Source organism: Moschus berezovskii, chromosome X (assembly GCF_049115385.1).
Source record: "Moschus berezovskii isolate FMDL1 chromosome X, NW_MosBer_1.0, whole genome shotgun sequence".
Taxonomy (NCBI): domain Eukaryota; kingdom Metazoa; phylum Chordata; class Mammalia; order Artiodactyla; family Moschidae; genus Moschus; species Moschus berezovskii.
In genome coordinates this window covers 111,082,832-111,141,915 of record NC_142488.1, presented here as the reverse complement: position 1 = coordinate 111,141,915, position 59,084 = coordinate 111,082,832, and the positions used below count along the sequence as shown (strand labels likewise).

The following is a 59,084-nucleotide window of genomic DNA, read 5'->3' as shown; positions in this document are numbered from 1 at the left end:
CCCTGGGTCCCGGAGCATATAAGATTTGGGTGCAGACTCTAGGAGTGGAGTCTGTTTCCTCCAGTCCTCTTCGTCTTCGGAAATTGAACCCAGCTGGCTTTCAAAGCCAAACCTTCTAGGGGTTCATCTTTCCCCATGCAGGACCCCTGGACTGGGGAGTCCAATGTTGGGCTCAGACCTCTTCCTCCTTGGGGAGAACCTTTGCAGTTATAATTATTCTCCCTTTTGTAGGTCACCACTTGGGGGGATGAGACTTGACTATATTGGACTCCACCCTTCATACCCCTCTTGTGATTTCTTATTTATATCTTTAGTTGTAGATTATCTTTTCTTGTAGGTTCTGGGCTTTTTCATTGATAGGTGTGCTGTAAATCATTGTAACTTTGATGTGCCTGTGAGAGGAGATGAGCTCGGGGTCTTTCTACTCTGCCATCTTGGCCCAATCGCACAATTTTATTTTTAAAATTTGTTTTATTATTATTTTTGGCCACACTGTGTGGCATATGGGATCTTATGTAGGATCTTAGTTCTCTGACCAGAGATCAAACCCACATCACCTGCAGTGGAAGTGCAGAGTCTTAACCACTGGACCACCAGGGAAGCCTCTCTATAATTTAAAATACTACTTCCACCACAAGTCGAAGTATTCCCAACCTAGACATCTCTCTTAAACTTAAGATCCATACATTTTTCTTCCCTTAACATGTAGCTGTTGAACATGTATAGAGTCACTTTTTTGAAAGTAAAATTGACAGATATTATAGATTGTTTGGATGGGGGTTGTAAAGATTGAGAGGAAAAAAAGGAGACACGGATGACCCCTAGTTTTTAAGTTTGAAAAGTTGTTTCAGAGATGTGGTTTTGAGGTCTTTTAGTGACCAGACTAGAGATATCAAGCAGGCCTTCTGGGATATACAGGTTTGGAGCACAGGGAAGAAATCAATGGTACTTAACAACCAAGTACTTGAATGAGATCTCCTAGAGAGAGAAGAGAATAGAAAACAGAGGACTGAGTCTTAGGGCACTCCAATTTATAAATACACAGTTACAGTATAGTCAGTTATTAAAAGCACAAAAATGATTCTGTGCTAATTCCTATTTAACCTTTAAAACCAGGTAATTATGATGTATGCCATTTCAACCATAGAAAAATATGAAAAACTCCCCCAGATCATTTTGTGTAGCCATTATCATATAATATCTGATGACAAAAATATAGTACCAAAAAGAATACTATTGACCCATCTCATTTATAAATATAGCTGCAAAGAGATTGGACCAACATTTATATGTTACTTTTGGTTCATGTCCAAGAACAATTCCTTGTTGTGAGATTCTTGCATTATATATGAAGGAGTATAATAACTCTTAAAGGTATATTAAAGATGTATATTGTAAGTTAAAGATATATATTACACACCACAGAAAAAGATGGGCAGCTCCCCAGTTCATTTTGTGAAGCTGATAAAGCTAATAGCCAATCAGAAAAATAGTGTGCAAGTTAATATTGTATAAATATACTGACCCATCTGCAAAAATCCTACATATCTGAAAATGGACAGTATCAACATTCCTATGACAGCAAACCCTTCTTTCTTCCTTGCTAACAGAACCTCTACATTGCTTAGTCAGTGGCGTATGAACCCTGGACAGGGTCTTGTGATTGACTTAGGGGTGGACATGTAACCCTGTGCTGGTCAGTGAGATATATCAGGAAATTTGCTGGAAGTTTCAGGGAAAGATTTTCCTTTGTGATTAGATAGAGGACCAATAAAGTGAAAATCTTTTACCACGAGCCCTCATCCTTAGGATGCCAGTATGGGGTTGTGTTGTTTGCAGCTGCAGCAGTTACCTTGAGACCAGGAGGGGAGACATGGCAGACATGCGTTGTGACCATCATGTAAGGTGAGCCTCCATCCCAAATTTGGTCCAGATATCCAGACTGATGACATCACATGCACAGTAAGAAGGTTTGAAAATGTTTATTCTATTAAGGAGCTTTCTGGGGAGAACAGCCAGACCTCCCGAATTGGTACAAAAATGGCTTGAGAGAGCAAAGAAAGACTGGCTGGGGATTTTAGTCATAGTGAGAGCTGGGGCTGTGGTGACAGTTCCTGTGTGTAGGTGGGGGCTTGTGATTTGAAACTTGCCATCACCAAGGGAGAAAGCACTGAGGCTTTCTTCTTAGCTTTCCCAGGTGAGGGGGTACAGGGGAGAGTGTGGGTTGAGGCCTAAAAGCTGTCCACAGTCAAACATCAGAAAGCGAAGTCAGACTCTTCTTGATAATTCACCCCAGTGTTTGAGTGATGACAAAAGTGTACCACACTTCATTTAACTGAAGTTGATTATGGCACTCTATGCAGCCTAAGGGCTTCCCAGGTGGCTCAGCAATAAAGAATCCATCTGCCAAGCAGGAGACATGGGTTTGATCCCTGAGTTTGATCCCTGAGTAGGGAGGATCCCCTGGAAAAGGAAACGGCAAACCACTCCAGTATTCTTGTCTGGGAAATCCCGTGGACAGAGGAGCCAAGGAGGCATGAGAGAAGGTTGCTAAAGCTTCTGTTTGTGAAAGGAGACTAGCCGAGGGGCACTAATGAGAGTGGCTGTTGTATTGCGATTTTGACAGAATCTAGAGCCTTTGTTGGAAGGGGCTTCATTCAAGGTGGGCTGATTTGCAAATAATTGCATAAATGGGCTAAAGGAAAAATTGTAAATAAGGAGTATGTAACTGCCAGAACCCAAAAGGCCTAAAAGATACTGGCCTTGTTTTAACACTGTGGAAGTTGAGAATTAATAACTATTTCTTGACAGTGTCAGGTATGGAGGGGTCCTCCGTTTACTAAATACTTTTCAGGAATTTACAGAGGTAGTGGGGTCTTGCACTGTGTGTGAGGCAATGGCCTAGCCCCCTTGTTGAGCTCCCTATGTGATTGTGTTCGTCCTGAATAAATGTGCCTAGTGAATAGCCTCAGAGGAGGATGTCAGGGGTATAAAGCCATATCTGTGCCCCTGGAGAAAGCTGGATGCAGTTAAGATCACTTTGCAAAGATTGTGTGCGATGGCAAGATTGTTAATGTGCTCCATAGATAACCAGGTGAAGGTGTATCATGTACCTTAGGAGGTGAAGGCAAACTACAGGTGAGAGACTTTTGAAATAGAGACTAAACAGAATGTATTAGTCAAATCTGTTACAGAAAAAAGATCTACCATTTGCTTGGACAGAGTCAGTAGTTTCAATAATTTTGAGTATGGAAGCGTTAGTGGGTAGGACCACAGCACTGAGGCTACAACAATCTACTGTGGGGCATCATTCATTCTTTTTTCACTTGAAAGTCTTTAATAATTAATACTAAAAGTTATACATTTTTCTTTATTCACTTAAGACTTATATAACATATTTTTTCCCTTGGTGGATAATTGCTTTACAACGTTGTGTTGGTCTCTGCCATACATCAATGTGAACCAGTCTTAATTATTGTTGTTGTTCAGGCACTAAGTCATGTCTGACTCTTTGCAATCCCTTGGACTGCAGCACGCCAGGCTTCCCTGTCCTTCACTATCACCCAGAGTTTGCTCAAACTCATGTCCATTGAGTCAGTGATGCCATCCAACCATCTCATCCTCTGTTGTCCCCTTCTTCTCCTGCCTTCAGTCTTTCCCAGCATCAGGGTCTTTTCCATTGAATCAGTTCTTCTCATTATGTGGCCAAAATATTGGAGTTTCAGCTTCAGCATCAGTCTTTCCAATGAATATTCAGGGTTGATTTCATTTAGGATTAACTGGTTTGATCTCCTTGCTGTCCAAGGAACTCTCAAGAGTGTTCTCCAGCACCATAGTTCAAAAGCATCAATTCTTTGGCACTCAGCCTTCTTTATGATTCAACTCTCACATCCATACACGACTACTGGAAAACCATAGCTTTTTGACTATACAGACCTTTGTCAGCAAAGTGATGTCTCTGCTTTTAAATATGCTGTCTAGGTTTGTCATAGCTTCTCTTCCATGGAACAAGCATCTTTTAATTTCGTGGCTGCAGTCAACATCTGCAGTGATTTTGGAGCCCAAGAAAATAAAGTCTGTCACTGCTATCAGTTTTTCCCCTTCTATTTGCCATGAAGTGATGGGACTGGATGCCATGATGTTAGGTTTTTGAATGTTGAGTTTTAAGCCAGCTTTTTCACTCTCCTCTTTCACTTTCATCAAGAGGCTTTTTAGTTCTCTTCACTTTCTGCCATAAGGGTGGTGTCATCTGCATATCTGAGGTTACTGATATTTCTCCTGGCAATCTTGATTCCAGCTTGTGCTTCTTCCAGCCCAGCATTTGCATGATGTACTCTGCATATAAGTTAAATAAGCAGGGTGACAATATACAGCCTTGACGTACTCCTTTCCTAATTTGGAACCAGTCTGTTGTCCCATGTCCCGTTCTAACTGTTGCTTCTTGACCTGAATACAGGTGTCTCAGGAGGCAGGTAAGGTGGTTTGGTATTCCCATCTCTTTAAGAATTTTCTACAGTTTGTTGTGATCCACATAGTCAAAGGCTCTAGCATAGTAAATGAAGCAGATGTTTTTCTGGAATTCTCTTGCTTTTTCTATGATCCAACGAATGTTGCTGATGTGATCTCTGGTTCCTTACCTTTTCTGTATCTACCTTATACATCTGGAAGTTCTTGGTTCATGTACTGTTGAAGCCTAGCTTGAAGGATTTTGAACATTACCTTGCTAGCATGTGAAATGAGAGCAATTGTACAGTGGTTTGAACATTCTTTGGCATTGCCTTTCTTTGGAATTGAAATGAAAACTGACCTTTTCCAGTCCTGTGGTCACTGTTGAGTTTTCCAAATTTGCTGATATATTGCAGCACTTTAACAGCATCCTCTTTTAGGATTTGAAATAGCTCAGCTGGAAGGAATTCCATCACCTCCACTAGCTTTGTTCATAGTAATGCTTCCTAAGGCCCACTTGAGTTCACACTTCAGGATGTCTGGCTCTAGGTGAGTGACTGCACCGTCGTGGATATCCGGGTCATTAGGATCTTTTTTGTATAGTTCTTCTTTGTATTCTTGCCACCTCTTTTTAATCTGTTCTGCTTCTGTTAGGACCTTGCCGTTTGTGTCCTTTATTGTGTCCATCTTTGCATAAAATGTTCCCTTGGTATCTCCAGTTTTCCTGAAGAGATATCTAGTCTTACCCATTCTATTGTTTTTCTCTATTTCTTTGCATTGTTCACTTTAGATGGCTTTCTTATCTCTCCTTGCTGTTCTTTGGAACTCTGCATTCACTTGTATATATCTTTCCCTTTTTCCTTTGCCTTTCGCTTCTCTTCTTTTATAATTATGATTGATGTATGATTTTATATATATATATATATATATATATATATATATATATGGCTTCTCTGGGTCAGGAGGAGCCCCTGGAGAAGGAAGTGACAACCCATTCCAGTATTCTTGCCTGGGAGATCCCATGGACAGAGGAGCCTGGTGGGGTACAGTTCATGGGGTTGCAAAGAGTCGAACATGACTTAGCGACTCAATAACAGCATTAGTCACAGCTTAGGCTGGAATCAAGACAGATGATTCATTCCAAGACACACAGATAGGTCTGGGCCAAGACACACAACCCAGGGTCATTCACTTTAAGGAGGGCTCTGATCCCATACTTCTAAATGCCAATTAATTATTGAAACTTCTGACTTAGTTAAATCTATAACAGAGCTCTGGAGGACTCAGCCAATGTAGCACAAAGCAGCACAACTCAAAGGGCAGGCTAGCCAGCAGGCATCAGAGTCAGCAAGGCAGAGCAAGAGAAGACACACCCCTGGAGGTGGTGATCATTGTCTCAGCATCCTGCTCACAGTACTGACTGTGGACACCCTACAGAGACAGCATGGACCCCCACCCCAAATTTGGTTTTGATGTCAACACTGAAATTGCTTTCTGGGGCAACCAGGGCAGGCATCTCAAACTGATCTGAAATGATGTGAGAGAGGAAGGAAAGAAAGACTGACTTGGGATTTTTTCTTTCTTTTTTCTTTTCTTAATACTGGAGTGGGTTGCCATTTCCTTCTCCAGGGGACCTTCACGACCCAAGGATCAAACCCGCATCTCCTGCGTTGGCGGGCAGATTCTTTACCACTAGTGCCACCTGGGAAGCCCTGACTGGGGATTTTTATGGTGGTCTGGGGAGTGGTGGGCTAGAGTGAAGGTTTCTGTTCATGGGTTGGCGCCCGGGGGTTTGAATCTATGGCTGGTGCCAAACAAAGAAGAACCCAGGCTTTCTTACCAGCTTACCAAGATGTGAGGCACAAAGGGAAGAGGGAGGGTGAAGCTTAAAAGCTGTCAGCAAACATTGAAAAAGGGATTCGACTTTATTAGAGCACACTTCTAATGGTAGTATGGAAAAGTGAGAGAGCTGGGTCCTTGATGAGTTTATTCAGCCTCTCAAAGGCCTTGGAAACACCTGCTCCAGACTTCCATTGTTGCTAAATATTTCAGTGTCTTTATGGTTAACAGGCTATTTTTTAGGCTTTATTAGTTGCAGTTAATTCTGAACTGATTTAGTGTTGAAAATATTGTATAATCCATTATTATCATTTTAGATGTATTCAAGGAATACAAAGGTGGTTCAGTATAAATAAATCTGTACTCGTAATTCATAACAAAATGAATTAAAGAAGAACATCATGGGTCATATTAATAATATACTTTAATTGCTTTCATAAAATCCAGTAACTATCCCTAATAAAAACACAAGGTAAAAGAGGAATAGAAAGACCTACCTAAAGGCTCCTTACTAAAAACAAACAACAAATATCATTCTGAAGAATGAAACACTAAAAACATTTCCAAGATAACCAAGAATTACACAGGAGTGCTATTATAATTATTCTTCCACATATTCTTATTCTAATCAATGCAATAAAGGAATAAAATGATTGAGTATAATAAATATTGCAAAAAATCATAACTTTTTCTGGTGTGAGTGTATACCCAGAAAATCCAAGAGACACTGATAAATACTAATACGATTGATGACATCATCAAGGTTGATGGATAAATATTTATTCAGTCATTTGTTTATTTTAAAATATCTATTTATTTATTTGGCTGTGCCAGGTCTTATTTGCAGCATGCAGGATCTTTACCTGTGACATGCAAATTCTTTAGTTGCACCATGTGACCTCTTAGCTGTGGCATGTGGGATTGATTTATTTCCCCAACCAGGGATCAAACCTGAGCCCCATGCATTGGGAACAGAGTCTTAGCCAGTGGACCACCAGATAAGTCCCCAAAGTAAATATTTAAAAGTTAAATTTTCTTTGTATTAGGAACAAATGAGGATAACTAAAAATGGAGAAAATACTTCAGTCACTGAAATGACTTAATTGGTAATGAGTTAATTCGTTTAGGTCCAACTACATTTTCCAGAATTCCTTTTCCTTTACATTTCCAGCTAGAGTGGGACACAGGAGAGACTATTGTGGGGGACTTGGAGGACTGAAGGGAAGCAGTAGCCCTTTTGTAGCTTGAACACATTGTTTTTTGCTGCTGACTGACTTCAGTGGCACAAGACAGCAACTGGGTTTGAAACTGTCCCACCTTCCCCTCAGTTCTCCTTTAACTTTTCTGAGTCCTGGGTCAGGTGTGTGACTTTAGTTTTGTACCAGTGTCTTGGCCTCTGCAGGATACACATTCCGTCAGGGTCAGAGGAAGCAAGAACTGACACAAGTTTCATTCATCCTTGGGAACTAGCTCATGCTTGTGAGGCCCAGTTTGTTTTCGTTCTCTCCCATACTTCATATCTACATCCATCTTGCCTTCCCGACTATCTGCACTGTGGACTTCAAGTTTCAGCATCATATGTGAAGATAGGAGCCTTACACAGACTTCTTAACTAGTTCTCACAATTGTGTAAGGTACAATCTCTATAACGAATCCCTTAAACACGACACAACGCACACTCACAGGCACATTCACACGTGTGCACATGTACACACACATGCAGAGTAGTCTGACTGCTTTAACTGAAGCCTGACTGAAATACTTTGAAATAAAATTTAACAAAAAAGGAGGTAGATTTTTGCTACCGACCAAGATAGTATAGTAGAGACTCGATTTACTCTCTTATTACAAAAAGATTACTACATTTTTACAAATGGACACCAGATAGGAAATAACAGTTTTCAAGTCACTGGACACTAAGTAACGAAGGACAGTGATCCCTGAGAAATGGGAAACAAATGAGGTGATCCCCGTGTTTGCTCAGCATACGATCTGGAGACAGTTTCTAGGACATAGCACAAGGAGAGGGAATCAGGTAGAAACTGAAAAACTCCATGAGTTGAGGAGAGGGAGTGAAGAATCTGGGGGACACTAAGGCAACCAGTATTTTCAAGACAGAGTAAGACTATGTACATATATACATACATATATGTATATAACTTCAGAGACCTGCAGAGGGTCCTCTCAAGTATTGATGTGCTCACATGTGAAAAAACTACTCAAAGCTAAGGAATTAATCACAAAAAAGGATTAGAACACAAATAGACATGGAAATAGCGCCTGTTCCCTTATCCAGACTGGTAATAATCTCACAATTCATGGAACATTGGGTAGAATATTGAGGTTCTGGCCTAGGTAGTGGAGGATATGTAGACTCAAACTGAACACTGCTCTCAACCCACCTAAAATATAAAAGCAAGATCCTAAAGGATTTAACTGTTTCCATGTAATAACTTAAGTGTCTCTGAGGAAAAAGCTTCAATAATTGTAGGATTACAGAAACAACTAGTACTCAAGAAGTTAAAATTCTCAATGTTGGTTATCAAATCAAAAATGGCTAGGCATGCAAAGAAGCAGGAAAACTGAAGTCATAATGAGATGAAAAAAAATCAACCCATCAAAAGCAGCCCCAAAACAACAGAGATATTGGAATTAGCAGACAAGGGCATTAAAACAGTTGTTATAGCTACTAAAACTGTTATAACTATAATTCTGTATGTTCAAAAGTCATAAAGACATGTATAATATAAAAAGACAAAATCTATGAAATTGAGAACTACGCAATTTGAAATAAAAATATACTGAATGGGACTAACAGTAAATTAGACATTGAAGAAGAAAAAAATAGTAAACTTGAAAATATAGCAATGGAAACTATCCAAAATGACACACTCAGAAGAAAAAGCATCCAAAAAATTGAACAATGCATCACTGAGCTATGGTAAAACTGTATTTGTGTAATTGAAGTTCTCAAAGGGAGTACAGAAAATGGTTAAAAAGTTTCCAAAAGTTCATGAAAGCTATGAACCCACAGATCCAAGAAGCTCAAAGAACCTCAAGCACACAAAATATTAAAGAACACTACACCAAGGCATATATGATTAAATTGCTCATGAGTGAGAGAGAAAATCTTTTTTTTCACCCCACTGTGCAGCTCGCAGGAAGGATTTTATTCCCTGACCATGGTTTCAACTGGAGTCACAACAGTGAAAGTACTGAGTTGTAACCACTGGACCACTAGGGAATTCCCCGAGAAAATCTTAAAAACAACCAGAACAAGGCATGTTACATAAAAGGATGATAGTAAATTTCATATCAGAAATTATGTAAGATGACAGAGGAGCAAAACCTTTAAAGTCTTGAAATTAAAAAATGTTTGTCAACCTAGAATTTTATCCGGTGAAAATATTGTTAGAAAACAATTTTTACTCAGTAAAAATTAAAGATCATATTGGCTTTATTCAATGATTCATGAATCAGACAGCATCCCATCTAGTAGAAAGGCATTTCCAGGAACTGTACAAAATGAAAGATTTTTATAGGCATAAGGGAGCAGGAGCAAGGAAATTATGCTAGCAGGTTCGTTGTGGCAAGGTCACTTTCCTTTACGGGATGGCAGGGGTCTATCAGGAAGATTGCCTCACTAGTACTGATCAGGTAATTCCTGACTGATTGGTTTAAGATTCCATTTTTGGGAAAGCTGAAACTGTAGTTAAGTTTTGTTTGGTGATGTGAGGCTTCGCATAAGTGACTCCATTTGTGAGTCTTATTTTTAACAATATCAAGAAAGAAGGTGAAATACTTATTCAGATATACAAAAGCTGAAAAAATGCATTATTAGCTGACCCATACTGTAAGTGTTAAAGGGATTTCTTCAGGCAGAAGGAAAATGATAGATGGAAATGTAGATTTCTACAAAGGAATAAAGAACACTAGAAATTGTTACAATAAGGAGATATACAAACATATATGATTTTTTCTTATTATTTAAATCCTTAAGATAAAATTAACTTAATATTAACAAACTAGTGTAGATAAAGCAACCCTAAAATAACAATAGAGAGCAAATGCTAATAAAACCAACAAAGGCAAAAGTGAAATAATAAACAATATGCAATTCATCAAAAATAAGGCAAAAAGAGAAAAAAGAATAAATGGGGCAAATACACCACTGAAGTTGTACCCCAATTAAGTCAGATTCTCAAGACAGTGGATTTAAAACCAAGGCCCAATTATAAGTTGCCTGCAAGAAACACACTTTAAATATAAAAACGCAAATAATTTTTTTTATTTTATTTTTTTTCTTTTTTTTTAAAATTTATTTTATTGGAGGCAAATTACCTTACATTAATATATTGGTTGGTTTTGCCATACATTGACATGAATCTGCCCCGGATGTACATGTGCTCTCCCTCCCGAACCCCCCTCCCACCTCCCTCCTCCCCATATCCTCCCTCCATGTCATCCCCGTGCACCAGCCCCAAGCATCCTGTATCATGCGTCGAACCTGGACTGGTCACTTATGATAATATACATGCTACAATGCCATTCTCCCCAATCATCCCACCTTCACCCTCTCCCACAGAGTCCCAAAGACTGTTCTATATGCCTGTGTCTCTTTTGCAGTCTCGTATACAGGGTTCAGGTTACCATCTTTCTAAATTCCATATATATGCGTTAGTATACTGTATTGATGTTTTTCTTTCTGGCTTACTTCACTCTGTATAATTGGCTCCAATTTCATCCACCTCATTAAAACTGATTCAAATGCATTCTTTTTGATGGCTGAAAAATACTCCATTGTGTATATGTACCAAAGCTTTCTTATCCATTCATCTGCAGATGGACATCTAGGTTGCTTCCATGTCCTGGCTATTATAAACAGTGCTGCAATGAACATTGGAGTACATGTGTCTCTTTCAATTAGAACAGATTTAGCAATGATTTCTTGGATTTGACACCAAAAAATGCAGGCATCAAATTTTAAAAAATATATAAATTGCACTATGTTAAAATTTAAAACATCTTTGCATTAAAGGACACATTAAAAAGATTGAAAAGGAATCCGCATGGAAAGGGAGAAATATTTATAAATGTGATAAGGGGTTAATATGCAGCATATATAATGAACTTCTACAACTGAATGATTTAGAAAACCTGATTTAAAATAAGGGCAAAGGTAACAAGATGGTGGATTAGGAAGTTGCAGGCCCTCCTTTCCCCACAGAGACACTGAGTTACACTGAGTAATACACAGACCAGAATAACTCTGTGAAAACTCTAGAGACCAAGATGAGAAGCTCCAGCAACTAGGCCCTTATAAAACCAAGAGGGATTCCAGTGAAAGAGTAGGAAAATTCATGCATTTTGGTTACTCGTTCATGTCACTCCCTCTCTGTAGCATAGTAGACAGAGTTACCAGGAGGAAAACCTCCATACCAGACCACCTCCCCCCAGAATGAATAAAAAAGGAACATATGTCCAACGTTCTGACTTGTCTGGGACTGCCAGAGGGACTAGTTTTTGTGTTGCCTGATTCAGAACACTGATGGGACCAGCACCACGATTTGGAAGCCACTGAGAGCAGGTTTGGGCTTCTCAGGTGGAGCTAGTGGTAAAGAACCAACTAGTGGTAAAGAACCTGCCTGCAAATGCAGGAGACATGAAAGACGTGGCTTCGATCTCTGGACTGGAAAGATCCCCTGGAGGAGGCATGGCAACCCACTTAAGTATTCTTGTGCGGAGAATCACATAGACAGCGGAGCCTGGAGGCCAAAGTCCATAGAGTCGCAAAGAGTAGGACACGAACGCATGAAAATAGATTTGAAAGTCACTGAGAATAAAAAACATCATGTTAGGACTGTAGTTCTGCAAGCAGACACCAGGGGGAGCAGGAGATCGGAAAAGGTTTGAGAGGTTTCAGAACTTTCAGCAGCGAGAGTAGTTTTTCAAATGCCCAAAGCCCAGCAAAAAATTACAAGAAACAGAGAAACATGGCCCAATCAATGGGACAAAATAAAACTTTAGGCATAAACCCTAATGAAACACAGATCTATGAGCTGCCTCACACTCATTAGCATGGCTACTATCACAAAACAGAAAATAACATGATGATAAGGACGTGGACGTGGGGTAGCTCATCTCGGCCGCTGCCCTGACCTCGGCCACAGGACTGGAAAAGGTCAGTTTTCATTCCAGTCGCAAAGAAAGGCAATGCCAAAGAATGCTCAAACTACGGCACAGTTGCACTCATCTCACGTGCTAGTAAGTGAAGTAATGCTCAAAATTCTCTAAGCCTGGCTTCAGCAATACCTGAACCGTGAACTTCCAGATGTTCGAGCTAGTTTTAGAAAAGGCAGAGGAACCAGAGGTCAAATTGCCAACATCCGCTGGATCATCGAAAAAGCAAGTTCCAGAAAAACATTTATTTTTGCTTTATTGACTATGCCAAAGCCTTTGACGGTGTGGATCACAATAAACTGTGGAAAATTCTGAAAGAGGTGGGAATACCAGACCACCTGACCTGCTTCTTGAGAAGCCTATACGCAGGTCAGGAAGCAACAGTTAGAGCTGGACATGGAACAACAGACTGGTTCCAAATAGGAAAAGGAGTACGTCAAGGCTGTATATTGTCACTCTGCTTATTTAACTTATATGCAGAGTACATCATGCGAATGCTGGGCTGGAGGAAGCACAAGCTGGAATCAAGATTGCTGGGAGAAATATCAATAACCTCAGATATGCAGATGACACCACCCTTATGGCAGAAAGTGAAGAGGAACTCAAAGGCCTCTTGATGAAAGTGAAAGAGCAGAGTGAAGAGGTTGGCTTAAAGCTCAACATTCAGAAAACAAAGATCATGGCATCTGGTCCCATCACTTCATGGCAAATAGATGGGAAAACAGTGGCTGAATTTATTTTGGGGGCTCCCAATTCACTGCAGATGGTGATTGCAGCCATGAAATTAAAAGACGCTTACTCCTTGGAAGGAAAGTTATGACCAACCTAGACAGCATACTAAAAAGCAGAGACATTACTTTGCCAACCAAGGTCCGTCTAGTCAAGGCTATGGTTTTTCCGGTAGTCATGTATGGATGTGAGAGTTGGACTGTGAAGAAAGCTGATTGCTGAAGAATTGATGCTTTTGAACTGTGGTGCTGGAGAAGACTCTTGAGAGTCCCTTGGACTGCAAGGAGATCCAACCAGTCCATTCTAAAGGAGATCAATCCTGGGTGTTCATTGGAAAGACTGATGCTAAAGCTGAAACTCCAATACTTTGGCCACCTCATGGGACGAGTTGACTCACTGGAGAAGACTCTGATGCTGGGAGGGATTGGGGGCAGGAGGAGAAGGGGACAACAGAGAATGAGATGGCTGGATGGCATCACCGACTCGACAGAGGTGAGTTTGGGTAAATTCCGGGAGTTGGTGATGGACAGGGAGGCCTGGCGTGCTGTGATTCATGGGGTCGCAAAGAGTCGGACACGACTGAGCGACTGAACGGAACTGAAGGCCGTGGAGAAACTGGAACCTTTGTGCACTGTTGAAGGGGCTGTAAATGGTCATCTGCTATGGAGAATTATACAGACCTGCCTTAAAAATTAAAAATAGAACTACCATATGATCCAACAGTCCCACTTCTGGCTGTGTGCCCCAAAGAATTGAAAGCAGAGTCTTGAGAATATATTTGTTCACCCATGTTCATAGGAGCATTATCCATAATGGCCAAAAGGGAGAAACAGCCAAATATTCATCAACATATGAATGGGTTAACAAAATGTGGAATATGCATACAATGGAATATTATTCAACCTTAAAAAGGGAGGAAATTCTGTCATATGTTACAGCATGGATGAACCTTGAGAACATTATGCTAAGTGAAATAAGCCAGCCACATGAAGACAAATACTGTATAATTCCACTTATATGAGGTATCTAAATTAATAGAAACATAAAGTAGAATGTTTGTTAACCAGAGGCTGGGAGGAAGGGGAAAAGAATAGTTGCTGTTTAATGGCTACAAAGTTTCAGAGTAAGATGAAAAAGTTTTGGAGATCTGTTTCACAAAAATGTGAACTCACTGAAAAGTACTGGACTCTACACTTAAAAATAGTTAAGATGGCAAATTTTATGTTGTGTATATATATATTTTTTGGCCACAAAAAATATCCTAAAGGAATAATCAGAAGTGTGCAAAGGTATTTTAGCACAAGAATGTTCATTGATATTTAATTTTTAATATCAAGGAAAAATAAGTAACAACCTTAACGCACGATTTGGAATTGATTAAATAAATTTTGATGCATCCATACTCTGGATAGTACATAATGCTATTTAGCTATTAAAAGTCATGTTAAGAACAAAAAAATGATACATGTTAAAGCAAACGTAATATTAATAACAATGAAGTGTGGTGTTTATAACATACATAGAAGAAAAATGTATGATAAATAGCACAAAGATGAAATGGAAGTTAATTGTTGTAAAGTTCCTATACTATACATGAATTGTTGTAATATGACTTGAAGGTAGACAGTGATAAAGATTTCTACAGTGAAACCCTTAAGCAATGTCTAAACACACACACAAGAAATAAAAGAAGCAATAATAGCTAATAAGTCAATAAAGTAGAATCATTTTAAAACAATTAATTCCGATGGAAGACAGAAAAACAAGAAAGGGAGAACAGTAAACAGATGGGACCAACAGAAAACAAATGACAAGAGAGTAGATTTAAATACAACCAAATTAATAATCACATAGTATATAAATGGTCTAAACAACTCAAATGGTAGAGGTTGTCAGTATAACATATATGATAACTACATAATTAAATATATAATAACTTTTTCTTATTACTGAAATCTCTTTAAAAATAGTTTACTGTTTAAATAAAAATAATAACAATGTGTTGAGCAGCTTATGATATATGAATCAGTAAAATGTATGATAACAATAGCAGAAAGACCCACAGGGGAGAAGTCAAACATAAGGTTCTATGGTAAGGTTCATATACAATATGTAAAGTGGTATGATATAACTCAAAGGTAGATAGATTATGATGTTAAAGATACATACTCTAAACCAGTGGTTCTCAATCAGGGGTGATTTTGACCCCTGGAAGACGTTTTGGAATGTCTGGAGACATTTTTGGTTTCCACAACTGAAGAGGGTACTACTGATGTCTACTGGGTAGAGGCCAGGGATGCTGCCAAACCTTCCAAAATGCACAGGATGGTCCCTGAAACAAAGAATTACCTGGACCAAAAGGTCAACAATTTTGAGACTGAGAAAACCTGCTATAAACTCTAAAGCAATCACTGAAATAGAATCTTTCTTGCAGAAATTGACAGACAGGTAAAAAAATTTACATGGAAATTAAAGGTATGCAGAAAAGCTAAAAAATTTTTTTTTAAAAAGAACAACAAAGTTGGAAGACTCACAATTCCTAAGTTCACAACTTGCTCCAAAGATTTTGGCAAATCTTGTATTTGATAAAGGTCTAGTATTCAAAACATATAAATAACCCTAACAAATGAAGAGCAGAATGACAACCAAACTAAAAATTAGCACAGGATCTAAACAGACATCTCTCCAAAGAAAATATACAAATGGCCAATGAGCAGAAGAAAAAAAAAATGCTCTCTGTCCTTAGTCATCAGGGAAATGCAAAATACAAATCAAAACCATGATAAGGGGACTTCTCTGGTGGTTCAGTGGCTAAGACTTTGAGCTCCCAATGCAGAGGGCCCGGGTTCGATTCCTGGTAAGGGAACTAGATCCCACATTCTGCAACTAAGACCCAGAACAGCCAAATAAATATACATTTTAAAAAAACATGATAATATGCCACTGCACTCCCAGTGGGATGGCTATAATAAGAAAAAAATAATAAAAGTGTTGGCAAGGATATAAAGAAGTTGGAACCCTCATACTTTGCTGGCGGGACTGGAAAATGGTGCAACTGCTTTGGAAAACAGTCTGACAGTTCCTCAAAAAGTTAAACATAAAATTACCATATGACCCAGAAATTTCTCTTCCTCTATATATAGATGGGTAGATGGATGTATAGATAGTTAAGTGATGCGCAGATAGATATCCTCATTCCTATTAAAAGGCACTCTCCATTCCCCTTCCTTCCAGCCCTTGGCAACCACAGATGTATCTTTATGGATTTGCCTGTTCTGGATACATCATATAAATGGAATCAAACATGTGACCTTTTGTGTTTGGCTCTTTTAGCATAATGTTTTGAGATTCATCCATGCTGTGGCATGGATCAGTATTTCATTCCTTTTATGCCTGAATAATATTCCACTGTATGGATATGTTATATTTTATCCATTCATGAGTTGGTGGACATGGGGGTTATTTCCATTATATATTATTCCAACAGTATTATGTAGTTTTCAGTGTGTAAGTCTTATACTTGTTTGGTAACCTTTTCCTAAATATTTTATTCTTTTTTATTCTATTATAAATGGAATTGTTTTGTTAATTTCATTTTTTAATTGTTCACCACTAGTGCAAAGAAAGACAATCAATTTTTTTGTGCTGATATTTTATCTTGCAATCTTAGTGAACTTATTCTCTAGCTGTCATAGTCCTAATAAATTCCTTGGATTTTCTATATACAAGATGATGTCATCAGTCAGAGGATTGGAGGGGAGGGAAAGGATGTTACCCTCATCCTGCGTCTTACTTGTGAACAAATTTGTTCTGATGCAAGTCAAATACTTTTATGATTCAAGTTATTCATAACTATTTTATGAAGACTGTATCATTCTATTCTGAGAAGAAAACGTTTTATGGAAGCCAGACTTTGAGTGCAGATTTAAATTATGGAATTCTCTTTGGTAGAGACAAAGTAGAATAAATCAAGATGGTTTCTTTCTCTCTTTCCACCTTGCTTTTTTTCCAAGCTAAAGCTGTTGACAAAATGCCAGAGTAGAGTGAAAGACTGTCTTTGGAGACCTTAATGTTAAAATTTTGAAAAGATTTTAGTCTAAAAGTACAGGAACAACCATAAGTAGATGCAGGATTTGACAGGACACTGACAAAAGGCAGTGGACAGCTATTCTATCTTCCACTCGTGCACCTTTCTTTAGTAAAATCACTTCAGTTTTCCTCAGGAGGATCACCTCTCCCTGACTTTCATTCCAGGCAAGCTGAGTGGTATTGATATCACCCCAAGCTCCAGGGCTGGGCATGTGACTCAAGCCTGGCCAACTAGAGAAGTTTCTCCTTGCGGCCACAGAGGTTGGTTCAGGAATGGACAGAGAATCCAATTCAAGCCAATGAGAGACTCAGAATTTTTATTTGAACTATCAGGGAAGAGAAGCTACCTTTTCAAAGGGAAAGTGAAAGTGATAAGTTGCTCAGTTGTGCCAGACTCTTTGCGACCCCATGGACTTAGCCTGCCAAGCTCCTCTGTCCATGGGATTCTCCAGGCAAGAATACTGGAGTGGGTAGCCATGCCCTTCTCCAGGGGATCTTCCCTACCCAGGGATCGAACCCGGGTCTCCCAAATTGTGGGCAGATTCTTCACCATTTGAGCCACCAGGGAAGTCTTTTGAAGGAAAATTAGCCTTTGAGGACATAGGCCTGATAGTGCTGGCAGCCATTGTACATATCTTGATTTGTGGAGCCTGAGAATGAAGCCAACGTGATGGAAAGCAGTATAGAGAGATGGAGAAAGAGTGGTTTCTAATGACATAGAGTTCCAAGACTTGGTTATGCCTGAAACCTAAGTAACCAGGATCTGGGCTTTTTAGTTATATGATTCAATAAATTTCTTTTTATCCTTAAGTCTGTTTGAGATTGTTTTTATTCATTTGTTTTGTGACTTACAAGCCAAAGAGTTTTAAATGACATACCAAAGGATACCAGATTAGGAAAGTATGAAGGAGGAAATTGGAAAAGGGAATGAAGATTAAAGAACAGAGAAAAGAGTTTCTATCATGGGAAAGCCTACTGCCTCTGACCCCAAAGCTGTGGAGCAGAGTATGCATGAAGACAAAATGCCCCAGTCCCTGGAGTCGGTTCAGTAGATGGTTCCAGCACTCTACCAGGCTCCCAGGAGTCTGTGCTGTGAATCTCAAAATCTTGGTGGCTGTGCTGGATGTTTTGTCTGATGCTCCAAAAGTAGTCCTCCCCTTCCCTTTCCACCCTGCTTTCTTCCTTGGAAGACTGACCTGTATGGACCACACCAGAGGGCTTACTTGCCCTCTGACTTTTGGTTGGGTTTGGGCAATGGGAATTACCAGCAGGAGATCAGGAGGGAGGAAGATTAAGTCAAGGTATTTATTCTCCTGTTTCTCTCCCTACTGGGTCACCTTGAGATAGCTTAGTTCTCCAGCAAGGTCACCACTTCTCTCGAGGTGGTCAGCTGTACCCTACTCAGTCCTTCTGGGTTTTGAGAACCACTTCCTAACTCCATCCCTTAGGGCCTAGGGAAGGTTAAAAGTTTAGCTTGGACTAGCCTGGGTTATTGTGCTATTCTTTGTGGTTTCTGACATTGACACATTCATAATTAATCTCTGTAAATAAATCCTCTACCAATTATTCTATTCTGTCAACATGCTGTCTATTTCTTCTTGGAATCCTAACTGATGCTATGGCTAAAAGGGGCCTGTGGAGTAGAACTTGAATACAGGGCTGTCAGACTGAGAGTCTACCACATCCTTCTTAAACCTTTTGAATCCCTCTATCAGCTTTTCTTCCTTCCTAGCCTACAACTAAAGAACTGTGTGAAGTAGGCAGGGCTGTTCTGCATTTCAACTCCATTTTCCTCGCCCTCTGCCTCCATCTATCCTAGCTCCCCTCACACCCCTCAGTACATACACAGACACCCAAAATTATTTTCTGCCTGGATAAAAATCACACTGTAAATCACATTTCTGCATGATTTGGTTAAATTTCTTTATCATGTTTGAAATTAGTAAGGAAAAAGGATTCTAACACAGAACCTAGATGGGGGAAATACATTGGGATCACAGACCTCCCCCGAGTCAAACCATATGTGCCTAGTAGACCTTAGCCCAGGGCAGCTTAAAAAGAAAGAAGGGGTTCCTACTGCAGCCTAGCCTCTGAGTCAAACAAGGGAATGGAAATGTTTCTGTCTTTAGCTGCAATTACCACTAGAGATTTGCTCTGGGAGACAGTCTGTGGTCAGATGTGCCCTGAAGTCACTTAACTTGCAGTTTCTCTTTGAATTTCTGTTCCTTTTCCCTGCTTCAAAGTTTCTCATCGCGTTCTTCTCCTATGCAAACAAACAGAATAATTTATACCAGAAACTCAACCTTGATGAAGAAAGGCAGTTTACTCTGACAAAATAGTCTTCCGAGAAACTGGAGCATGAATGTTGCAAAAGGAAAAATGCTTAGAAATGGAACAACTTTTAGTTTTGTCCTCCTGTGGCCGAATCCAAAGAGTCGGGAAAAAAAGGTGGGAGGGAGAAGAAAAAAAGTCTTAAACTAATAGGCTGTCAGTTGTCAAGTTTCCGACCCACATGTCTGCCCAATATTCCTGTGGGGAAATCAGTGGTACAGTTTAGAAAGAGGAAATCATGCACTCCTTTTTTATTTTAATTTATTGCTGTCAACATCTCCCCAAGACAATATTAATGTTTTCTACATGAAGATTCCCAGCAAACAGATGCCTAAGAAAGGTAACGTTAGAATAATAATTTCAAGGGCTAAGAAGTAAAAAATCCTAAGTCTAGCATGAACAAAAATCATGAAGGCATTTGGAAGTAGTATTTCTCATTGACAATCAAGTAAAACCAAGTGCAGTGCAACAGATGGTATACGAATCAAATCCTGGTACAGCACCATTTAGGGGACTATTTAAATTAATCCACTGGAAGTTTCTTCAATTGTTAGAATCCAGTTTTAATGAATATATTATAATGTCCAGTTCTGTATAATAAAGCTATTTTTAAATGTCCTGGCTGACATCCCCAAGTATCCTCCTTCTATTCAGTATTGCTTTGAAACTGTGGAAATGATGAATTCCATTGAATGAGAAATACTGTATGACAAAAGATTCATAATTCCTTGTCTGTTTAATAGTCAACGTATTTAACAGGATAATGTATTATGTATAATATATAGCACCAGTTGAATTCCTGTGAAATGTTAACTATTCTAACTCGAATTTGACATATGTTTTAAAATGTTTGGGATATCTATGATTCATTGATTTTTTAAAAGATGGTACTTCCTGGTAAGCAGCAGCTCAGAGTAGAAAGAGCACTGGACCTGGAGTCAGATGCAATGCGGGTTGTTTTCACTAAACGCTAAGTTCCTTTCCAGATCTACTGTTGTATTATCTGTTACTACTAAATCTCGAGACGTTGATCATTTGAGGTGATTGTTAGGAGGTTTTCAAGTTGTTATCTTCAATTGGTTTCTTTTTAAAGGTTAGTTTTGAAAGTCGAATTTGGTAAGGAAAGGAGTTGAGGGGAGACAGTTTCATTGCTTTTGTATTTTCCGCAGATCTGCTGCCGCATGTCTTTGAATCACTTGTTAATAGCAGTCAGCCCTCTTTACTGTCACTGAGAGTTGGAAAGGTGTGTGGGAAGGAGATTCCAAAGAGCAGCAGCAGTCCTTTCTGCCATAAGCCAAGAGAGAAGCACTACCTGAGAGACCAGACTGCTGTGATATGTTTACCTAAGTGGCTCAAATCCCCATCATTAAATACTGTGGACTTTCTTAAGAGAGTTCACTTAAGCAAATGTTGCTTTTGTTCTCAGATTTCCTTCTTCCCCAACCCACTTATATTTACAGCTCCACATCAGTGTCTGACAAGTAGACATCCCAAGCCTGAAATGTCCAGAATTGATCTCAACAGCTTCCTCTCCAATCCTGCTTCACTCATGTATTCGCAGTCTTAATCGACAGTATCACCATCCCAGTGGTTCTTGCCAGGCTCAGAACGTTAGTGTCATTCTTGATTCCTTCTCCCTCACTGCCCATTCCCCAGTCGTCCCTCTGCAATGCACCCTTCACAATGTGGCTGCCAAAGTGCTCTTTCTGAAAAGTAAGTATGATCACAAAGCTTCCCTACATAAAATGCTTTTGTTTGTTGTTGTTTAGTCGCCACGCCATGTCCGACTCTTTGTGACCCCATGGACTGTAGCCCGCCAGGCTCCTATGTCCATGGAATTTTTCAGGCAGGAATACTGGAGTGAGTTGCCATTTCCTTCTCCAGGGGATCTTCCCATCCAGGGATTGAACCCGTGTCTCCTACGTGTATTCTGCTTAGCAGGTGGATTCTTTACCACTGAGCCACCTGGGAAGCCCATAAAATGCTTTAATGACTCCTTTTCTCCTACTGGATAAAACTCGAAGGTCTCTTTCAGTACCTGTATGCCTTTCTAGCCCAGTCCACTGCCCCTCCCTGCCATTGCTCTGAGCCCTTTACATTCGAGTTACATGAGCTGCTCACAGTTACCCAAACACACCATGGTCTTTCATGATTGTGACTTTGCATGTGAAATGTCTTCTACTTTCTCAGCTTGAGTTATTTTTCCTCATGTTCCCATAGCATTCCCGCATACTAATATTAAAACTCTTGTCACACTATATTGTAGTTACTTCTTTACTTGTTTGTCTTCACTACCAAACTGTCAGTTCCCTGTTTTGGGAGAAGGTAAACATTGTAGAGGAGATTCCAACTCTGGATATTTCCAGGTGGCCTTTAAGCTTGCTTTGGACCCTGAGACACTATACTCTTCTCTGACACTCTCTTTTTCTCCTGGTCCCAGCCCTCCCCCTAGTAGAGACAAGCAGCGGAATGGTCATAAGGCCAAAGATAAGACAAAGCAGCCTGGCTAATCCACAACCTGGATAAACATCTGCCTCGTACCATTTTTTTAAGAAAATGAAAACCTGGCTAACGGGACTTGAATATAGGGTGGCCTGGCATGAGATTTCTGTCTTACCATGTATCAGTTGGGAGACCCTGACTTCAATCCCCAAAGGTGTAGCGGAGGGTGTGAGGGTGGTCAACACAGCCATCCTTGAGGTCTCAAAGAACATCACACTGCTGCCAAACAAACAGCCCAAGAAAAATTAGGTGGTGGAGATCATCCTTGTCTTTTCCTTTGCCTGACGCTGAGACAACCTTTCTGCGGGAACATTTGCCTTTGGATGACTACACCATTAAGCAAGGAATCTAGTAACAGTCACATCCACGTGGTAGGTGTTCTCCCCAGTTGCACTGGGCCTCACCTCCCCAGAGAAGTCATAGGGAAGGTCTATGTTCTGGTCTAACCCAGAACAACATCCAGTTATCAGTGACTTCTGTGCCAGTTGGAGATAACCTAGTTGGTGAAGCAGTATTTAGTTGCCCATGAGAGCCTATTTCATAAGCACCCTTGGATACAGAGTTCCCTGGGCATGGTGGCCCTAGGTGCATTCTGGATTGGTCTGCTTGGTGATTCTCAGGGCAGGACCTTGCCAGGCAGGTTAACAAAAAGGGTTAGTTATCAGCCTGGTTGGGAGGAATCTCACCTCTAAAAACAACACATTTTTAGAAAACATGATGAATTTATAATCGTTACAGAAATTCTCCTTCATGGCTACTGTGAATTTTATCAGATACTATGTTTACACTACAGTGAGACTTCTAGCAGCAAGTATGGGTTTTAGTTTTAAGTGGGGGAAAAGGAAACAAATATCATCTATTTGTCATCAGGAGAGACTACCTTTAAAAATCAAATAGTTCCCACAATGCCATTTTGTACATATGTCAAAGGCAAGGAAAAATGGTCTACTGTCTCAGGTGTCCATCTGGCTGTGTCCCGATTGAAGAAAAGAATTCAGGTGCTGCCAGGGTAACATGAAATAAAACAGAAACAGAACTGGTGGGAGTGGCCCCCCGAAGTTCTTAGGTTTCTATGTTTAGAGTAAAGATTACCCTACCCACAAAACGATCATTGATGACGTCATTTATGATGCCTTTGCCCTTCAGTTGGCACTGCACAGGCACCGCCTGGTTCTTCACTACATCTGTAAAGTGCATTGCCACCAGCGGGGAGGTGTAGTTAACCTGTAGGTGGAAGAACAATGAATTCTAAGTGGGAGGAGGGGAGGGGGCGTGGGGAAGGACAGTAGGATGGATGTGATTGGCTGGTCAGTGCAGGATGGAATAACCTCCACAGAGGGAACTGTGGAAATCCCATGATGCCAAGTCACAGGCAGCTGAAGCAGCTGAGATGCCCTCTCTGCCCTGGGACTTGGGGGAAATGACACGTTTCTCTCATAAGTCAGTGTCAGTTGTCTGACTGTCCTCTGGGGAGAAGCAGTTCTCACTCAGCATGATATGGTTTTCTGGGTATCAGACCATGAATCAAATCAGAACTAGTATTTATTAAGTCTCCATGCTGGCGTTGAAGCCTTCACTGCCCCAAGACTCCAAGCAGGAGAGAAAGGAACCCGATTATTTGGGCATCATTGAGTGCAATGGTAATGGTCTGCTCCTGGCTCTGCCACTAATTAGCTGTGTGACCTTGGGCAAGTCACTTCCTCTCTCTGAACCCTCATTTTTCTATCTGTAAACTGAAGGAGTGAGGCCACACCATGTTTGAGATTCCTTCAGATTTGGCAAGGAGTGGATGGGATAGGAATTGGTGGAGTGAACTCCTGGTCTGGGCCAGCAGCTGTTCACCCCGTTGCTATTACTACCTGCTGCTCCCTAATTCTCACCGATCCCAGTCAGCCCTGTCTCTGAGCCCTTTCTGACAGTGAAGGCTAAAGGGGAGTACAGACTTACATGAGTCAGTTTGCCATAGTAAGGGTAGTAGCGGAGGTCAAAAGAAGCCGACTCTGGATAGTAACTGATGGATCGGATGTCGTTTTCATCACCTCTCTGTAAGTAGAAGCAAGTATGTATCAGGTGCTGGGTCCCTGAGTTGGAGCCTGAGCTAAAGGGGCCTGAGGCCCAGGTGGAAACACTGTGTGTCCATCTCAGGAAGATCAGGAAAGCAGAGTGAGGCATAGCTCAGGCCAGACTTACTGCCAGAGGAGTGTTTCCAGGGAGAGACTGGGCTTTGGCTTTGCAGTTCAAAGAATTCTGAGTAGAAGGCCCGACCATGGGAAGCTGAAGGTTCTCAGTGTAGCTCTGTGCTGGCTCCTAGGAGATTCAGGCGGAAGGGCTCCGAGGGGCTCCAAAGGGCTTGCAGTACCTGGTGTTGCTCTGGCAAGAGGGCCTACCATGCCAGCCCCTCTACAAAGAATCATACTGGACCTGGCACCCAGCCTTGGACTCTGGAGCCGAGGCAGATGTAAACTGTAAATCCCACTCTGTAACACCGTGCATGTGGCGTGCTCAGTTCTGCTGGAGGCCAGACCAGGTGCACAGGAACACAGCCCGGACACGGCTCACCCAAACGCGCATCTCCGACCACACTCTCTGAGGGGCTTCATTACAGGGGGTGGGGTCAGGAGGATAAGCAAAGGGGGAATGATTAAATACACAAGTCCACCCTCATTTAACTCCTATGTAGAGTACATCATGTGAAATGCCGGGCTGGATGAAGCACAAGCTGGAATCAAGATTGCCGGGAGAAATATCAATAACCTCAGATATGCAGATGACACCACCCTTATGGCAGCAAGGGAAGAGGAACTAAAGAGCCTCTTGATGAAAGTGAAAGAGGAGAGTGAAAAAGTTGGCTTAAAACTCAACATTCAGAAAACTAAGATCATGATATCCAGTCTCATCACTTCATGGCAAATAGATGGGGAAACAATGGAAATAATGAGAGACTTTATTTTCTTGGGCTCCAAAATCACTGCAGATGCTGATTGCAGCCATGAAATTAAAAGACGCTTGCTCCTTGGAAGAAAAGCTATGACCAACCTAGACAGCATATTAAAAAGCAGAGACATTACTTTGCCAGCAAAGGTCCGTCTAGTCAAAGCTATGGTTTTTCTAGTAGTCAGGTACGGTTGTTGAGAGTTGGACCATAAAGAAAGCTGAGCACCGAAGAACTGATGCTTTTGAATTGTGGTGTTAGAGGAGACTCTTGAGAGTCCCTTGGACTGCAAGGAGATCAAACCAGTCCATCTTAAAGGAAATCAGCCCTGAATATTCATTGGAAGGAATGATGCTGAAGCTGAAACTCCAATACTTTGTCCACGTGATGTGAAGAACTGACTCACTGGAAATGACCGTGATGCTGGGAAAGATTGAAGGCAGGAGGAGAAGGGGACAACAGAAGATGAGATGGTTGGATGGCATCACCAACTTGATGGACATGAGTTTGAGTCCATGAGCTCTGGGAGTTGGTGATGGACAGGGAAGCCTGGCATGCCTCACATGGGGTCACAAAGAGTCAGACACGACTGAGCAACTGAACTGAACTGACCCTCATCATAGTATGTCAGGCAGAGCTTTCTGCCCACGTGTTAGGTTTGCCCTAGATAGCCGAGGTCTTGAGGTTAGCAAGAGACAAATAGTGAATCACTACTAGCAAATCACTCACTCGGGTCGTGTGATTACTTCTATCAATATACTATAATGGCTTAGTATAAACTGAACTCTCCTTAATTTATTCTAGTAATTACCTCATCCTGCTTGACTTCCATATGTGGGTGTGGATTTGACCAGTATTGATTATTATAGAATGTATAATGACTCAATTTTTTTTTTTTAAAGACAGTTCTCAGCAAGGTTCGATGTAAGTTGAAAACTGAATGACTTCCACTAGGGAACTCTCAGTTCATTTCAGTCGCTCAGTCATGTCTGACTCTTTGTGACCCCATGGACTGCAGCGCACCAGGCTTCCCTGACCATCACCAACTCCTGGAGCTTGCTCAAACTCACGGCCATCGAGTTGGTGATGCCATCCAACCATCTCCTCCTCTGTCATCCCCTTCTCCTCCCACCTTCAATCTTTCCCAGCATCAGGGTCTTTTCCAGTGAGTCAGTTCTTCCCATCAGGTGGCCAAAGTATTAGAGTTTCAGCTTCAGCATCAGTCCTTCCAATGAATATTCAGGACTGATTTCCTTTAGGATGGACTGGTTTGATCTCCTTAGGGAACTCTAAGCAGGAATCAATCCAATTACTATGCTAGTTTAAGACTGAGTTCGTCTTCATGGTTTATTTGTATATTCTAAAAAGTGATGAAATTTGTTTTTGGTGAATGGTGTGTGGAATCCATTCCACCGTTTGTAGTCACACCTCTCGTATGTGGATATTTATGCATGTTCACATATATGTGAACAGAATGAATGTCCTTCCTACCTTGGTCACTGGGCAAGCATGGCCTGACCTTTCAAAGCTCATCTTCAGTGTCATCACCTCCCATGTGGAACTAACCTTTCCTTCTTTTATGTCCCCACTGCATCTGTATTATTTGACTGCCTTGATTTCAGAGATGGATTCATATTTAACTTGGCACTCCCAACACCAAGCAGAGTACCTGGTACTTAATAAGTGATTCATAAATTCTTGTTGAATGTGAACTACTGCTGAATAAATGCCACCTTTTGCTGCTTTCTGATCTGCCACCATCAAGACTGGAGTTTTGAGCGGCATTTCTGGTACTGAGAATGGGATTCCCTGGCTTCACTTATTTGTAAGACATCTGCCCAGGACTGGGGGTACAGTGGCTGTTAGCAAACAAGGCAGCTACTACCAGTTTAAGAAGCAAACCCAAGATCTAGGGCTTTTTCCTACAAGGGAGCTAATTGGCACAGATGAGATAGGAGTTAATGGTCCCTTGAAGGACAGTTAATTAGCATATTAATGGAGTTCTGTTTATACTTCCTTTGTACTCATTTGTTATTGCAACACCCAGTGCCACTGGTCATTGCTGCAAAAAGTGAAATTCAGTTTTAAAAGTAGGGACTAATGACTCTAATGAAAGCGGCTTGTTTAGTTCAAAGAAACAAGTAATTAGAGCTAAAAGCAAAAGTGTAAACAGAATCCCAATTAATGACTTGGCACATTGTTGTTCCCTGCTGTGGCCCTTAGCTGAGGTTCAGTCCTTGGCTTTCACAGGTATAAATCAGCACACACATACACACTACACACACGAATACACATGAATGGAATGCTTTCTGGAAACAGGGAGGACTGAAGGTATAAATGGAGGCGTAGTTATGAAAAGATTAACCCTTTCCCTGACTCTTAGCCAACTGTCCATGGTAAAGCCCTTGGAAGAGATGACCCACCTTTTAGCACGAAACAGATGTGCTAACAGTACTTATTCAAAAGGGCACTTTACCTGAACTTTGCAGGAAACCTTCACAGGGTCTCCACGCTCAGGACGAAAGCCAACAATCTAGCAAAAGAAGAAAAAAAAAAAAAACAGATTTGACAGTGAAAAAGTGGAGCTTAATCCCCCTAGAGTCATCACTTCTTTAGGAACAGATTTGATCTATTTGTCCTCTTAGAAATGTTACAGAAAGCAGAAGATGCAAAATATCTTCAGAGCTACACAGCTCAGCTTACTCCTTGTTTTATTTGTGGCTGATATTCATACAGTGGTAACTGCAGCAAGATTATCCTGACGGTGTAAAGAATGTACTGCTGTCAAGAGGACAGCATGCCTGATAAGGCTCTGCCACCCCAAGGCATGGCGGGAGAGGAGGAAAATGCATTTCTTGTGATATAAGAATTGTCCCCCATACCACCTTCATGTCAGTCCCCTGTGCCAAACAGCTCAAGATCTCATTCCTGATACAGGCATCCAAGGGCAGGTTCAGGGGTGCTGGAGAAGAATCCAGATAGAAAGTGTTCAGGGAGAAAAGCAATTATTACTTGGTAGGTTTATCCAGTTGTTTGTATTACTGATGCTCTTGGTAAAAATGGCCAAGCTTAACAGTGTATAAAGACAGAACCCAAGAGACATGGAGTGGCCAGAGCCCTCCTACCCAACTCATCCACTTTTCATCGCCAGAGTATCATGGGCCAATATACCCGGTTCATCTTTAGAAGGATGCAAGGCTGTCCAGTAGAGTAGCCAAAAGTTGGGTCTTCCAGGCCAGAGCAGTTCTTCAGGAAGGAGCGCTTAAATTGGCAGGCCTTCTTGTCTTCCTCCTCATCACCGTCTTGGATGAAGTACTGGCCCGGGGGACAGTCTACATTCATTTCCTCTTGAAGACTGTCATTGTAACCTAAAGCATGTGGGGGTGGCAAAGGCTCATGTTAGGTGCTGCAGAGAGGGCCAGGCTTTCAGTAGTTCTCCTCCCTGGTTTCCTTTCCCCAGCTTACTCGTGCTCCTCTGAAAGCTCACTCAGTCTGTCTTAGACCCTGTGGCCTGGCATCAGGGGCCCCAGGCCCTTCATCAGCAACATCTCTCCAAGAAGCCTTCTGGGCTAGTCCCCCTAGCCACTTGGATTGCCTGTCCCCTTGCTTCTCATTCTCTTGGAACTTCTTCCATATCCGTCTCTGGATTGTATTATGTTTGTCGCTTTATAACTCTTCTCTAGTTTCCATTATTTCTTTTCTGACATGGTAAACTGTAAACATGGAGGGCTGCCTCTTCTATTAATACTTCTGGGAGAGGAAGAGGTGCATAGTAGGCGGATTTTGGAAGAAGGATTGAGTCATATCGAGGCATGGGACATGCATAGAGGCAAAGTGCGGGGGTTATATCTCTTTAAGTTCAGTCTAGGAAACCTCTCTTTGAGGTCGATCAGAGGCACCCAATGCGAGAAGGTGAAAACTGTGTGTTGTGGAACAGGAGGAAGCGGGAGGAAGAAGAGGAAGAAATAAACCAGCTCCTCATTCTTTATAGAGGGAAGTTAGCACTGAAAAATAGAAACAGGTTGAAAGACAGGAAACAATGACAAATGTAGGGTCTCCACTGGGAGGGTGAGGGGGTGAGGTCTTGTCTGCTGAGACCCGAGGAACTCAGAGTTAGTGTCCCTTTCTTGCATGGAATTTAGCATGTGTCCAAGGTACACATGGCTTCCCTGATAGCTCAGTTGGTAAAGAATCCGCCTGGAATTTAGCATGTGTCCAAGGTACACATGGCTTCCCTGATAGCTCAGTTGGTAAAGAATCCGCCTGCAATGCGGGAGACCTGGGTTCGATCCCTGGGTTGGGAAGATCCCGTGGAGAAGGGAAAGGCTATCCACTCCAGTATTCTGGCCTGGAGAATTCCACAGACTGGGGTCCCTGAGGTCGCAAAGAGTGTGACATGACTGAGCGACTTTCACTTTCAAGGTACAGGTATCAGGGAGAGTCCTGAAAAGGTCTGTCTGTGAGCTGCTTTGGCTACTAGATGCCATAGAACTGGGCTTTAGAAATGACTACATTATTCCCAGTTTGGTTCTCAATGATGAAATCCAGTTAGTCCTATTAGATCCAGCCTCCATGCATTTATGTTCCAAGTAGCTCAGTTTTTCAGAGGAGATTGTGCCACCAGAGGTAAAACTCCAAAAGTACTGCTGGACCCTTATCTAGACAGACTGTGACTTGGGCTTGATATTAGAAGCAACTGGGAATTTAAAATCTATTCCAGTTATGGCTAAGCTTTTATTTTTCCTTTGACAAATCTACATTCAATTCAAGGTTTTGTTTTAATCTCTCTCTCTTTTTTAATCTTTTTTTGAAGAACAAGAACTATGTTCAAATAACTTTCTAAATAAAAACTCTAATCACGTGTTCTTTGTTTCTCTTGAGGGTGTTCCTTTAAAAATAATGTGACATGGGCATGACCCTTATTGCAAAATCTCTGTCCTCACAGGAATGAAATTGATACTCTGGGATGTCTATTTCAGAGATGTGTTCCTTTTAAACAGGGCATATTATCTACACTGAGGAACTAAAAAACCCAATGCTTTTCCTAATATTCCCCACCTCTGTCATCAGGTCAGAATGGATATTTCTGCATCTTCTGTCTTCTCAGAGGAATTACCTCAGCAGAGATTCTGACAGTACATTTGCAGTAGCTCACAAGCATTTTGAAAGAAGAGAAGATATTGTGCTGGCTATGATGCCCAAAACATTTTGGGGAGCCAAAAATGGGACTCCGTGGATTCAAAAAGAACCATGCCCCTCTCATTTTACAGGTTAGGATTCTGAATCTCAGACTTAATCCAATGACACTGATACAAAGCTGAGTTTCTAATTCCTGGTCATATGGCAGCAGCAAAGAATCGTGAAAAAGCAGCACTTCTCAAGCTTTAAAGGGTGTAAAGACCACCTGCAGATCCTCATTCAGCAGGTCTGGGTGGGGCCTGAGATTCTCCCTTTCCAGCAAACTCCCAAGTGATACTGATGTTGCTGGTCCCTGGATCACACTTTGAATAGCAAGGGTGTCAAGAACAGAAACAAGGGTTTAAATTGGAACACTGGTTCGGTTACTGGAAGACTGTGATCAGGTTTCTTCCCCTTTCTGAGCCTCAATTCCCCCATTTGTAAAATGGGGACAATAGACTTTGCAATGCAGGGTTAAAGTTCAGTGACAACATATATGCATTTAAACAATGCTTCCTATCACATAAGAGAATCCTCTTAGTTCAGTGCATGTTCTGAAGGCCACCCCCATGACTCGGCTTCAGCCAGGCCAGGACAACCAAACCAGTCTAACTGGCTTTTCCCCCACAAATAATAGGTGCAGTTAACCCATGGATTTACTTTGATAGCTGGAAAAATACAGAGACTGTGGGCTCTATGTTTAACCTTACCCAAGCTGCTACCTCAGTTTTCACCCTGTGTAAGGGCTTCTCAGAAAGCCATTCATTTGCCCCTGAAAACGTTATCTGATGATACTATAGAGATAGGCATCTTGAAAACGCTGGCTATCAAAATGTTGGAGTGACTGCCACCCAGAGGTTTGTCCTCCAACTCCCTTTTGGACTGCTATTGAAATAAAGGCTCTTTAAGATGGATCATCTCCAAGAAATGAATTCTCTCACCTTGAGAAAACACAAGAGCTAAGAGTCTTCCAGTTCTGGAGAACACTCTCCTTTTCTCATCATTACCACCCCCCCCGGAATTATCTTTTATAATTGATCATTATTGAGCCATCTGGATATGTCTAGGACATAACTAGGTGCTCTAGGGTATTCCAGAAGAGAAAGCAAGTTCTCTGTCCTAATGAATTTATCACTTTACTGGCTTATATGCTTTCTTATTAACATATAACTTTCCATCTTGGCTTATATGCTTTAAGGCAACATACAATCACAAACCACAGTAGTTTTGAATGTATCTACAGGTGCTGAGGGGGATGCAAGGTAAGGAAAAACCAGAATGGGCAGTGTTAGTTAAGACTGGGATTTCAGAGCCAAGTGATTTTTAAGTTCCCACCCATCACCTTTCCAAAGATATTCTTACCATTCAGAGGCACTTACCCTGGAGAAAGCCATTTAGACTAATCACATAATGCTGCCAAGTGTCAGGTTCAGAAACGTTGAAGTTGAAGTTAAGGCTATGGGCGAAGGGTCTGATCATAACTCCTGGCAATGAAAACAAGTCTTGGATATATTAACCCGTTCTTGGGATAATTTTTTGAATCAATTCCCATGAAACCATTCCCCCCAACCCCCTCCCAGGCAATCAAAATGAAAAGAACCATAATCAGCCAAGTACCATTTTACTTTTACTCCTAATAATTGAATCCCTAAGTCATTTCCAGGAACAGCCAAAGTTAATTGAGGCCAAACATGCCGTGCAAGCAGATTTCTGTCCAGGGTGTTCGGACAGCTCAGGGTATTTGGGCACTTACCAGGAGGCTTCACCCTCTCAGTGAAGGTTGGCATGTAAGGACTGATGGTCAGAAATAGCGTGTACATGCAGAGGGTGATCACAGCAGCCAGGGAGGCATAAAAGAAGAAGTAAATGACTAAGATCAGGCCTGCAGAAAAATCAGAGATGAGGGTGGTCAGTGCTGGCTAATAAGCCCTGCGTCTGCATTTGAACTCACGAATCAGAACCAGCGCAAACACGTGACATGGCTTTTTTTTGTAATTCCCCAGATTCAGTATGTCCTTGCTTATTCAGATTTCACCGATTTGAAATTGGTGAGAATTGCGTCAGAGGTCTGATTGCAGTTTTACCTTTACGGCATCTCCGATGGAAGGGCTTGCTGAGCAAATGATGAGCATGAACGAAGTTACAGGGGAACAGAGTCTAAAGTACTGCAGAGGGCAAATTGCTTGGGCGTCCTCTGGGCTATGGTTGATGTCCTATGTACAAATCATTCTCTGCTATTCATTAAAGCAGGTGTCCTAAAGAGTTCTAGCCACTTGGTTCTGGTGATTATATATATTTGCAAGTGATGAAAACAGCATTTCTTTTCACATAGCCCATAATTCAAACTTTTGATTCATTTCCACTGGACTTGCCTCTAATGAAGGCAAAGCAAGGTTTCACTTTATGTACTTCAAATCTTATTCATGCTTGGCAAAAGTTTAAGTGACTCTGATTTCAAAAAGAACACTAACACGGGATGGGGAAGGAAAGAGGGGCAACTGTACTTGTTGATGCCTGCCACCGAGCTCTAACTGTGCACTTAGGCAAGTTATAGAACCTTTGGTCACCCCCGACCCCTCGCAGATAAAACAGTGATAAGTTTAGCACTTCCCTCATATTCTGATCTGCGTCCGTAACAATATTTGAAATTCAGCCTTTCCTTCTACCCTGTGCTGATGCTACCACTTCCTAGCCGTTGAATGTTAGACATGCTATTTACCTCTCTGCGCCTCAATTTCCTCATCTGTAAAATGAGGATAATAATAGTACTGACTTCTTAACACTGAATGATGCATATAAATAGCATAGCACAGGGCCTGGCAGACACTCAGTGCTCTATATATGACACTCTTCATCGCTGTTATTATTAATATTATTATTGCCATCGTTTCCAGAGGCACAGTTGTGTGAATTCTTCCTCTGTGGGCTGGATCAGGACCAGGTTTGCCCCGGGATTAGGCAGCACGGAATGAGTGAATAAGCATGCCCCTCTTTGGGGCTGTCTCAGAAAATAGCATCTAACTGCTCACAGCAGTGACATGATGTCAGAACTATCGATTTGAACCATATCATGAGCTGGAAAGCGGAACAAACTACCTAACTCTGCTGTACCCCAAACCAAATCCAAATGTCAATTTTTAAATTGAACCATGAACCAAATAAATTTAACGGCCCCCAAAAGGAGTCGGGAAAAGGGAAAAAAAATTCCTTAGGAATTTAACTGGAGGTGAACCTTTATGTTTTCTAAGATGCACTAAAGCAGAACTGGAATACGAACACCTCACTTCAGTTGGAGTCCCCGGAGAAGAACCAGCAGCAACTTGTGTGCCTGTGGTACTTGGCTGCTGCCCACTGGCTGGCTTGATGGGATGTGCCCTGTGCCTCCTCCTCCATTCTCCATTGCTCTACCTCTGTCCTTATCCTGGCAACCCATCCACAGCTGGAACCATCCTGGGGGACCAGAAGGCTCAGTTTCATGGATGAAAGAAAGCAATAGAAGACACGTACATTCCCCTGGAGATGTCTTCCTTCTTGCCCAGGATATGTGGCCAGGAAGCTGTAGATGGGAGAATGGCACTAACAATGTGTCCCCTCAGCTTTGCCCAGGAGTCTGTGCCCTGGAGCCTGTGATAGGCTGTCTCAGCTACCCTGCACCACCCCCACCCTCGGCAAACCAAGCACTGTACCCACCCGAACCCACTGATCCCTCCAACCTTTTCTGCTCCAAATATCCAAATTTTACTCGGACTGCTCCTCTAGGTAATCCAGGGTTCGCCCTTGAATCCCCCACCCAAGTTTGGATAGACGATTATATCTTGAATAGACAAGATACCCGCAATCCCAACTCTTCAGTCCTTCCACTAAAACACCCCATCAGGTCCTGAGGCCCTTACCCATCAGAGCCTTGCTCACTGCTAGAGTTCATGAAGACAGTGTGGTGTTCTGGCAAGAGAAGGAACTCCAGTGTTCATCCAACCTGGGTTTGAATCCCAGTCCTGCCACTTATTAACTGTGTGACTTTAGGTAAGTTACTTACCCTCTCTAAGCCTCAGTTTCTGCATCTGTAAAATGGGGACAATAATATTACTACCTCATAGACTTCTGGTTAGTACCCAATAAAATAACATATAGCTCCTATGAATAGAAGTTGCCCAGCTATAAGAGGAAAAGCCCAGAATATAATAACAGGCTGGGTGAATATGTCTGTCATGTTGATGTCCAGGCTGGGCAGGGTTAGTAAGTGCTTAATTGGCACCTAGTTCTCAAGCAAGAGGACAGCAAGGCATGTGGTGAACTGGGCATTAACCTCACTATTTGCCCTTTGCCCAGGGCTAGCCTTCTGAGACCCACTTCCCAGAGGCCTGGATATGCAGTGTCCCCACTGCCACGTCTCCCTGGACATTCGAACCTTCCTCCCCAGTCCCCATGGATTGGCTTATGGATTCTTCTCTGCAGCACAGTTTGGGTCAGCTCATCTAGTTAAGTTCCAATGGCTGTTTAAGGGTTAACTCAGGGCTTCCTTTCCCAGAACCACACTTGCAATTCACAAGGCCTGTTTTTCCAGTCCTCTTTAGGCAAGCCAGAGACAGCTGTGCCCTCTTTGGAGCCCCAGTGAGTGTCCTGCATTTGTCTGCAGCTTCCAGAATGTCAGAATGGTTCCTTGAAAGGTACATTTGTTCCAGTCGAGAGTTGAGAGTTCGAGGGATGGGCAGGGGTGGGGCTGGGAACTGAAGAGGGGTGAAGGGAGGTGGGTGTTGTTCGGAGCCCCACACCTGCTATTCCCAATTCCAGGAAGCGGGGCTGGCCGTTTCACCCTGACTAAGCTGAACTAGAAACAAAACATCAGCTGCAAAGGAGAGAGTTCTCAGTTAAAGGGGCCTTTAGAAGGCATGAACGTCGACTTCAGTAATGTAGACTGTTGGCACTGGGGACTCTTATTTCACCCATAGACTTATCTGTTTTTCCTTCCATGGGTTAACTGAGTTCAGACCAGCAGCTGCTCTTTTCCTGGGATGTGCAGAGAGTGTGGTGAGTGTGAATTTTACCACAAGCTAAATCTCCTGAGAAGGATCAGCATTAAGAGTTCAAGAGGTGAGTAGGAGGGACCCTGGGAGAGGAGTGCTGGGGAAGCTGTGAAGTAACAGTGGTGGCTGCATGTGGAACAATTCTGTCACAGATCAAGAAATACAGGAGCTTGGGCTTAAATTGCCAGAAACTATCCCTTTAACCCATTTTTCTCTAAACACCCTGGAGCCGCAGAGCACCCACAGCCTGGGGCCAGCGGCAGCCCTGGCTATCCTTCTCTGACATTACGGGGTGAGATGATGAGACTGTGCAAACCCTTGGCCAGGTTAGCAGGGACCTGAGTCTCGTATCCTAGGAATAGTCTTCTGCGTAATACTTTCGTTCCAGTTTTAGTATATGTGCTGCCGAAGCGAGCACTGCGTAATACTTTCGATTTTACCATGTTCATATCTTATCGGAGTCTCAGGCTCCTCCCGTGAGACAGAAAGGGAGATACTGCTTCCCTCGTTTAGCAGGTGAGGAAACTGACGCTCAGAGAGGATAAATGATGAGCCCAAAGTTACAGATAGAAAATGACAGGGCTGGGGCTTCCATAAAATCTGTGCTTTTCCAACTCATTCTTCCTGTCTCTCTGCGCTACAAAATGCTGTTGGGCCCAGTGGATTTCAGCTACACAATCGTCTGTTCACCCACTTGGAGTCTGTTCTGATGAGATCTGCCCATTATTTTTCCTAGGCGTTGATCTGGTTACGTGAAGAGCTAAGAGAAGTTTGCAGACAAGCCCATCCAACGTGTGGTAAAGGAGTCCTGTACGCCAAGCCGAAAGCAAAGGACACCCGACTGGGACATTGGGACCACTGGGACTTACTCCAACTCTGACCTGTTCGGGCCAGAGATGTCCTTTTCTCCGGATCCCACAGGTATTCATTCACAATCTGCAGTTTCCGCCACCAGGCACTGTCTGTTTCCTGACTGTGACTATCTTCCTCTTCCTTCTCCTCCTCTCCTTTCTCCTCCTCTTCTTCCTCCTCCTCCAAATCAGGTACCACCATCACCCTAGCCTCCTCTTCTGCTTCTTCCTCTTCATCCGCTAAGTAGTTCTGGTTCACTTCATCCTGATCATCCTGAAACAGTGACAACACACAATCCCTTTTTTTGGAAAAGAAAATTTCCCATGGCACATCCCACCAGCCAAAATAAATGATAAACAACTCAATATTTGGAGATGCTTCAAATGTCCACTTACCCAGAAACATACCTGTTGTTACAAGAGGCAGATTTCTTTCTCTCTGTTCTCTTGCAGGAAATATCCTTTCTATGACCCATTTTGACCCAATATTCTTTCCATAGAGGTGCAAGTGTTATTCTCAGCTGCAGGCATTTGGGCTGTTCCCCTAGGACTGTTCATGTCATTGCTCTGTTCTGGGGCCATGGCTTCCCATTAACTTTGGCCTGTCAGGGCAGACTGAGCTCAACACTGGAGGATGGAGGAGTTTTAGACACTTGTGTCTGTGATGGCACATTCTCAGTCCAAGGCAGCTTTGTCCTAACACTCTGGATGCTTTCAGCTGCTCACCCTCACCATCCTAAGTTGTGGCTAAAAATAGCTTGGGATAGACATCAGGAGGAAAAGCCAGCTGCTGTACCCCTCCTCAAAACTTAGACTGTCTTCCCCACAGAAACAACAGACTGGGGGTGCAGTTCTTTGCTGCTTCTCTGACTATTGCCCACGCTGGAACTTCTGCCTGCCAGAAGTAGGTTGGACAGACCACCTGAGGGCTGGGACGGCAACTGATATTTCCTTCATCTTCCCCAACCCCAAGCCCATACCCTTGGCAGAAATCTGGGCACGTAGAAAATGCTCAGCACATATTTTTTGATTGACTGATTGCAGCCATTACTTGAGATCTGAAACTGTAATCTTCTCCAAGTGGTTCTAAGAAAATTAAACAAAAAAGAGAAAAACCCAGACTTCACCAAATGGTATTTCAAATGCCTCCCAGCCACAGGCTGGCGAGTTGGATCTCTGCTCTTTGTGGGTCTGCCAAGGCTCATTGCAGCAGCAGAAAATGAGGCCACCCTCCCTTCTCTGTGCCGTCCAAATCTGAAGAGCGGCAGGGCCTGCGCACCTGTTGGGGGGATGTGTCCAATGACAGAAGCCAGGGGCTCCGCGCCGCCCTCTCCCCGCCTGATTCCTCAGAGGCCACTTAGAGGACACTCAGCTGAAAGGGCTGACGGGGGGCGGGGTGGGCCGGAGAGCTAGATTGTTCGGGATCCGTAAAAGAGATACAGAATGACAAGGCTCTACTCTCAGCGTTCAGTCTGCCCAGCACTGTCTAGCTCTTGATTACAAGCACTCTTGAATTGCTTTCTAATTTGCTCAAAGGTACAGTCTTATGTCATGCGCGTATCAGACCTGACGGGGACCTTGAAGATTCACTTGTCCACGTGAGGCCCAGAGAGGCAACAGGATGCAGCCAGACTCACGCAGCTAGTTCAACGATAGAGCAGACAGCCTCTGAGCCCATGTCTCGCAATGTCCCTGACAATGATGTTTCTCCCCTACCACTCTGAGCGCAGGAGCTGCAAGGTGGCTGAGCAGATCGACAGAGCATAGCAATGTGCTAGATTCTGTGTTCCCAAGAGGCTGAAGGTGCTCACAACTGGAGATTTCTAACTCTGACAAGGACTCATGGGGTAAGGCTTAGGAGAATAAACCCCCATCACTCAATGTTGAACGGATGAATACATGTTCCTAAGTCTCTTTCACTTGTGTGTGAACATAGGTACCCGTTTGACCTCCAGAATTACATTCTGGGGCGGGGGGGTGGGACGGGGCCATATTTTCTAACTCCTCGATGGCCCTCCACAGCGTAGAGCCCGCAACCAGGTAACCAGTGGGCACCGAGCAGATAGCAGTGATAACTGCCTGACTGCAAACTCCTGAACCATGCCCTCGCCTAGGCGCTCATCCGGACTATAGTGCGTAGTCAATCATCCTGGCCTCCAGAGAAGCTGATGTAACTGAAAATCTCGGAGAATTTGAAGTATAGCATTTCAAGGTGAAGGAGTTTCTAGTCCCTTTATATTTTTGGGAAAATCTCCTTTTCTCTCCTGCTGCTGCTGCTAAGTCGCTTCAGTTGTATCCGACTCTGTGAGACCCCATAGACAGAAGCCCACCAGGCTCCCCCATCCCTGGGATTCTCCAGGCAAGAACACTGGAGTGGGTTGCCATTTCCTTCTCCAAGTCGCCTGTTTTGCCTACCCTCCACCCCTGCTCCACAGAGGAGGCAGCTGGCTTTGGCCTCTGCCTGATCTTATTTGTAGATATGAGCTCTCACGATAATCCCATTAAAGATGGCTTATCATTAAAGCTTTACCCTCCCGGGAAGAATTAACCTTCTCAGAGCTAATTTCCCCACAGCTCTCACACTGCCTGGGCTTCAGGAACCACAAATATCTTTCCCCCTCGCCCCAGGTTCCAGGTATAGGAGAACCTCCCACTGTACAAGAGGGGTACTTTGGGGGCAGCTCGGTGTTTCATGGAACCCAGTAGGGAACCCTTTTGTAATGAGAGGGCCTGTTTTTGTCTGTTTCCTAAAGTGGCACTGACCTCTGTGACAGTGTGTATGAGTGCCCAGAGATGGAAGAGTGGGTGTGTGCTGGGGCCGTGGCACTGCCCTAAAAGGAAAGAGCCTGAAGGGCAGAACGTGGCTCCATTTTGAGCACTCTAAATATATAAACATATAAACAAATACATAAACAAACAGTATGACCCGGAAGATAAATTTGTGCCCTGCATTGAGTGACACCCTGTAAACATCCGAATGGTTGATTAATTTTAAAAGAGACATTAGCATACAATTATTCACTGCATCAAATCCTCTCTTTGTAAGCGTGATCAAGTGTTCCCGAGAAAGCAAGATCCCCTGATGCATTTAAAATCCAAAACGAGGGACAGATAATGAAACTTGTACACAACACTTTAGCAGCATTATAGAGAAAAGAATCCAAGTAAGGAATGATTTTATATGCCCTACAGACTGTGACTGCTCTGAGAACTGGAAAGAACTTTGGGGAACGTCAAAAGAGAGATTCTATAAACCGTGGCTAGAAAGTTATGAGAAGCCCTCGACAGGTTGGTATGGGGTTAGAATTCGTGTCTTCCTCTGCTGGCTGTTGAGAGTCTCCACTTAGTTCCCTGATTGGGGAGTGGCCATTCCCCAAGAAAAATGGATTAAGCTTTGTTTCTTCCTGAGGCTCAGATCACAGCCCTCTCTGGGGGAGATTTCAGAATATACTTCCCAGCAAAAAAAAAAAACAACACTGCATGTGGCATATACTCATGATTTCTAGCAAAGTAAATGCAAGGAAACTTTGGGTTCAAAGAAAATTTTAATGTACCCTGGAGATAAATGGTGACGTTGAAGGTGGGGTGTGTGTGTGTTGGGCAGGGTGGGATGGCAGCTAGGAAGGCCATGGGTGCTGGAGGGTTAGGGAGTTGCATGCTGCAAATATGAAAGAGCATTAGGATGAGAAGTGAGGAAACCTGCATTCTCACTTTGGCTTCTCCAGTAAATGGCCAGTACCTCCCGTGCCCTGAGCCACAGCAGTCTCCTTTACGTGATGAGGGATTCTAGAGAAACGATGTCTAGGACTGCTCCCAGCTTCTATCTAGTATTCCAGGATTTTAGCTATAGCTTGGAATTTCAGCTTTAGAAAAAGAATAGCTGGGTTCCTCAGAAGCTCCCACCTAAAGGGACTGAGACAACTGGGTAGGCAAACGCCCTTCATTTCCTCTTTCCCTTCCCTTCTCTCTTGGCTCCATTTCTTGCTATTGGAATGAAACCTCTACTTCCAGACTCCAAAAGGTCTGTTCAAATTCTAGACTCCCACGAAAACATTGTAGAAGGCCCTCTCATTCTCTGGCATCTCCCCTGTCCCTTATCTTTGTTGCACAGGAGAGGGGCTTCCTCCTTCAGTCTAGCCATTCAGGGTGCAGTGGGGTCCCGGGAGTCGCTGCTCACGCTTGAAACCCTGGGCTTCCTTAAACTTCACTGTTCCTGCCCATCCTAAAGAGAAGCAGCCGTAAGTCATAAGCTACACACCCCCCACCCACCCCATTCTAAAGGGACAGCAAAAATATTCTGCTCCCCGGGACTCACAAGTCTGTAGCGATAACCGTAAGGCAAGGCCGGAGCCCTTCTGGACCGGAGCTGCCTTCTCATGGCTGTGCAGTGGGCAGAGGCGCGGCAGAGGCAGGCGAGTGGGTGAGAGCTCTGGAGCTGCTGCTGGTACAGGAGACACTGGTTGCTGGGGCTACTTGGTGCCTAGTAAAAGCGAACCCTCCTGGCATGAGCCCTTCCCCAAAATAATCTAACATGCCCCTCTCTCATTGGTTGGCCCCTTCTCTGAATCAAAGGAAAGCCCTTATGGAAAAGCAAGCTCATCATTACAGGGAGGGGGAGATATTCTGGGTCACAAGGATGAGCGACTCACCCCCCCCCCCCCCGCAGCTTCACGTCTTCCTACTCCCTGCCCTTCTCTAGCGCCTGAGCTACTATGGGCCCAATGGCAGTCTTCAGTTGTGTCCTTCTCAGTTGAGAGCTGGATATCAGTGCGTGCAGGGGGTGGGGCCTGGGTGGGAGTTGGGGGTGAGGGGAGTTGGCCAAGAATAACTTTCTTTTTTCATAAGGCTGATCTCATGCAAAAGGATCTAAGGTGTCAGGAAAGATTCCCTTTGCTCTCCCCACCTCCCCTGCCCCACACTAAACCACCTATAATATTCCTTATTTGTGTCAATCCACTAGCCCCTTAAATATGGATTATGCATTCTGATTTTAGAGGCCAGGCTCCTGCTTGGCCCCTCCCCCCCAGCAAAGATGGCCTTGGATATAAAGAAACCTTTTTTCTCTCCCACATGTCAGAATGGCCCCATCAGCACTGCCCCTCACACACACACCCCTTGGAATCCTGGCCAAATTTCTGTAGTGGTTGAGATCTATATTTATCCCTTAGCATCAGGGCAGGGAACAAGCCAGAACTTTGCAGTGTCGGTTTCCCAGACATATATAACTCCTGAAGCCAATGTGGATCCACCAAAAGAAAAATTAGCAGAAACAGCCAAGAACACTGTATAGCAGTTTTAGTCTGTTTGGTTCACCCCACTGGAGCCTTGGTAGCTAAAAGGCCCAGGAGGAATATATGATCCTTCACAAGTCCCCTCCCCCTCCCATCACACCCAGGTGACTGAGAATGTTGCAGGCATTGAGATTCTGGGCAACTGATAACCAGGAAAATCAGCCCAACCACTTAGAAAGATCGATTTATTCATAATGCCAAACCTAGGCTGTTCTGATGAAGACAGCTTCAATAGTGGGTAATTTAAAATAAAGACTCCATTTACTAGAACGTTACTACTCAGGATTCTTCTTTGACAGAGTCTCCTCTGATACCCTCATTTGACAAGAAAGAGAACACTGACAAAAGAGAAACTCATTCCTCTTTTGGGATTTCAATGAAAGCAAAATATATTCCAGGGCTTACCCTGGTCTCAGTAGACATTGAGCTTTACCTCTTATGCTTTCTCCACTTGAACTTTGTGTGTGATTCCTGATGTTAAGTATACGAGAAACTTGAAGCTCTTGGAAGCCTCAAAAACCAAACAAAGGATAAATACTAAGGCAGGAAAAAAGCGTACAGTTATGTTAGCAAGATTTAAAAAATCAGGAGTAGGGAGTAGCATTATTCACGGTAGCCAAGATACGGAAAGAGCCTGAGTGTCCTGTCAACAGATGAATGGACGAGGAAGGTGTGGTGTGTATACACACATAACGATGGACTATCACTCAGCCGTGAGAAAGAAGGAAATTCTGCCCTTAATGACAACATGGATGGACCTTGAGGGCATTGTGCCAAGTGAAATAAGTCAGACTGAGAAAGACAAATACTGTATGATCTCACTTATATGTGGAATCAAAAAATGCCAAATTCATAGAAATAGACAGTAGAATGATAGTTACCCGAGGCTAAGGACACATGGGGGAATTGGGGAGATGTTGGTCAAAGGGTATAAACTTCTAGTTTTGAAATGAATAAGCTCTGGAAATCTAATGTGTGGCATGGTAATTGTGGTTAATAGTACTGTGTTACATAACTTGAAAGCTGCTAAGAGAGTAGATCTTCCGTGTTCTCATATAAATGAAATAGTAATTATGTGCTAGAGGTATTAGCTCGCCCTATGGTGGTAATCATTTTGCAATATATATATGTATCATGGATAAAATCACATTGTACACCTTAAACTTACATAATGTTGTATGTCAATTACATCTGAATAAAGCTGAGAGGAAAAAACCCACAGTACGAGACAAAAGGGGGTTTGGATTAATGTGAACTCAGGTAACAAAATGTTCCATTCTCGAGAATCTCTCATTCCCTAGCATTCTGGGTGATTTGGGGTTTGCCATATACTTAAGATATTTGCAATATACTTTGACTATAGCCCAGGCTGCCTTTTGGAATGCCAGCTGTTGGGTGGGGTACGATAACAAAATCCCATAGGATCTCAAAGACATAAATCTGTCTCTGAGCTCACACTCAGAAGACTAAAGGAGAAACCATTCCTGCCAATTTTGGGGGAAAAAGCAATCTGCTTAACAGGACAGCAGACTGGAGCCAGAAGTGACCAATGGAGCTGCAAATGAAGCAGTGGCTACAGAAGCGAGAGAGGAGGGAGGAAGGAGAGGCTTTGAATTTGATACTGAGTTCAGAGGCAAATGATTCAAGTCAGTCCCTGTGCACAGATGTTAACAGCTGCTTCTGTAAGCCCCTTTTCCTGCTTGCCTGCCTCAGTCAAACCACATGGTTGCTGACAGGGAACAGAAACAATCTTATGGACCTGGTCATCCTGTTCCCAGGAAGGAAGAGAAGGTAGCACTTTTGAGACATTGTTTCCTTCTGCCACAAGAGAGGCGAGTTTATGGCATCTGTTCCTGTGAGCTATTTACACAGTTGGGTGGGGGAGAGGGGTGGGGTGTGTCTCTGCCTGGAGTTTGGCTAAGTCCTCGGGGAGACTCTAGAAGGTCATGCGCAGTGGCATTATTAGTACTACCTAGAACCCCAGTCTCTCCCAGTGACCTTGAGGACTCTGAAGTCACGGGTGAGGGAACTCCAGGCTGGCCGAGGAGCTGAGGCTGCCTTGAATGCTGCCCAGCATAGGGTGTCATCTTCAAAATTCGTGGAGGAGGGGGAACTCATTCGAGACTGCAAAGATCAGGGAAGGCTTCCCAGAATAGGCGGGGTTTGGGCTGGACCTTGAAGGGCAGTCCTTCAAACTGGAATGGCTACTGCTCGACTTTGATGATGCCAGTATGGTCCCGGGTGCCCAAAGTTCCCCCTCCCGAACAACTAGCGTCTGAGTAGTGGCCAGCAGGCGTGGCCAGCGGGCTCACTGGCTAAGGCCAAAGGGTTTCTTTGACCTGAATGGTCCAGATAATGGCCCTGGATCCTTACTTCGCTGGGTTCCAGGAAGAACCCTTAGCGCATCACATTCCTGAGCAGCTTCCATCTGTCGAGTACAGTTATACAGTGAGAGGTGCTTTCATTTCGAGGGACTGAGGGCCCTAAGTTGGTGACTGCATCAGCCTAGACACCTGGGGGAAAAATGAAGGCTTGGGAAATAGTGAGGTCCTTGTGGAGTTTCAAGCCTATTTCCAGTGGCTAAAAGGCACTAATGAGTATAATGCAGGCAAGAGACGTTGGTTCAAACAAACAACTAATTGGAATTAAGAGAAGAAGTGTGCGGAGGCCCCTAATGAATGGATATGCTAATTGGTCTTCTTTGCTAGCCCCTTGGGCTTTGGCTGTGACACAGGCTAGCCTATTAGACGCCTGCTCTGTAATAGCTGCTGAATGCTGGGGCCCTTTATTGCCATGGCAACATTGATGTCGAGAGTCTAGCTGAGCCCCGGATCTCTTAATTTACTACTCAGGCGGCTACAATTCTTTGGGTTTTATTATTCTTCGTGCCCCGGGTGCCAGAGTGGCAGTGAATCATGCTTATTCATCCTCTGCACCGCCCACGGTGTCTTTGAATAAGTCAGGGTGTCTCTTACTGTGGGTGATGAGCAGATTATTAAGTTCGAGCCTATTTCTGCCTTAGCTGCACTAGTGCCTCTCAGAAACCCAATGTACCTCTCTAACCACTTGCTTCCTTGCTGTGTCACATGGCTTTTGGCAAGCTGAGTGATGGCACTGCAGTGGGCCCACGGCGGCCCAGCCTCCCAGGAGCTCTGTGCTTGCTTGCTGGTGGGGTGGGGTGGGGATGGGGGAAGCAGAGCAGTACAGGCGGGACAGCAGCAGCTGGGAGAGTGATCCTTGCAGACCCATGCCATCCAAAGCGGGCAGTCAGAGGGGGAGGAGGGCCACTGCAGAGATCATGTCTGGGCACTGTGGTGCTGTAGGTTTCAATCTCTCTAGGGTTGGGGGACAAGCCTGTATAGAAAAGGAGATCCCTTATTCTGAGTGACTCCAGAGGAAGGGAGCAGCCCCCTAAAGCCAGGAGTTACTAGGAGGATGGATTTTGCTTTATTTTCTAAGAGATCATTGTGAAAAAAAAAAAAATGCTGGTCACAGGCACCAGCTGCCTCTGAAACTTTTGCATAATTTTATCCGCATTGTTTTTGTCTAGTCCCTCAGTCGTGTCTGACTCTGTAGCCCTCCAGGCTCCTCTGCCCCTGGGATTCTCCAGGCAAGAATACTGGAATGGGTTGCCTTTTCCTTCTCCAGGGGATCTTCCTGACCCAGGAATTGAACCCAGGTCTCCTGCCTTGCAGGCGGGCAGATTCTTTACCTCTCAGCCACCACGGAAGTCCCAACTTGTCACTGGAGTTGCACAAACATTGGTCTCTGAGTAAGAGCTGTTCTGAGCGTGTGCGGCCAGGGGGTGAAGAGTAGGATGGAAGGTTTGCTAGATGACCTCTTAGGACTCTTCCAACTATGGAATCTTTTGTGTCCATATATGACGTTGTTTAATTTGTCAGGACATATGCTAAACTTGGATGATACTTTATATGTATGTTTGCCTGCTTTAACAGCACATATGCTAAAATTGGGATGATATTCTATATGTGTTTGTCTGTGTCTATCTCCAGCCAGAGATGAAACCTTGCAACAGGTGCAGAAATATTTTCCTGACACCCCTGTCACTAAGAAACGGGCAACCTGAAGCTAAAGATAAATCATTCAATAACCCCCCTCCCCAATTACAAATGACTCTTACTAGCAGGAGAGAGTCTTGGTTTCTGTGGTTTTGTTTGTTTTCTTTTTTTCATTTCACTGCAGCATTTGACTGGGCATCCTCATGGGAGAATTGGCAGACTAGAGAAAACTGTGGGCTATACAAATTTGGAGCACCTTTATACAAGGCTTTTTTTTTTTTATTGTTGTTGTTGTTCCTATTTATTGGGAATGGAGGGTATAGGGCGAGAGCAAGAGGTTTTCTTGACCTGACTAGAATCTAAGAGGTAGCATTTTCCCCTGTGACAGGCTGGACAGAGCACTGTAAACCTAAAGGCAGTCAATCAAGTGTGCAAAGCACAGAAAGGGGCTGTTAAGCAACACCGGTCTTTTCCACCAAAGCCTGCAAGCCTGTTGATTATCAAACAGCAGCCTTTCCCCACACAAAGGACAATGATATTAATCCAACCTGAACCCGCTCTGGATTCAGCAAGCACCAGTCAGAAATCACAGTGGCTCTCAGCTGCCTCTTAAATCAAAATCACATTCATAAGCAAGAGCTTAAGGTCCCTCCATCAACATCCCTGTTCGGTTACTCACTTGCTGCAAGACCACAGGAATGCCAATTGATCTCGCTGTTCTCCATCTTGAAAGATATTAAGTCCAATGTCCCTGTTTTCTCATGCTTAGGGATGCTGTGGGCCTAGAACTCTTCAGAGAAAAACGGAAAGAGAATTCTGAAGTCAGTGGGATTCTTGCTCATTAGGGAGTAGAACTGAGTGTTTAAAAGCATATGCTTTTTAATTGGTACTGGATTTGAATCCAGTTCCCACTTTTTTTTCTATGTTTTAATTTATTAATTGAAGGATAATTGCTTTACAAAACAGTTCCCACTTTTAATAGCTGTGTAACCTTGATGAAGTTGCCTCACTTCTCTGAGCCTCACTTTTCTCATCTGTAAAGTCACCTGATTGGCATAGGATCGAATGATGTAATTGACATACAGTGCTTGGCTTAGTTCACTCCACTATTATTATTATTGATAATGATACAAATCAAACAGACAAAAATACCTTGTCCATTTTCAAGGATTCTTCCTCACAAGGCCAGTGACCTGAGTAAGGGGAGCAAGCTCCCTTGGCTGTAGGCAGTGCCCCATCTGGTCTACTAATGTCTCTCAAGCTAGGGATTTGGAGCCAGGCAAGAGGGAGAGGGTCTTTTCAGGTGGAGTGAGAGGTGATAGGTGAAGGCTGACATGCTAAGCCTGAGGTATTTTGGAGGCAGATCAGGCCTTGGAGGACCCTCATTCACATCACACCATGGAAAACAGTGGTTCAAACTTCAGTGAACTCAAGAATCACCATAAGAGCTCGTTAAAGATGCTTATTCCCGATTACTCCACAGATTACTTATTAATTGCAAAGGAAACATGTACCTTTTAAAAGAAGAATTCTAGAAGACACCACCTTAAATAAGGGATCAAATTTAGCATCACCAATAACAGGGCAATGGCATATGAACCTCCTGATGTGACACGCTGGGAAGTAAACAACATTACTCCTGTAGTATTCTTGCCAGAGATGTTTAATATGAATCTAATCATGAGGAAACAATCAGACAAATCCAGACAGTAAACAAGACAGCCAACCTGGACTCTTTAAAAATATCAGTATCATTAAGGAAAAAAGCCAAATGTACTGTTCTAGAATCTAGATTAGTAGAAACTGAAAAGACAGTAAAACGAACTCCATGATTCTTGATTGAATTACAAATAGCTAGGATGTTTGGGAGATAATTTGAGAAATTTTGATATGAGTCAATATTGAATAATGCTATTTTGTCAATGTTACATTTCTTGGATGTGATAATGGTATTATTATTTTGCAAGGGAATGAGAGAATGCTCTTGTTCATAAGAGATACATGCTGAAGTTAGATGCAATTTTAGATGCAAAACTTTAGATGCAAAGTGGCATGATACTTGCAATTAAATTTCAAATGTTGTAGCCGAATACATACAAATACATACATGTTTTCATGTGTGTATATAGAGACAGCATATGTGCAAATCTAAAATGTTAGTGTCCTGGTTAACTTCCAGGAAGGATATGCTGTTATTCATCATAGTTTACTTTCAGATTTTTCCAAATAAAAAGTTGGGGACAAAACATAAACCCTTTCCTACAATTCCATCCTTCCCAGATATGCTTTCTCATATCCCCAATGTCCCTTGAACCCCGGTTCTTAGATGCCTAGTATCCTCTACCCTATAGCACCAGGAGATAGTTGCAGTTAAGGAGACATGAAGTCAGGGAAGGCATCATGAAGGCAGCTACATCTGAGCTTGGCCTCAAGGATTGGAGCAGGATTTTGCTAAACAAAGATAGCAGGGGAAGAACTTTCCAGAAGGAGATGATTACTTGAATGAAGCTTGAAGAATATAGAACAGAGGTCCTCAACTTTAGTGGACACAGAGTTATATGAGGAGCTTTTACCTGTTGGGACTCTCTGATCCCAACTCCCAAATTCTCATTCTGTAAGACTGAAATAGAGCCCAGATATTTGAAGTTTTAAAACACTAAGATGGGTCTCCTGCAGGGCTCTGAGGACCATGATTTGGGAAAGACTGGCATGGGCAGCTGCCTATTCCACACGCACACACAGAACTGGCCCTGTCTCTCTTGTGTTCAGTCGAATCTCTCATAGGTGGATTGTTACCAAGGCTGATATAAACCTTCAGGGGAAGTCCTCTTTACTAGACCTGTCAGTCATGGTGCCTGCCGTGGCCACTACTGTGCTCACTGCCTCCTGGTCAGGAAAGCAAATCCAGCTGGTTGTGGCCTGGGGTGACCTTGACTGTAGCAGGAATGGGCCCCCACAATTTGGTGACAGATAAGCACATGTGTGCGTGCTAAGTGGCTTCAGTCATGTCCAACTATTTGAGACTCTGTGGACCATAGCCCACTGGGCTCCTCTGTTCATGGGATTCTCCAGGCAAGAATACTGGAGTGGGTAGCCATGTCCTCCTCCAGGGGATCTTCCCGACCCAGGGATCGAACTGACATCTCTTGTGTCTCCTGCATTGGCAGGCAGGTTCTTTACTATTAGTGCCACCTGGGTAGCCAGGCACAGTTCTGTTCAATAGGACTGACAGTAACAAGCTAAGGCAGTCAGACCAGCAACCTGTGGCACTGTTCCTATAGACTACGGAGGGAGAATTTCCCAGTCCCAGTCCCTGACAAGAGGAGACTAGAACAGACTTCCAGAGGGAATCAGGGACATCGTATAATAACACGATGCTTCTGACTAAGCCACTTTGGAATCTAGTAGTTCTCTATGCTGTGTGTATCCTTCACCATAATCTTTTTTCGAGGTCTCCTAAGTAGACCTCTGTTATCTAAGATAAAAGAAGTAAATTAATGTGCCTTCTCTGAGGTTTCCAGTTCTTGGAGAATTGCCAATGCCCACACTAGCAAGAAGGAAACTGTCTCTACCTCATGTTGCTGTTCACCTGAGGAGCGTTCAGGACTAAAACAAATTGTTTCCTTGTCTCTGGCCTCTTCCAACAGACCTACAGCTCAAGAAGAGAAACCCTGAGCCCACGTGCTGGAGACTCTCCTTATCTAACAGATGCCTGCATCCCAAATGCCTCCATTTCTTGTCCCCAGTCATCCGTGCTTGGTTCAGGATGGTGGCAACTCCAAGTTGTGTAGCCTTTTTCTGAACTGTTTGCTTCCCACCAACCCTGGCCCCAACCCAAGCAAAGCCCAGCTTGGTAAATCCACTCCCAGAATCAAGGAAGTGAAACAGTCCTCCTCTGTTCAGATAAGAGCAACAATTGCTAGAGGGTGACCCCCTCTAGCAGGGGATAGCTGAAGTCTGTGGGGAGGTTTTGTCTACCACTCTGCCAGGGGGCCGTTCAGCCAGGAGGACCGGTTATCTGGCTGGACTCTTAGGCCCAAAGATACCTATATGTAGATTATTTTGCATGCAGAGAATTCATGCATAAGAAGAATTCATGGTCCAGTCAGACTTTAGGACTCCCAGTCCCCAGCTCTGTGCAGTACACCAATCCTTACATCAGCCTTCTACCCTGTCTCTGTGGTAGGAAGCATGACATGTTTGGCATGGCCCTTTCTTCTGGTAGGATGACAGAAGCTGTCAAAAGGAAGAATCCTCATCCTACCCTTCATCCTACTCTTCTATCCCCTGGAAACTAGGACACCAGCCTCTGAACTCACTGAATATGCAAGGTATGGAAAGGGATGCTAGCCCCAGATCTGCTATGAGTGCACAGCAGAATGTTGAACTGCTTAGTCACTTAAACTTTTTGGACCTATTTCCTCAAAGGGCTCTTGTGAGGATGGCATATGATCATTCTGGTGCAAAAGCTGGAGAAATCATCAGGTCTTCTGGTAGACCATTCCTCTGGGGACATGATCAGGGGGAATGACCTCTCTGCTCCCCAGCCTCTGATTTACCACCCCCCCAACCCTGTGCTGGCAGCTGTAGCTCTAACTTTAGTGAGTACAGAGAATGATGGCCTGACATGCCAACGTTGTTGAAGACCAAAAGAGTTTGTAGATAATAAGAGCAAAAGACCTATATGAACAAAAGGGATATTTGGGACTTCTGAGATTAGAAATATCTACTTAAACCACTTTTATACAATTATTTCAGGGGTTCAAAACATGGAAAATGGGATCTTGGGGTGCTACCATTGTATACCCTCTGAACTACTACCTAGATGGCCTAGCAAGGATATAGGAGCCCCAGGGCCTTGTGATGTAAAGTTTGGCAAGTATCCTCCAAAGCGCTAAACCTAGCTGGTTATTTATTTAATTTTAGTAAAATGTGAATGTTGATTTACTTTCTTTTTAAAAAGTTATTTATTTATTTATTTTTGGCTGTGCTGGGTCTTTGTTGCTGGGAGGGCTTTCTCTAGTTGCAGTGAGCGGGGACTACTCTCTAGTTGCAATGCATGAGCTTCTCATCATGGTGGCTTCTCTTGTTGCAGACCACAGGTCCTAGGGTTTGCGGGCTTTAGTAGTTACAGCACTCGGACTCAATAGTTGTGGCTTGCAGGCTCAGTTGCTCTGCGGCATGTGGGATATTTCTGGACCAGGGATCAAACCCATGTCCCCTGCACTGCAAGATTTCTTAACTACTGGGCCACGAGGGAAGCCCTAGTTGGTTATTTATGAAGTATCTAAGTTGCTCCAGTTGTTGTGTCCTCTGGGAATTTTTGTTCATTGAGATGAATATGCCTGACAAAAGCCTGACTATCATAAGAACCATAACCGTGGACAAATAGTATGATCAAGAAGATGGGATGATAGATGAAGGACTCCCATTCACCTGGGAGACAGAGGGAAAGACAATTATAATCAGATACTTTAAACCTCTTTGCTTCACCGAACACTCCAATCATCCAATTTGAAAAGTAAAGTCAGACTTAACTGACACAAAGGTATGGGGGGGGAGGGCAGGGAGAAATGACATCATATGATGTAGCAACTAGCCCTATGTATAGCTCAGGAAGCAGCAGCATCCTGGGAAAAGAGTGTGGGTTCTGGAGTCAAATAGGTATGAGTACCATTCCCATTTTTGACACTTTACCTGTGTGACCATCAGGATCTGTGATGGTTCTGAGATTTTATCTTACTTGCAAGCTACCAACTTAGCCTGCCACATCTTTTCATGAATGCTGGCAGAAGATATGAGACTCCTGGGTCAGCCATAGTAGTGGCCAGAGTATAAGCATTTTCTTGTGTTAGTTCCCTTTGCCCTCAAAGTCTCAGAGGAGCTACTCAAAAAGGGCCAGGTGACACTTGCACATGCTGTGGGTTGTGTTTCAGAAGAGCAACAATGAACTTAATGAGTCTGAATCTTTTAGCGTGAGCAGTAGGTTTGCCTTTCCACTGGCCCAGACGGAGACACTGGATCTTCCAAAGCTGTTTACTGTACAAATATCCTGAATAAAATAGTCCAGTACAGGGTCAGTCACTGTCTCTGTTCATAGGATGTGCAGAAGCAGGAGAGATCCATGAGCAATTGTTTCACAATAATGATCATCAACAAATTAATGAACCTCTTTGAATCTCTTTTTTTCATCTATAAAATGTAAAATTGTCATATTGCCTATCTCGAGGAGTCATGAAGATTAAATGAGTTCATACATGTTAAAGCACCAGATGCCTAGAAGCTGCTCAACAAATGTTAGTGTCTTTTTACTCATGCTCACTTTCTCATCACTGTTACAAGAAGGCCCTACTATTCCACGCTTCCTGTTTCCTTCCTGCAGTCATTTCATGGCTCCCAACAAAGATTTCAGTTCATTTCTCCCCACCTTTTCTCACTCATTTGCTAGTTTCCATCTACATCCTGTCAGGATTTAAGTCCCACTTAACTGATTAATTATGTAACAGATATTTATAGGACACTGACTCCGTGTCAGATGCTGTGTTGGGTGCTGGTGATAAAACAGAGAATGAGAAAGACATGGTTAGTAGCCTCATGGAGTATGCCCTTTTGTTGGGGAGATGGACATTAAACAAATTAGAAATGATTGGTCACCGTGAAAGCATGGCATATGGAAGAGAGGATTATCCCCATTTTTCTCATTTGACCTGCCCTGACTCACTGAGAGAGCCTGTCCACATCGAAGCCTATCTCTTACCACTTTTCCTTGATGAACTCAACTTCACTCCTGGGCCCTAAGTAGGTGAAAGGTCAATCTAAACTTGTGGCCCAGCTAGGATGCAGAACACTGTCCAAGGAGTGGAGTCCTATTACTTTCTAAGACAGGAAGCACTGGTGATAGAAAAGAGGGCCAGAGAAATAAGGTTTCTGTAATGTGCTGAGGACTTGAGCACATCCCAGTTGACATTAGCAGACAATCTTTTCATACAACTTGCTTCTGTACTGGGGTACAGCCAATTAACAACGTTGTGATCATTTGAGGTACACACCAGACCAACTCAGCCATATATATATGCATGTACCCACTCTGCCCCAAACTCCCCCCCCATCCAGGCTAGCAGATGTTCTTTAAGAGAAAACACAGCTGCCAGAGCTGTTGCTTTGTTGTCATTGTTGGCTGCACTGTGAGGTGTGTGGGATCTTATTTCCCCAATTAGGGATATAGCCCGGGCCCAGCAGTGAAAGCGCCGAGTCCTAACCACTGGATCACCAGGGAATTCCCCAAAGATGTTTTTGAAAGCAAATCCGTTGGCCTTCACTTTTGAGGAATCTACATAGTGCCCTCATTTCCCACAATTAATTAGCAACACAGCCCTCCCTCCCCCTTTGCAAAGGTCAGCCTCACCTCTGGCATATAAAGATATGATCATGCACTCTAAACCAGTGAGATATTTTCTCTTCCTTCTCCTAGCTGAATATTGTTTCTCTCCAATAGGATTGTAAGAACCTTGAAGGCAAGGCCTGTACCTTCTCTTGTAACGCATGTCCACTGCTTCCCTTCCCAGCAAAGCCTGCATCTGTTCAGTGACACAATCTGTTCTCAAAAAAAAAAAAAAATTGAGCTAAAAAAAGAAATGATGCTGTGGAATGGTATGGTGTTTACAAGCATATTCGAGGTTATTTTATTTATAAAAATTCCCAGACTTCTCTGGTTAGTCACTCTTATGGTATCAACAAAAACATTTTTCCCCCGAGTATTTTGTTAGCCCAAACAGATTGGTCTCCCTAGTTTCACAGATAGAAAGTCAGGTGTTAATTTGAACCAATCCCGTGCTAGTACAGTACTGCTAGGAATAGAAGCAAGGAAACATTATCCCTAACTCTCTCTTTAATCATTAGCTCGGCCTCTTTCTTAGTTTAATCCCCTTGATCAGCAGACAAGGACCTTTCCAAGCAGTATGCCAAGACTTCTGTCACTGTTCCTCCCCAGGGCAAGGGGCAAGAAGTGATTAACCTCAGGGGAGGGCATGAGGGGGAAGATGGTTACCTCTCAGCTATTGTAACTTGGAGGTCAAGGGGAGAAGCCAACTCTCTGGAGAGAATGAGATTGGAATGAACTTTCAAATACTTGTTCTGAGGAGACCCTCATAAGATGGGAAGAAGCCATGACAATTGCAAAGATGAGCCCAGGCACTAAATCTGACTGTTTACTTATCAAGAGTGAACCTAGAGACCTTGGAAAGTCAATAATTCCTTACTTGGTTCTAGAGAGAAAGATGGTGTAATAGGGGAAAGCATAGAATTTTGACTTTGCTGGCCCACAATGCTTAATTAAATCTAAAGTTAATATATTGACATACCTTCTAAAACATGTGAGAAACTTAGAGCACTATAACTGTAATCACTTCTCCCCAGACATGTCTTCCTTTCAGAAGCTGTGAAATATAATATGCATACAGATTTTAAAATAGACTTTGCTTTTTAGAGCATTTGTAGGTTGATAGCAAAAATGAACAGAGTACAGAGAGTTTCCACATACCCCTTGCCCCCAACAACCTCCTCCACTATCAACATCCCATACCAGAGTGACACATTTGTTACAATAAAGAGCCTCCACTGACACATCACCATTATGCAAAGTCCTTTGTTTATATTGGGGTTCCCTCTTGGTGTACATACTATGCATTTTGACAAGTGTATAATGGCATGTGTCCGCCACTACAGTATCATACTCTGTCTTCCATCTATTTATCCATCCGCCTCCACTAACCCTTAGTGACCACTGACCTTTTCACTGTTTCCATAATTTTACGTTTTCCAGAATGTTATATAATTGGAATTGTACAGTAGGTAGCCTTTTTAGATTGGCTTCGCTCACTAAAGTATATACATTTAAGTTCAGCCACATCTTTTCATGCCTTGATAGCTCATGTAGTACCAGTTACATACAAGTTTGACGCATAAAATATTATCGTGCAGTGTAATGAAAAAATGTTAAAAGCTAATGCCATAGGAAAACCACTACCCAGGTCAAGAAATAAAAGATTGACAACACTCAAGAAATAACCATCCTCCCATGTGGACTTCCAAAAGTTTGGACTCTTCAAAATATAAATAACATGAAAAGAAACATCGGGAGGTTTTAAGGTAAATGAATTTAGAGAGACAAAGCAACAAAATGCAATATGTAAATTTTGGTTGTTGGTTCCCCACCTCCACCACCCCAAAAAAGACCCATAAAAGACATTTTTGGAGGTATTTGAATATGGACTATTTATTAGATGATATGTAGAATTATGTTCATATATTCAAGAATGTAATTGTACTGTGGTTATATAGGAAAATGTCCTTATTTAGTGGAGATGCATACTGAAGTAATTAGGGATTTCTCCTGATGTCTGAAACTTATTTGATATGGCTCAGCAAAAACTATACATGGATATATATGGAAGTTCCACTCTGGTAGGACAATGTGAAGAGCTCTGTGGACCAGCTCTCCAGTGAAACTGGTGAAAATTATGAAAAAAAAACTCCCTGGAAATGATCCTAAGGACATACAGAAAATGAAGAAACATCTACTTAAGAAAAAGTCTACTAAAATTTGATTAGAACATGGGGAGTATGTGGTATTGGAACCAAGACCCATTCTCTTCCTCCCCCTTTCCTAGTTCTGCAAGAAGGAAACTCCTCTCCTGATTGGTGCAAGGAAGAACACAGGGCTCCAGCTTTCCCGAGCTCCCAGCTGGAAGGTTGCCTTCTTAGGAGGTGCAGGATGTGAGCTTTTCTCATCCAGCCCTTAGCTATCCATTGCTGAGGTAAGATCCAGTGAGCGTGGCCAGGAAGCACAGGCTTCATTCTTTTACCCAGCACCCACCTGTGGGATGCAGGCTCTACCTTGGGCATGACCCCACTGAGAATACTGGGGCCCTATTACTTTTGTTCTGGCTTGTAAGGTAGTGGTTCTGTGCTGAGAGAAGTGAGCCTAGAAAACTCGGAGCTATAGCCCTCCATTCCACTGAATACCAAGCTCCTAGAAGCAGAAGAGAGGAAGGAACAGAAAAATTATTTGAACAAATAATGGCTAAAAACTTCACAAACTTATTGAAAAATATTTGTCTACACATCCAAGAGGGGCTTCCCAGATGGTGCTAGTGATCAAGAACCTTCCTGTCAATGCAAGAGATGTAAAAGACGCAGGTTCGATCCCTGGGTAGGGAAGATCCCCTGGAGGAGGGAATGGCAACCCACTCCAGTATTCTTGCCTGGAGAATCCCATGGACAAGGGAGCCTGGCCGGCTACAGTCCGTGGGGTCACAAAGAGTCAGACACAACTGAAGCGACTTAGCACAGCACAGCACACATCCAAGAAGCTCCACAAATTCTAAGGATATACAAAACAAGACAAAAACAGGAAATGCAAGGAAATACAAAACAAGGAATTTATAAAGAACACTTAAAACTCATTATTACCAAGAGAAATAACCCAATTGAAAATTGGGCAAAGGATTTGAATAAACATTTCTGCAAAGAAGAAACGTAAATAGTCCATGAGCACATAAAGAGGATGCTTGACATCATGATTGATCAGAGAAATGCAAATTGAAAGGGCAGTGAGATGCCATTCACACTCACTAAGATGACTATAATAAAAGGTCAGATAACGCAAGTGTTGTCAAAGATTTTATAAAATTATAACCCTCATACACTCCCGATGGAAATGTAAAATGGTGCAGCCACTTCAGAAAGCAGTCTGGGAGTTCGTCTAATTGTTAAACATAGAGTTATCACATGACCCAGCAATTCAACTCCTAGGTACATACCCAAGAGAATGAACATACATGTTCTCACAAAAACTTGTACATAACTGTTTATAATATAGCAGCATTATTCATAATAGGTAAAAGGTAGAAATGACCCAAATGCCTATCAACTGGTAAATGGATAAACAAAATGTGACATATCTATACAATAGAGTATTATTTGGCCATAAATAGGAATGAACTGGGCTTCCCTGGTGGCTCAGACAGTAAAGAATCCACCTGCAATGCAGGAGACCTGGATTGGGAAGATCCCCTGGAAAAGAGAATGGCAACCTACTCGATATTCTTGCCTGGAGAATCCCATAGATAGAGGAGCCTGGTGGGCTACAGTCCGTGGGATTGCAAAGAGTCAGACACCATTGAGCAACTAAGCACAGCACAGGAATGAATTGCTGTTATAGATTGAATTATTCACCGCCCCCCCAAATTTATATGTTGAAACCCTAACCCCCAATGTGACTGAATTTGGACATAGAGCCTTTAAGGAGATGCTGAAGGTTAAAGGAGGTGCTAAGGATGGGGTCTTCATCCCATAGCACTGGCATCCCTGTAAGAAGAGGAAGAGACACCAACGACCTCTCTTTGCAAGTCAGAGTGGAAAGAGTAGAAAGGCCACGTGAGACCACAGTCAGAATGTAGCTACCTGCAACCCAAGGAGTCTCACCAGACACCAACCCAGATAGCACCTTGATCTTGGACTTCCAGTCTCCAGAACTGTGAGAAAATAAATTTGTTTTTTAAACTTCCCAGGTTGTAGTATTCTGTTATGACATACCAAGCAGACTTAACACAAGTACTGACACATGCTATAACATGAATGAACTTTTAAATGAAACTTTCTACATGAAAGTTTTTAAACTTTTTTAAACTTTCTACATGAAAGAAGCCAATCACAAAAAAATCACATGATTCCATTTATATGAAAGGCCTGTGATAGGCAAATCTACAGAGACAGAAAGTATATGCTTGCTTGCTGAGAGGAAGGGGGATGGGGAATTGATAGCTAAAGTATGAACTGTACATCTGGGGTGATGAAAATGTTCTAAAATTGAATATGGTGATGGTTGCATATATCTCTGATTATACTAAAGACCATTGAACTGTACACTTAAAGTGGGTGAATGATATGAGATATGAATTACATTTCAATAAAGTTGTTAAAAATATAAGTATACATGGAGAGATACAAAGCAAAATGCTAAAATGTTAACAATTGTTACATCTAATTAGAGGGTAGTGAGTATTAACTGTATTATTCTTTCAACTTTTCCTCTATCTGCAAAATTTTCCATAATAAAAAATTGGGAAAAAATAGAAGCAGCCCTCTGTGTGCTCTTTCCTGATCACTCCTATTTTTCCGCTTCTAAGAAATAACCAGTATCCTGACTTTTGTTAACCATGTCCTTGCTTTTCTTTATAGTTCTACTGCCTATGTATGAGTTCCTAAATGATGTAGATTAGGTTTTCCTGTTTTTCTACTTTATACAGTATGGAATATTTGTCATACAGTATGTAATATTTGTTCTTGGCTTGTTTCCATCAACATCATGTTTGTAAGGTACATTCATATTGTTGCATGTAGCTGTAGCTCATTAATTGTCACTGCTGAATGTTTTCCATTGTTTGGAAATATCACCATTTTTTATCTTTTATACTGATGATCAACATCTTGGGTTATTCAAGTGTTAGTTAGTTAGTTAGTTCAGTCTCTCAGTTGTGTCCGACTCTTTGCAACCCCATGAATCACAGCACGCCAGGCCTCCCTGTCCATCACCAATTCCTGGAGTTCACTCACTCATACTCATGTCCATCGAGTCAGTGATGCCATCCAGCCATCTCATTCTCGGTCATCCCCTTCTCCTCCCGCCCCCAATCCTTCCCAGCATCACAGTCTTTTCCAGTGAGTCAACTCGTTGCATGAGGTGGCCAAAGTATTGGAGTTTCAGCTTCAGGATCAGTCCTTCCAATGAACACCCAGGATTGATCTCCTTTAGAATGGACTGGTTGGATCTCCTTGCAGTCCAAGGGACTCTCAAGAGTCTTCTCCAGCACCACAGTTCAAAAGCATCAATTCTTCGGTGCTCAGCTTTCTTCACAGTCCAACTCTCACATCCATACATGACCACGGGAAAAACCATAGCCTTGACTAGAAGGACCTTGGTTGGCAAAGTAATGTCTCTGCTTTTTAATATGCTATCTAGGTTGGTCACAGCTTTCCTTCCAAAGAGTAAGCGTCTTTTAATTTCATGGCTGCAATCAGCATCCACAGTGATTTTGGAGCCCCCCAAAATAAAGTCTACCACTGTTTCCACTGTTTCTCCATCTATTTCCAGGGCTGTTAAAACAGTGCTGCTAAGAACTTTTTTGCACATGTCTTTTGATGAATATATTTACAAACTTCTGTTGGGTGTATACATAGAAGTGGAATTGCTGGGCCACAGAAAATGCATTAGCTTTAAATCCACTAGATAATGCCAAACTTTTTTGAAATGGTTAAATCAGATTACATCTCCACTAGCAGTGTGTCAGAATTCCTGTTGTTCCACATCCCTACCAATGGTTGGTATTGTAAGGATTAAAAAACAACATCAGCCATTTCTGGTAGATGTGGTGGTATCTCATAATGGTTTTATTTTGCATTTCTCTGATGAAATTAAGGACATTTTCATGTATTTATTGGCCATTTGGTTTTCTACTTTTGTGAAATAACCGTTTATTACTTTTACCCATTTTAAAATTTTTCTTATCATATTCCAGCAGCTTGGTATATGTCCCAAGTTCTAGAACTGTATTTGCTACATGTATAATACAAATATCTCTGCTATTGTATGGATTAATTTTTAATTCTCTTAA

General features: G+C 42.8%; 1 protein-coding gene and 2 long non-coding RNA genes across 9 annotated transcripts; 2 read left to right on the top strand and 1 right to left on the bottom strand.

Annotated features, from left to right (window-relative positions):
* Positions 1–323: 323 nt before the first annotated feature.
* ATP1B4 (ATPase Na+/K+ transporting family member beta 4) lies at positions 324–40,764 on the bottom strand. Of its 7 annotated transcripts, none has more exons than XM_055393360.2 (9): positions 40,417–40,762; positions 36,120–40,323; positions 31,980–32,108; positions 31,606–31,710; positions 28,220–28,416; positions 27,525–27,581; positions 24,064–24,159; positions 23,214–23,340; positions 16,726–19,546 (listed from the first exon to the last, which is right to left on the bottom strand). In XM_055393360.2, the coding sequence occupies exons 2-9, from the start codon at positions 36,505–36,507 to the stop codon at positions 19,521–19,523; spliced, it is 1,125 nt and encodes a 374-aa protein (XP_055249335.1). In that variant the 5' UTR covers positions 36,508–40,323; positions 40,417–40,762; the 3' UTR covers positions 16,726–19,520. The 7 variants fall into 7 exon arrangements, with proteins under 7 accessions (XP_055249340.1, XP_055249335.1, XP_088690231.1 ...); XM_088834105.1 differs by having other exon boundaries at positions 16,726–23,340; positions 36,120–36,375; positions 36,510–40,323; positions 40,417–40,757; XM_088834102.1 differs by having other exon boundaries at positions 16,726–23,340; positions 40,417–40,757.
* Positions 34,790–36,138, top strand: LOC129534859 (uncharacterized). Its single transcript, XR_008681508.1, has 3 exons — positions 34,790–34,893; positions 35,215–35,317; positions 35,987–36,138. It is a non-coding gene; the product is annotated as an uncharacterized LOC129534859 (long non-coding RNA).
* Positions 37,798–50,903, top strand: LOC129534858 (uncharacterized). The gene is made up of 3 exons (XR_008681507.2): positions 37,798–37,948; positions 39,294–39,389; positions 49,059–50,903. It is a non-coding gene; the product is annotated as an uncharacterized LOC129534858 (long non-coding RNA).
* The last annotated feature ends 8,181 nt before the right edge of the window (positions 50,904–59,084 follow it).

Excerpts from the sequence above, each read along its gene's own strand:
- ATP1B4 (XM_088834102.1), bottom strand. The coding sequence starts at position 36,507 with ATGTTTCTGGGTAAGTGGACATTTGAAGCATCTCCAAATATTGAGTTG. Across the intron at positions 31,711-31,979 it reads TGAGAGGGTGAAGCCTCCTG|GAGTTATGATCAGACCCTTC; the intron begins GTAAGTGCCCAA and ends TTTCATTGCCAG. Across the intron at positions 27,582-28,219 it reads TCCTTCTAAAGATGAACCGG|ATTGTTGGCTTTCGTCCTGA; the intron begins GTATATTGGCCC and ends TTCTTTTGCTAG.